Raw genomic sequence first — 72,089 nt, 5'->3', positions numbered from 1 at the left:
CCTAGGCTGTAACCCAGCTGTTACTCTGTGGAGATCTATGCAGGCCTAGGCTGTAACCCAGCTGTTAGATCTATGCAGGCCTGTGTAGATGTTACTCTGTGGAGATCTATGCAGGCCTAGGCTGTAACCCAGCTGTTACTCTGTGTAGATCTATGCAGGCCTAGGCTGTAACCCAGCTGTTAGTCTGTGTAGATCTATGCAGGCCTAGGCTGTAACCCAGCTGTTACTCTGTGTACATCTATGCAGGCCTAGGCTGTAACCCAGCTGTTACGCTGGGTAGATATATGCAGGCATAGGCTGTAACCCAGCTGGTACTCTGTGGAGATCTATGCAGGCCTAGGCTGTACCCCAGCTGTTACTCTGTGTAGATATATGCAGGCCTAGGCTGTAACCCAGCTGTTACTCTGTGGAGATCTATGCAGGCCTAGGCTGTAACCCAGCTGTTACTCTGTGTAGATATATGCAGGCCTAGGCTGTAACCCAGCTGTTACTCTGTGTAGATATATGCAGGCCTAGGCTGTAACCCAGCTGTTACTCTGTGTAGGCCTAGGCTGTAGCCCAGCTGTTACTCTGTGTAGATATATGCAGGCCTAGGCTGTAACCCAGCTGTTACTCTGTGTAGATATATGCAGGCCTAGGCTGTAACCCAGCTGTTACTCTGTGGAGATCTATGCAGGCCTAGGCTGTAACCCAGATGTTACTCTGTGTAGATATATGCAGGCCTAGGCTGTAACCCAGCTGTTACTCTGTGTAGATCTATGCAGGCCTAGGCTGTAGCCCAGCTGTTACTCTGTGTAGATATATGCAGGCCTAGGCTGTAACCCAGCTGTTACTCTGTGTAGATATATGCAGGCCTAGGCTGTAGCCCAGCTGTTACTCTGTGTAGATATATGCAGGCCTAGGCTGTAACCCAGCTGTTACTCTGTGTAGATATATGCAGGCCTAGGCTGTAACCCAGCTGTTACTCTGTGTAGATATATGCAGGCCTAGGCTGTAGCCCAGCTGTTACTCTGTGTAGATATATGCAGGCCTAGGCTGTAGCCCAGCTGTTACTCTGTGTAGATATATGCAGGCCTAGGCTGTAACCCAGCTGTTACTCTGTGTAGATATATGCAGGCCGAGGTTGTAGCCCAGCTGTTACTCTGTGTAGATATATGCAGGCCTAGGCTGTAACCCAGCTGTTACTCTGTGTAGATATATGCAGGCCTAGGCTGTAGCCCAGCTGTTACTCTGTGTAGATATATGCAGGCCTGGGCTGTAACCCAGCTGTTACTCTGTGTAGATCTATGCAGGCCTAGGCTGTAACCCAGCTGTTACTCTGTGTAGATCTATGCAGGCCTAGGCTGTAACCCAGCTGTTACTCTGTGTAGATCTATGCAGGCCTAGGCTGTAACCCAGCTGTTACTCTGTGTAGATATATGCAGGCCTAGGCTGTAACCCAGCTGTTACTCTGTGTAGATATATGCAGGCCGAGGTTGTAGCCCAGCTGTTACTCTGTGTAGATATATGCAGGCCTAGGCTGTAACCCAGCTGTTACTCTGTGTAGATATATGCAGGCCTAGGCTGTAGCCCAGCTGTTACTCTGTGTAGATATATGCAGGCCTAGGCTGTAACCCAGCTGTTACTCTGTGTAGATATATGCAGGCCTAGGCTGTAACCCAGCTGTTACTCTGTGTAGATATATGCAGGCCTAGGCTGTAGCCCAGCTGTTACTCTGTGTAGATATATGCAGGCCTAGGCTGTAGCCCAGCTGTTACTCTGTGTAGATATATGCAGGCCTAGGCTGTAACCCAGCTGTTACTCTGTGTAGATATATGCAGGCCTAGGCTGTAACCCAGCTGTTACTCTGTGTAGATATATGCAGGCCTAGGCTGTAACCCAGCTGTTACTCTGTGTAGATATATGCAGGCCTAGGCTGTAGCCCAGCTGTTACTCTGTGTAGATATATGCAGGCCTAGGCTGTAACCCAGCTGTTACTCTGTGTAGATATATGCAGGCCGAGGTTGTAGCCCAGCTGTTACTCTGTGTAGATATATGCAGGCCTAGGCTGTAACCCAGCTGTTACTCTGTGTAGATATATGCAGGCCTAGGCTGTAGCCCAGCTGTTACTCTGTGTAGATATATGCAGGCCTAGGCTGTAACCCAGCTGTTACTCTGTGTAGATCTATGCAGGCCTAGGCTGTAACCCAGCTGTTACTCTGTGTAGATCTATGCAGGCCTAGGCTGTAACCCAGCTGTTACTCTGTGTAGATCTATGCAGGCCTAGGCTGTAACCCAGCTGTTACTCTGTGTAGATATATGCAGGCCTAGGCTGTAACCCAGCTGTTACTCTGTGTAGATATATGCAGGCTGGCTAGCCCAGCTGTTACTCTGTGTAGATATATGCAGGCCTAGGCTGTAACCCAGCTGTTACTCTGTGTAGATATATGCAGGCCTAGGCTGTAACCCAGCTGTTACTCTGTGTAGATATATGCAGGCCTAGGCTGTAACCCAGCTGTTACTCTGTGTAGATATATGCAGGCCTAGGCTGTAACCCAGCTGTTACTCTGTGTAGATATATGCAGGCCTAGGCTGTAACCCAGCTGTTACTCTGTGTAGATATATGCAGGCCTAGGCTGTAGCCCAGCTGTTACTCTGTGTAGATATATGCAGGCCTAGGCTGTAACCCAGCTGTTACTCTGTGTAGATATATGCAGGCCTAGGCTGTAGCCCAGCTGTTACTCTGTGTAGATATATGCAGGCCTAGGCTGTAACCCAGCTGTTACTCTGTGGAGATCTATGCAGGCCTAGGCTGTAACCCAGCTGTTACTCTGTGTAGATATATGCAGGCCTAGGCTGTAACCCAGCTGTTACTCTGTGTAGATATATGCAGGCCTAGGCTGTAACCCAGCTGTTAGTCTGTGTAGATCTATGCAGGCCTAGGCTGTAACCCAGCTGTTACTCTGTGTAGATCTATGCAGGCCTAGGCTGTAACCCAGCTGTTAGCTGTGTAGATATATGCAGGCATAGGCTGTAACCCAGCTGTTACTCTGTGGAGATCTATGCAGGCCTAGGCTGTAAGCCCAGCTGTTACTCTGTGTAGATATATGCAGGCCTAGGCTGTAACCCAGCTGTTACTCTGTGTAGATATATGCAGGCCTAGGCTGTAGCCCAGCTGTTACTCTGTGGAGATCTATGCAGGCCTAGGCTGTAACCCAGCTGTTAGTCTGTGTACATCTATGCAGGCCTAGGCTGTAACCCAGCTGTTACTCTGTGTAGATATATGCAGGCCTAGGCTGTAACCCAGCTGTTACTCTGTGTAGATCTATGCAGGCCTAGGCTGTAACCCAGCTGTTAGTCTGTGTACATCTATGCAGGCCTAGGCTGTAACCCAGCTGTTAGTCTGTGTAGATATATGCAGGCCTAGGCTGTAACCCAGCTGTTACTCTGTGGAGATCTATGCAGGCCTAGGCTGTAACCCAGCTGTTACTCTGTGTAGATCTATGCAGGCCTAGGCTGTAACCCAGCTGTTACTCTGTGTAGATATATGCAGGCCTAGGCTGTAACCCAGCTGTTAGTCTGTGTAGATCTATGCAGGCCTAAGCTGTAACCCAGCTGTTACTCTGTGTAGATATATGCAGGCCTAGGCTGTAACCCAGCTGTTACTCTGTAGATATATGCAGTCCTAGGCTGTAACCCAGCTGTTACTCTGTGTAGATATATGCAGGCCTAGGCTGTAACCCAGCTGTTACTCTGTGTAGATATATGCAGGCCTAGGCTGTAACCCAGCTGTTACTCTGTGTAGATCTATGCAGGCCTAGGCTGTAACCCAGCTGTTACTCTGTGTAGATATATGCAGGCCTAGGCTGTAACCCAGCTGTTACTCTGTGTAGATATATGCAGGCCTAGGCTGTAACCCAGCTGTTACTCTGTGTAGATATATGCAGGCCTAGGCTGTAACCCAGCTGTTACTCTGTGTAGATATATGCAGGCCTAGGCTGTAACCCAGCTGTTACTCTGTGTAGATATATGCAGGCCTAGGCTGTAACCCAGCTGTTAGTCTGTGTAGATCTATGCAGGCCTAGGCTGTAACCCAGCTGTTACTCTGTGTAGATATATGCAGGCCTAGGCTGTAACCTGTTACAGCTGTTACTGTTACTCTGTGTAGATATATGCAGGCCTAGGCTGTAACCCAGCTGTTACTCTGTGGAGATCTATGCAGGCCTAGGCTGTAACCCAGCTGTTACTCTGTGTAGATATATGCAGGCCTAGGCTGTAACCCAGCTGTTACTATGCAGGCCTAGGCTGTGCTGTTAGATATATGCAGGCCTAGGCTGTAACCCAGCTGTTACTCTGTGTAGATATATGCAGGCCTAGGCTGTAACCCAGCTGTTAGTCTGTGTAGATCTATGCAGGCCTAGGCTGTAACCCAGCTGTTACTCTGTGTAGATATATGCAGGCCTAGGCTGTAACCCAGCTGTTACTCTGTGTAGATAGAGGCCTAGGCTGTAACCCAGCTGTTACTCTGTGTAGATATATACAGGCCTAGGCTGTAACCCAGCTGTTAGTCTGTGTAGATCTATGCAGGCCTAGGCTGTAACCCAGCTGTTACTCTGTGTAGATATATGCAGGCCTAGGCTGTAACCCAGCTGTTACTCTGTGTAGATATATGCAGGCCTAGGCTGTAACCCAGCTGTTACTCTGTGTAGATCTATGCAGGCCTAGGCTGTAACCCAGCTGTTACTCTGTGTAGATATATGCAGGCCTAGGCTGTAACCCAGCTGTTACTCTGTGTAGATATATGCAGGCCTAGGCTGTAACCCAGCTGTTACTCTGTGTAGATCTATGCAGGCCTAGGCTGTAACCCAGCTGTTAGTCTGTGTACATCTATGCAGGCCTAGGCTGTAACCCAGCTGTTACTCTGTGTAGATATATGCAGGCCTATGCAGGCTGTGTAGATCTGCAGGCTGTAACCCAGCTGTTACTCTGTGTAGATATATGCAGGCCTAGGCTGTAACCCAGCTGTTACTCTGTGTAGATATATGCAGGCCTAGGCTGTAACCCAGCTGTTACTCTGTGTAGATATATGCAGGCCTAGGCTGTAACCCAGCTGTTACTCTGTGTAGATATATGCAGGCCTAGGCTGTAACCCAGCTGTTACTCTGTGTAGATATATGCAGGCCTAGGCTGTAACCCAGCTGTTACTCTGTGGAGATCTATGCAGGCCTAGGCTGTAGCCCAGCTGTTACTCTGTGTAGATATATGCAGGCCTAGGCTGTAACCCAGCTGTTACTCTGTGGAGATCTATGCAGGCCTAGGCTGTAACCCAGCTGTTACTCTGTGTAGATATATGCAGGCCTAGGCTGTAACCCAGCTGTTACTCTGTGTAGATCTATGCAGGCCTAGGCTGTAACCCAGCTGTTACTCTGTGGAGATCTATGCAGGCCTAGGCTGTAGCCCAGCTGTTACTCTGTGGAGATGCAGGCCTAGGCTGTAACCCAGCTGTTACTCTGTGTAGATCTATGCAGGCCTAGGCTGTAACCCAGCTGTTAGTCTGTGTAGATCTATGCAGGCCTAGGCTGTAACCCAGCTGTTAGTCTGTGTACATCTATGCAGGCCTAGGCTGTAACCCAGCTGTTAGTCTGTGTAGATATATGCAGGCATAGGCTGTAACCCAGCTGTTACTCTGTGGAGATCTATGCAGGCCTAGGCTGTAGCCCAGCTGTTACTCTGTGTAGATATATGCAGGCCTAGGCTGTAACCCAGCTGTTACTCTGTGTAGATATATGCAGGCCTAGGCCTAGGCTGTAACCCAGCTGTTACTCTGTGTAGATCTATGCAGGCCTAGGCTGTAACCCAGCTGTTACTCTGTGTAGATATATGCAGGCCTAGGCTGTAACCCAGCTGTTACTCTGTGTAGATATATGCAGGCCTAGGCTGTAACCCAGCTGTTACTCTGTGTAGATATATGCAGGCCTAGGCTGTAACCCAGCTGTTACTCTGTGTAGATATATGCAGGCCTAGGCTGTAACCCAGCTGTTACTCTGTGTAGATATATGCAGGCCTAGGCTGTAACCCAGCTGTTACTCTGTGTAGATATATGCAGGCCTAGGCTGTAACCCAGCTGTTACTCTGTGTAGATCTATGCAGGCCTAGGCTGTAACCCAGCTGTTACTCTGTGTAGATCTATGCAGGCCTAGGCTGTAACCCAGCTGTTACTCTGTGTAGATCTATGCAGGCCTAGGCTGTAACCCAGCTGTTACTCTGTGTAGATATATGCAGGCCTAGGCTGTAACCCAGCTGTTACTCTGTGTAGATATATGCAGGCCTAGGCTGTAACCCAGCTGTTACTCTGTGTAGATATATGCAGGCCTAGGCTGTAACCCAGCTGTTACTCTGTGTAGATATATGCAGGCCTAGGCTGTATGTTACTCTGTGTAGATATATGCAGGCCTAGGCTGTAACCCAGCTGTTACTCTGTGTAGATCTATGCAGGCCTAGGCTGTAACCCAGCTGTTACTCTGTGTAGATCTATGCAGGCCTAGGCTGTAACCCAGCTGTTACTCTGTGTAGATCTATGCAGGCCTAGGCTGTAACCCAGCTGTTACTCTGTGTAGATATATGCAGGCCTAGGCTGTAACCCAGCTGTTACTCTGTGTAGATATATGCAGGCCTAGGCTGTAGCCCAGCTGTTACTCTGTGTAGATATATGCAGGCCTAGGCTGTAACCCAGCTGTTACTCTGTGTAGATATATGCAGGCCTAGGCTGTAACCCAGCTGTTACTCTGTGTAGATATATGCAGGCCTAGGCTGTAACCCAGCTGTTACTCTGTGTAGATATATGCAGGCCTAGGCTGTAACCCAGCTGTTACTCTGTGTAGATATATGCAGGCCTAGGCTGTAGCCCAGCTGTTACTCTGTGTAGATATATGCAGGCCTAGGCTGTAACCCAGCTGTTACTCTGTGTAGATCTATGCAGGCCTGTGTAGATATATGCTGGCTAACCCAGCTGTTACTCTGTGTAGATATATGCAGGCCTAGGCTGTAACCCAGCTGTTACTCTGTGTAGATATATGCAGGCCTAGGCTGTAACCCAGCTGTTACTCTGTGTAGATATATGCAGGCCTAGGCTGTAACCCAGCTGTTACTCTGTGTAGATATATGCAGGCCTAGGCTGTAACCCAGCTGTTACTCTGTAGATCCAGGCAGCTGTTACTCTGTGTAGATCTATGCAGGCCTAGGCTGTAACCCAGCTGTTACTCTGTGTAGATCTATGCAGGCCTAGGCTGTAACCCAGCTGTTACTCTGTGTAGATCTATGCAGGCCTAGGCTGTAACCCAGCTGTTAGTCTGTGTAGATCTGTGTAGATCTATGCAGGCCTAGGCTGTAACCCAGCTGTTACTCTGTGAGATCTATGCAGGCCTAGGCTGTAACCCAGCTGTTACTCTGTGTAGATATATGCAGGCCTAGGCTGTAACCCAGCTGTTACTCTGTGTAGATCTATGCAGGCCTAGGCTGTAACCCAGCTGTTACTCTGTGTAGATCTATGCAGGCCTAGGCTGTAACCCAGCTGTTACTCTGTGTAGATCTATGCAGGCCTAGGCTGTAACCCAGCTGTTACTCTGTGTAGATATATGCAGGCCTAGGCTGTAACCCAGCTGTTACTCTGTGGAGATCTATGCAGGCCTAGGCTGTAACCCAGCTGTTACTCTGTACATCTATGCAGGCCTAGGCTGTAACCCAGCTGTTACTATGCAGGCCTAGGCTGTAACCCAGCTGTTACTCTGTGTAGATCTGTAACCCAGCTATGCAGGCCTAGGCTGTAACCCAGCTGTTACTCTGTGGAGATCTATGCAGGCCTAGGCTGTAACCCAGCTGTTACTCTGTGTAGATATATGCAGGCCTAGGCTGTAGCCCAGCTGTTACTCTGTGGAGATCTATGCAGGCCTAGGCTGTAACCCAGCTGTTACTCTGTGTAGATCTATGCAGGCCTAGGCTGTAACCCAGCTGTTACTCTGTGTAGATATATGCAGGCCTAGGCTGTAACCCAGCTGTTAGATCTCTGTGTACATCTATGCAGGCCTAGGCTGTAACCCAGCTGTTAGTCTGTGTAGATATATGCAGGCATAGGCTGTAACCCAGCTGTTACTCTGTGGAGATCTATGCAGGCCTAGGCTGTAACCCAGCTGTTACTCTGTGTAGATATATGCAGGCCTAGGCTGTAACCCAGCTGTTACTCTGTGTAGATCTATGCAGGCCTAGGCTGTAACCCAGCTGTTACTCTGTGTAGATATATGCAGGCCTAGGCTGTAACCCAGCTGTTACTCTGTGTAGATATATGCAGGCCTAGGCTGTAACCCAGCTGTTACTCTGTGTAGATCTATGCAGGCCTAGGCTGTAACCCAGCTGTTACTCTGTGTAGATCTATGCAGGCCTAGGCTGTAACCCAGCTGTTAGTCTGTGTAGATCTATGCAGGCCTAGGCTGTAACCCAGCTGTTACTCTGTGGAGATCTATGCAGGCCTAGGCTGTAACCCAGCTGTTACTCTGTGTAGATATATGCAGGCCTAGGCTGTAACCCAGCTGTTACTCTGTGTAGATCTATGCAGGCCTAGGCTGTAACCCAGCTGTTACTCTGTGTAGATATATGCAGGCCTAGGCTGTAACCCAGCTGTTACTCTGTGTAGATATATGCAGTCCTGGCTGTAACCCAGAGTCTGCAGGCCTAGGCTGTAACCCAGCTGTTACTCTGTGTAGATCTATGCAGGCCTAGGCTGTAACCCAGCTGTTACTCTGTGTAGATATATGCAGGCCTAGGCTGTAACCCAGCTGTTACTCTGTGTAGATCAGGCCTAGGCTGTAACCCAGCTGTTACTCTGTGTAGATATATGCAGGCCTGGCTGTAGCCCAGCTGTTACTCTGTGTAGATCTATGCAGGCCTAGGCTGTAACCCAGCTGTTACTCTGTGTAGATATATGCAGGCCTAGGCTGTAACCCAGCTGGTACCAGCTGTTAGCCCAGCTGTTACTGTGTAGATATATGCAGGCCTAGGCTGTAACCCAGCTGTTACTCTGTGTAGATATATGCAGGCCTAGGCTGTAACCCAGCTGTTACTCTGTGTAGATATATGCAGGCCTAGGCTGTAACCCAGCTGTTACTCTGTGTAGATCTATGCAGGCCTAGGCTGTAACCCAGCTGTTACTCTGTGTAGATCTATGCAGGCCTAGGCTGTAACCCAGCTGTTACTCTGTGTAGATCTATGCAGGCCTAGGCTGTAACCCAGCTGTTACTCTGTGTAGATCTATGCAGGCCTAGGCTGTAACCCAGCTGTTAGTCTGTGTAGATATATGCAGGCCTAGGCTGTAACCCAGCTGTTAGTCTGTGTAGATATATGCAGGCCTAGGCTGTAACCCAGCTGTTACTCTGTGTAGATATATGCAGGCCTAGGCTGTAACTGTTACCAGCTGTTACTCTGTGTAGATCTATGCAGGCCTAGGCTGTAACCCAGCTGTTAGGCTGTGTAGATATATGCAGGCCTAGGCTGTAACCCAGCTGTTACTCTGTGTAGATATATGCAGGCCTAGGCTGTAACCCAGCTGTTACTCTGTGTAGATATATGCAGGCCTAGGCTGTAACCCAGCTGTTAGTCTGTGTAGATCTATGCAGGCCTAGGCTGTAACCCAGCTGTTACTCTGTGTAGATATATGCAGGCCTAGGCTGTAACCCAGCTGTTACTCTGTGTAGATATATGCAGGCCTAGGCTGTAACCCAGCTGTTAGTCTGTGTAGATCTATGCAGGCCTAGGCTGTAACCCAGCTGTTACTCTGTGTAGATATATGCAGGCCTAGGCTGTAACCCAGCTGTTACTCTGTGTAGATATATGCAGGCCTAGGCTGTAACCCAGCTGTTACTCTGTGTAGATATATGCAGGCCTAGGCTGTAACCCAGCTGTTACTCTGTGTAGATCTATGCAGGCCTAGGCTGTAACCCAGCTGTTACTCTGTGGAGATCTATGCAGGCCTAGGCTGTAACCCAGCTGTTACTCTGTGTAGATCTATGCAGGCCTAGGCTGTAACCCAGCTGTTACTCTGTGGAGATCTATGCAGGCCTAGGCTGTAACCCAGCTGTTACTCTGTGTAGATATATGCAGGCCTAGGCTGTAACCCAGCTGTTACTCTGTGTAGATCTATGCAGGCCTAGGCTGTAACCCAGCTGTTACTCTGGTAGATGTAGGCTGTAACCAGCTGTTACTCTGTGTAGATATATGCAGGCCTAGGCTGTAACCCAGCTGTTACTCTGTGTAGATCTATGCAGGCCTAGGCTGTAACCCAGCTGTTACTCTGTGTAGATATATGCTGGCTGTAACCCAGCTGTTACTCTGTGTAGATATATGCAGGCCTAGGCTGTAACCCAGCTGTTAGATCTGTGGCTAACCCAGATCTATGCAGGCCTAGGCTGTAACCCAGCTGTTACTCTGTGTAGATATATGCAGGCCTAGGCTGTAACCCAGCTGTTACTCTGTGTAGATCTATGCAGGCCTAGGCTGTAACCCAGCTGTTACTCTGTGTAGATATATGCAGGCCTAGGCTGTAACCCAGCTGTTACTCTGTGTAGATATATGCAGGCCTAGGCTGTAACCCAGCTGTTACTCTGTGTAGATATATGCAGGCCTAGGCTGTAACCCAGCTGTTACTCTGTGTAGATATATGCAGGCCTAGGCTGTAACCCAGCTGTTACTCTGTGTAGATCTATGCAGGCCTAGGCTGTAACCCAGCTGTTACTCTGTGTAGATATATGCAGGCCTAGGCTGTAACCCAGCTGTTACTCTGTGTAGATATATGCAGGCCTAGGCTGTAACCCAGCTGTTAGTCTGTGTAGATCTGTAGGCTGTAACCCAGCTGTTACTCTGTGTAGATATATGCAGGCCTAGGCTGTAACCCAGCTGTTACTCTGTGTAGATATATGCAGGCCTAGGCTGTAACCCAGCTGTTAGTCTGTGTAGATATATGCAGTAGGCTGTAACCCAGCTGTTAGTCTGTGTAGATATGCAGGCCTAGGCTGTAACCCAGCTGTTACTCTGTGTAGATCTATGCAGGCCTAGGCTGTAACCCAGCTGTTACTCTGTGTAGATATATGCAGGCCTAGGCTGTAACCCAGCTGTTACTCTGTGTAGATCTATGCAGGCCTAGGCTGTAACCCAGCTGTTACTCTGTGTAGATATATGCAGGCCTAGGCTGTAACCCAGCTGTTACTCTGTGTAGATATATGCAGGCCTAGGCTGTAACCCAGCTGTTACTCTGTGTAGATCTATGCAGGCCTAGGCTGTAACCCAGCTGTTACTCTGTGTAGATATATGCAGGCCTAGGCTGTAACCCAGCTGTTACTCTGTGTGTTAGATATATGCAGGCCTAGGCTGTAACCCAGCTGTTACTCTGTGTAGATATATGCAGGCCTAGGCTGTAACCCAGCTGTTAGTCTGTGTAGATCTATGCAGGCCTAGGCTGTAACCCAGCTGTTACTCTGTGTAGATATATGCAGGCCTAGGCTGTAACCCAGCTGTTACTCTGTGTAGATATATGCAGGCCTAGGCTGTAACCCAGCTGTTACTCTGTGTAGATCTATGCAGGCCTAGGCTGTAACCCAGCTGTTACTCTGTGTAGATATATGCAGGCCTAGGCTGTAACCCAGCTGTTACTCTGTGTAGATCTATGCAGGCCTAGGCTGTAACCCAGCTGTTACTCTGTGTAGATATGCAGGCCTAGGCTGTAACCCAGCTGTTACTCTGTGTAGATCTATGCAGGCCTAGGCTTTAACCCAGCTGTTACTCTGTGTAGATCTATGCAGGCCTAGGCTGTAACCCAGCTGTTACTCTGTGGAGATCTATGGCTGGCTGTAACCCAGCTGTTACTCTGTGGAGATCTATGCAGGCCTAGGCTGTAACCCAGCTGTTACTCTGTGGAGATCTATGCAGGCCTAGGCTGTAACCCAGCTGTTACTCTGTGGAGATCTATGCAGGCCTAGGCTTTAACCCAGCTGTTACTCTGTGGAGATCTATGCAGGCCTAGGCTTTAACCCAGCTGTTACTCTGTGGAGATCTATGCAGGCCTAGGCTGTAACCCAGCTGTTACTCTGTGTAGATCTATGCAGGCCTAGGCTGTAACCCAGCTGTTACTCTGTGGAGATATATGCTGGCTGTAACCCAGCTGTTACTCTGTGTAGATATATGCAGGCCTAGGCTGTAACCCAGCTGTTACTCTGTGTAGATCTATGCAGGCCTAGGCTGTAACCCAGCTGTTACTCTGTGTAGATCTATGCAGGCCTAGGCTGTATCCCAGCTGTTACTCTGTGTAGATCTATGCAGGCCTAGGCTGTAACCCAGCTGTTACTCTGTGTAGATATATGCAGGCCTAGGCTGTAACTGTTAGTCTGTAGATCTATGCAGGCCTAGGCTGTAACCCAGCTGTTACTCTGTGTAGATATATGCAGGCCTAGGCTGTAACCCAGCTGTTACTCTGTGTAGATATATGCAGGCCTAGGCTGTAACCCAGCTGTTAGTCTGTGTAGATCTATGCAGGCCTAGGCTGTAACCCAGCTGTTACTCTGTGTAGATATATGCAGGCCTAGGCTGTAACCCAGCTGTTACTCTGTGTAGATCTATGCAGGCCTAGGCTGTAACCCAGCTGTTACTCTGTGTAGATATATGCAGGCCTAGGCTGTAACCCAGCTGTTACTCTGTGTAGATCTATGCAGGCCTAGGCTGTAACCCAGCTGTTACTCTGTGTAGATGCAGGCCTAGGCTGTAACCCAGACTCTGTGTAGATATGCAGGCCTAGGCTGTAACCCAGCTGTTACTCTGTGTAGATCTATGCAGGCCTAGGCTGTAACCCAGCTGTTACTCTGTGTAGATCTATGCAGGCCTAGGCTGTAACCCAGCTGTTACTCTGTGTAGATATATGCAGGCCTAGGCTGTAACCCAGCTGTTACTCTGTGTAGATATATGCAGGCCTAGGCTGTAACCCAGCTGTTACTCTGTGTAGATATATGCAGGCCTATGTAACCCAGCAGGCTATGCAGGCCTAGGCTGTAACCCAGCTGTTACTCTGTGTAGATATATGCAGGCCTAGGCTGTAACCCAGCTGTTACTCTGTGCTATGCAGGCCTAACCCAGCTGTTACTCTGTGTAGATCTATGCAGGCCTAGGCTGTAACCCAGCTGTTACCAGATCTATGCAGGCCTAGGCTGTAACTGCTGTTACTCTGTGGAGATCTATGCAGGCCTAGGCTGTAACCCAGCTGTTACTCTGTGGAGATCTATGCAGGCCTAGGCTGTAACCCAGCTGTTACTCTGTGGAGATCTATGCAGGCCTAGGCTGTAACCCAGCTGTTACTCTGTGGAGATCTATGCAGGCCTAGGCTGTAACCCAGCTGTTACTCTGTGGAGATCTATGCAGGCCTCTGTTACTCTGTGGAGATATATGCAGGCCTAGGCTGTAACCCAGCTGTTACTCTGTGTAGATATATGCAGGCCTAGGCTGTAACCCAGCTGTTACTCTGTGTAGATCTATGCAGGCCTAGGCTGTAACCCAGCTGTTACTCTGTGTAGATATATGCAGGCCTAGGCTGTAACCCAGCTGTTACTCTGTGGAGATCTATGCAGGCCTAGGCTGTAACCCAGCTGTTACTCTGTGGAGATCTATGCAGGCCTAGGCTGTAACCCAGCTGTTACTCTGTGGAGATCTATGCAGGCCTAGGCTGTAACCCAGCTGTTACTCTGTGTAGATCTATGCAGGCCTAGGCTGTAACCCAGCTGTTACTCTGTGGAGATCTATGCAGGCCTAGGCTGTAACCCAGCTGTTACTCTGTGTAGATCTATGCAGGCCTAGGCTGTAACCCAGCTGTTACTCTGTGGAGATCTATGCAGGCCTAGGCTGTAACCCAGCTGTTACTCTGTGGAGATATATGCAGGCCTAGGCTGTAACCCAGCTGTTACTCTGTGTAGATCTATGCAGGCCTAGGCTGTAACCCAGCTGTTACTCTGTGTAGATCTATGCAGGCCTAGGCTGTAACCCAGCTGTTACTCTGTGTAGATCTATGCAGGCCTAGGCTGTAACCCAGCTGTTACTCTGTGTAGATCTATGCAGGCCTAGGCTGTAACCCAGCTGTTACTCTGTGTAGATATATGCAGGCCTAGGCTGTAACCCAGCTGTTAGTCTGTGTAGATCTATGCAGGCCTAGGCTGTAACCCAGCTGTTACTCTGTGTAGATCTATGCAGGCCTAGGCTGTAACCCAGCTGTTACTCTGTGTAGATCTATGCAGGCCTAGGCTGTAACCCAGCTGTTACTCTGTGTAGATCTAGGCCTGGCTGTAACCCAGCTGTTACTCTGTGGAGATCTATGCAGGCCTAGGCTGTAACCCAGCTGTTACTCTGTGTAGATCTATGCAGGCCTAGGCTTAACCCAGCTGTTACTCTGTGGAGATCTATGCAGGCCTAGGCTTTAACCCAGCTGTTACTCTGTGTAGATCTATGCAGGCCTAGGCTGTAACCCAGCTGTTACTCTGTGGAGATCTATGCAGGCCTAGGCTTTAACCCAGCTGTTACTCTGTGGAGATCTATGCAGGCCTAGGCTGTAACCCAGCTGTTACTCTGTGTAGATCTATGCAGGCCTAGGCTGTAACCCAGCTGTTACTCTGTGTAGATCTATGCAGGCCTAGGCTGTAACCCAGATCTGTGTAGATATATGCAGGCCTAGGCTGTAACCCAGCTGTTAGTCTGTGTAGATCTATGCAGGCCTAGGCTGTAACCCAGCTGTTACTCTGTGTAGATCTATGCAGGCCTAGGCTGTAACCCAGCTGTTACTCTGTGTAGATCTATGCAGGCCTAGGCTTTAACCCAGCTGTTACTCTGTGTAGATCTATGCAGGCCTAGGCTGTAACCCAGCTGTTACTCTGTGGAGATCTATGCAGGCCTAGGCTGTAACCCAGCTGTTACTCTGTGGAGATCTATGCAGGCCTAGGCTTTAACCCAGCTGTTACTCTGTGGAGATCTATGCAGGCCTAGGCTGTAACCCAGCTGTTACTCTGTGGAGATCTATGCAGGCCTAGGCTGTAACCCAGCTGTTACTCTGTGGAGATCTATGCAGGCCTAGGCTGTAGATCTATGCAGGCCTAGGCTGTAACCCAGCTGTTACTGTGTGGAGATCTATGCAGGCCTAGGCTGTAACCCAGCTGTTACTCTGTGTAGATATATGCAGGCCTAGGCTGTAACCCAGCTGTTACTCTGTGTAGATCTATGCAGGCCTAGGCTGTAACCCAGCTGTTACTCTGTGGAGATCTATGCAGGCCTAGGCTGTAACCCAGCTGTTACTCTGTGTAGATCTATGCAGGCCTAGGCTGTAACCCAGCTGTTACTCTGTGTAGATCTATGCAGGCCTAGGCTGTAACCCAGCTGTTACTCTGTGTAGATCTATGCAGGCCTAGGCTGTAACCCAGCTGTTACTCTGTGTAGATATATGCAGGCCTAGGCTGTAACCCAGCTGTTACTCTGTGTAGATCTATGCAGGCCTAGGCTGTAACCCAGCTGTTAGTCTGTGTACATCTATGCAGGCCTAGGCTGTAACCCAGCTGTTAGTCTGTGTAGATCTATGCAGGCCTAGGCTGTAACCCAGCTGTTACTCTGTGGAGATCTATGCAGGCCTAGGCTGTAACCCAGCTGTTACTCTGTGTAGATCTATGCAGGCCTAGGCTGTAACCCAGCTGTTACTCTGTGTAGATATATGCAGGCCTAGGCTGTAACCCAGCTGTTACTCTGTGTAGATCTATGCAGGCCTAGGCTGTAACCCAGCTGTTACTCTGTGTAGATCTATGCAGGCCTAGGCTGTAACCCAGCTGTTACTCTGTGTAGATCTATGCAGGCCTAGGCTGTAACCCAGCTGTTACTCTGTGTAGATCTATGCAGGCCTAGGCTGTAACCCAGCTGTTACTCTGTGTAGATCTATGCAGGCCTAGGCTGTAACCCAGCTGTTACTCTGTGTAGATATATGCAGGCCTAGGCTGTAACCCAGCTGTTACTCTGTGTAGATCTATGCAGGCCTAGGCTGTAACCCAGCTGTTACTCTGTGTAGATCTATGCAGGCCTAGGCTGTAACCCAGCTGTTACTCTGTGGAGATCTATGCAGGCCTAGGCTGTAACCCAGCTGTTACTCTGTGTAGATCTATGCAGGCCTAGGCTGTAACCCAGCTGTTACTCTGTGGAGATCTATGCAGGCCTAGGCTGTAACCCAGCTGTTACTCTGTGTAGATATATGCAGGCCTAGGCTGTAACCCAGCTGTTACTCTGTGGAGATCTATGCAGGCCTAGGCTGTAACCCAGCTGTTAGTCTGTGAACATCTATGCAGGCCTAGGCTGTAACCCAGCTGTTACTCTGTGTAGATATATGCAGGCCTAGGCTGTAACCCAGCTGTTACTCTGTGTAGATATATGCAGGCTATAACCCAGCTGTTACTCTGTGGAGATCTATGCAGGCCTAGGCTGTAACCCAGCTGTTACTCTGTGTAGATCTATGCAGGCCTAGGCTGTAACCCAGCTGTTACTCTGTGGAGATCTATGCAGGCCTAGGCTGTAACCCAGCTGTTACTCTGTGTAGATCTATGCAGGCCTAGGCTGTAACCCAGCTGTTACTCTGTGTAGATCTATGCAGGCCTAGGCTGTAACCCAGCTGTTACTCTGTGTAGATATATGCAGGCCTAGGCTGTAACCCAGCTGTTACTCTGTGTAGATCTATGCAGGCCTAGGCTGTAACCCAGCTGTTACTCTGTGGAGATCTATGCAGGCCTAGGCTGTAACCCAGCTGTTACTCTGTGTAGATCTATGCAGGCCTAGGCTGTAACCCAGCTGTTACTCTGTGTAGATATATGCAGGCCTAGGCTGTAACCCAGCTGTTACTCTGTGGAGATCTATGCAGGCCTAGGCTGTAACCCAGCTGTTACTCTGTGTAGATCTATGCAGGCCTGGCTGTAACCCAGCTGTTACTCTGTGTAGATCTATGCAGGCCTAGGCTGTAACCCAGCTGTTACTCTGTGTAGATCTATGCAGGCCTAGGCTGTAACCCAGCTGTTACTCTGTGGAGATCTATGCAGGCCTAGGCTGTAACCCAGCTGTTACTCTGTGTAGATCTACGCAGGCCTAGGCTGTAACCCAGCTGTTACTCTGTGTAGATCTATGCAGGCCTAGGCTGTAACCCAGCTGTTACTCTGTGTAGATATATGCAGGCCTAGGCTGTAACCCAGCTGTTACTCTGTGTAGATATATGCAGGCCTAGGCTGTAACCCAGCTGTTACTCTGTGTAGATATATGCAGGCCTAGGCTGTAACCCAGCTGTTACTCTGTGTAGATCTATGCAGGCCTAGGCTGTAACCCAGCTGTTACTCTGTGTAGATATATGCAGGCCTAGGCTGTAACCCAGCTGTTACTCTATGTAGATATATGCAGGCCGAGGTTGTAACCCAGCTGTTACTCTGTGTAGATATATGCAGGCCTAGGCTGTAACCCAGCTGTTACTCTGTGGAGATATATGCAGGCCTAGGCTGTAACCCAGCTGTTACTCTGTGTAGATATATGCAGGCCTAGGCTGTAACCCAGCTGTTACTCTGTGTAGATATATGCAGGCCTAGGCTGTAACCCAGCTGTTACTCTGTGTAGATATATGCAGGCCTAGGCTGTAACCCAGCTGTTACTCTGTGTAGATATATGCAGGCCTAGGCAGGCCTAGGCTGGCTGTAACCCAGCTGTTACTCTGTGTAGATATATGCAGGCCTAGGCTGTAACCCAGCTGTTACTCTGTGTAGATATATGCAGGCCTAGGCTGTAACCCAGCTGTTACTCTGTGTAGATATATGCAGGCCTAGGCTGTAACCCAGCTGTTACTCTGTGTAGATATATGCAGGCCTAGGCTGTAACCCAGCTGTTACTCTGTGTAGATATATGCAGGCATAGGCTGTAACCCAGCTGTTACTCTGTGTAGATATATGCAGGCCTAGGCTGTAACCCAGCTGTTACTCTGTGTAGATATATGCAGGCCTAGGCTGTAACCCAGCTGTTACTCTGTGTAGATATATGTTGTAACCCAGCTGTTACTCTGTGTAGATATATGCAGGCATAGGCTGTAACCCAGCTGTTACTCTGTGTAGATATATGCAGGCCTAGGCTGTAACCCAGCTGTTACTCTGTGTAGATATATGCAGGCCTAGGCTGTAACCCAGCTGTTACTCTGTGTAGATATATGCAGGCCTAGGCTGTAACCCAGCTGTTACTCTGTGTAGATTTATGCAGGCCTAGGCTGTAACCCAGCTGTTACTCTGTGTAGATATATGCAGGCCTAGGCTGTAACCCAGCTGTTACTCTGTGGAGATCTATGCAGGCCTAGGCTGTAACCCAGCTGTTAGTCTGTGTAGATATATGCAGGCCTAGGCTGTAACCCAGCTGTTACTCTGTGTAGATCTATGCAGGCCTAGGCTGTAACCCAGCTGTTAGTCTGTGTAGATTTATGCAGGCCTAGGCTGTAACCCAGCTGTTACTCTGTGTAGATATATGCAGGCCTAGGCTGTAACCCAGCTGTTACTCTGTGTAGATCTATGCAGGCCTAGGCTGTAACCCAGCTGTTACTCTGTGTAGATATATGCAGGCCTAGACTGTAACCCAGCTGTTACTCTGTGGAGATCTATGCAGGCCTAGACTGTAACCCAGCTGTTACTCTGTGGAGATATATGCAGGCCTAGGCTGTAACCCAGCTGTTAGTCTGTGTAGATATATGCAGGCCTAGGCTGTAACCCAGCTGTTACTCTGTGTAGATATATGCAGGCCTAGGCTGTAACCCAGCTGTTAGTCTGTGTAGATATATGCAGGCCTAGGCTGTAACCCAGCTGTTACTCTGTGTAGATATATGCAGGCCTAGGCTGTAACCCAGTTGTTAGTCTGTGTAGATCTATGCAGGCCTAGGCTGTAACCCAGCTGTTACTCTGTGTAGATCTATTCAGGCCTAGGCTGTAACCCAGCTGTTACTCTGTGTAGATCTATGCAGGCCTAGGCTGTAACCCAGCTGTTACTCTGTGTAGATATATGCAGGCCTAGGCTGTAACCCAGCTGTTACTCTGTGTAGATATATGCAGGCCTAGGCTGTAACCCAGCTGTTACTCTGTGTAGATATATGCAGGCCTAGGCTGTAACCCAGCTGTTACTCTGTGTAGATATATGCAGGCCTAGGCTGTAACCCAGCTGTTACTCTGTGTAGATATATGCAGGCCTAGGCTGTAACCCAGCTGTTACTCTGTGTAGATATATGCAGGCCTAGGCTGTAACCCAGCTGTTACTCTGTGTAGATATATGCAGGCCTAGGCTGTAACCCAGCTGTTACTCTGTGTAGATCTATGCAGGCCTAGGCTGTAACCCAGCTGTTACTCTGTGTAGATATATGCAGGCCTAGGCTGTAACCCAGCTGTTACTCTGTGTAGATATATGCAGGCCTAGGCTGTAACCCAGCTGTTACTCTGTGTAGATATATGCAGGCCTAGGCTGTAACCCAGCTGTTACTCTGTGTAGATATATGCAGGCCTAGGCTGTAACCCAGCTGTTACTCTGTGTAGATATATGCAGGCCTAGGCTGTAACCCAGCTGTTACTCTGTGTAGATATATGCAGGCCTAGGCTGTAACCCAGCTGTTACTCTGTGTAGATATATGCAGGCCTAGGCTGTAACCCAGCTGTTACTCTGTGTAGATATATGCAGGCCTAGGCTGTAACCCAGCTGTTACTCTGTGTAGATATATGCAGGCCTGTAACCCAGCTGTTACTCTGTGTAGATATATGCAGGCCTAGCTGTTACTCTGTGTAGATATATGCAGGCCTAGGCTGTAACCCAGCTGTTACTCTGTGGAGATCTATGCAGGCCTAGGCTGTAACCCAGCTGTTAGTCTGTGTAGATATATGCAGGCCTAGGCTGTAACCCAGCTGTTAGTCTGTGTAGATATATGCAGGCCTAGGCTGTAACCCAGCTGTTAGTCTGTGTAGATCTATGCAGGCCTAGGCTGTAACCCAGCTGTTACTCTGTGTAGATATATGCAGGCCTAGGCTGTAACCCAGCTGTTACTCTGTGTAGATATATGCAGGCCTAGGCTGTAACCCAGCTGTTACTCTGTGTAGATATATGCAGGCCTAGACTGTAACCCAGCTGTTACTCTGTGGAGATCTATGCAGGCCTAGACTGTAACCCAGCTGTTACTCTGTGGAGATATATGCAGGCCTAGGCTGTAACCCAGCTGTTAGTCTGTGTAGATATATGCAGGCCTAGGCTGTAACCCAGCTGTTACTCTGTGTAGATATATGCAGGCCTAGGCTGTAACCCAGCTGTTAGTCTGTGTAGATATATGCAGGCCTAGGCTGTAACCCAGCTGTTACTCTGTGTAGATATATGCAGGCCTAGGCTGTAACCCAGTTGTTAGTCTGTGTAGATCTATGCAGGCCTAGGCTGTAACCCAGCTGTTACTCTGTGTAGATCTATTCAGGCCTAGGCTGTAACCCAGCTGTTACTCTGTGTAGATCTATGCAGGCCTAGGCTGTAACCCAGCTGTTACTCTGTGTAGATATATGCAGGCCTAGGCTGTAACCCAGCTGTTACTCTGTGTAGATATATGCAGGCCTAGGCTGTAACCCAGCTGTTACTCTGTGTAGATATATGCAGGCCTAGGCTGTAACCCAGCTGTTACTCTGTGTAGATATATGCAGGCCTAGGCTGTAACCCAGCTGTTACTCTGTGTAGATATATGCAGGCCTAGGCTGTAACCCAGCTGTTACTCTGTGTAGATATATGCAGGCCTAGGCTGTAACCCAGCTGTTACTCTGTGTAGATATATGCAGGCCTAGGCTGTAACCCAGCTGTTACTCTGTGTAGATCTATGCAGGCCTAGGCTGTAACCCAGCTGTTACTCTGTGTAGATATATGCAGGCCTAGGCTGTAACCCAGCTGTTACTCTGTGTAGATATATGCAGGCCTAGGCTGTAACCCAGCTGTTACTCTGTGGAGATCTATGCAGGCCTAGGCTGTAACCCAGCTGTTACTCTGTGTAGATATATGCAGGCCTAGGCTGTAACCCAGCTGTTACTCTGTGTAGATATATGCAGGCCTAGGCTGTAACCCAGCTGTTACTCTGTGTAGATCTATGCAGGCCTAGGCTGTAACCCAGCTGTTAGTCTGTGTAGATATATGCAGGCCTAGGCTGTAACCCAGCTGTTACTCTGTGTAGATATATGCAGGCCTAGGCTGTAACCCAGCTGTTAGTCTGTGTAGATCTATGCAGGCCTAGGCTGTAACCCAGCTGTTACTCTGTGTAGATCTATGCAGGCCTAGGCTGTAACCCAGCTGTTACTCTGTGTAGATCTATGCAGGCCTAGGCTGTAACCCAGCTGTTACTCTGTGTAGATATATGCAGGCCTAGGCTGTAACCCAGCTGTTACTCTGTGGAGATCTATGCAGGCCTAGGCTGTAACCCAGCTGTTACTCTGTGTAGATCTATGCAGGCCTAGGCTGTAACCCAGCTGTTACTCTGTGTAGATATATGCAGGCCTAGGCTGTAACCCAGCTGTTACTCTGTGTAGATCTATGCAGGCCTAGGCTGTAACCCAGCTGTTACTCTGTGTAGATATATGCAGGCCTAGGCTGTAACCCAGCTGTTACTCTGTGTAGATATATGCAGGCCTAGGCTGTAACCCAGCTGTTACTCTGTGTAGATATATGCAGGCCTAGGCTGTAACCCAGCTGTTACTCTGTGTAGATATATGCAGGCCTAGGCTGTAACCCAGCTGTTACTCTGTGTAGATATATGCAGGCCTAGGCTGTAACCCAGCTGTTACTCTGTGTAGATATATGCAGGCCTAGGCTGTAACCCAGCTGTTACTCTGTGTAGATATATGCAGGCCTAGGCTGTAACCCAGCTGTTACTCTGTGTAGATCTATGCAGGCCTAGGCTGTAACCCAGCTGTTACTCTGTGTAGATATATGCAGGCCTAGGCTGTAACCCAGCTGTTACTCTGTGGAGATCTATGCAGGCCTAGGCTGTAACCCAGCTGTTACTCTGTGTAGATATATGCAGGCCTAGGCTGTAACCCAGCTGTTACTCTGTGTAGATCTATGCAGGCCTAGGCTGTAACCCAGCTGTTACTCTGTGTAGATCTATGCAGGCCTAGGCTGTAACCCAGCTGTTACTCTGTGGAGATCTATGCAGGCCTAGGCTGTAACCCAGCTGTTACTCTGTGTAGATATATGCAGGCCTAGGCTGTAGCCCAGCTGTTACTCTGTGGAGATCTATGCAGGCCTAGGCTGTAACCCAGCTGTTACTCTGTGTACATCTATGCAGGCCTAGGCTGTAACCCAGCTGTTACTCTGTGTAGATATATGCAGGCCTAGGCTGTAGCCCAGCTGTTACTCTGTGTAGATATATGCAGGCCTAGGCTGTAGCCCAGCTGTTACTCTGTGTAGATCTATGCAGGCCTAGGCTGTAACCCAGCTGTTACTCTGTGTAGATATATGCAGGCCTAGGCTGTAGCCCAGCTGTTACTCTGTGTAGATCTATGCAGGCCTAGGCTGTAACCCAGCTGTTACTCTGTGTAGATATATGCAGGCCTAGGCTGTAGCCCAGCTGTTACTCTGTGTAGATCTATGCAGGCCTAGGCTGTAACCCAGCTGTTACTCTGTGGAGATCTATGCAGGCCTAGGCTGTAACCCAGCTGTTACTCTGTGTAGATATATGCAGGCCTAGGCTGTAGCCCAGCTGTTACTCTGTGTAGATATATGCAGGCCTAGGCTGTAACCCAGCTGTTACTCTGTGTAGATATATGCAGGCCTAGGCTGTAACCCAGCTGTTACTCTGTGGAGATCTATGCAGGCCTAGGCTGTAACCCAGCTGTTACTCTGTGTAGATATATGCAGGCCTAGGCTGTAGCCCAGCTGTTACTCTGTGTAGATCTATGCAGGCCTAGGCTGTAACCCAGCTGTTACTCTGTGGAGATCTATGCAGGCCTAGGCTGTAACCCAGCTGTTACTCTGTGTAGATATATGCAGGCCTAGGCTGTAACCCAGCTGTTACTCTGTGTAGATCTATGCAGGCCTAGGCTGTAACCCAGCTGTTACTCTGTGTAGATATATGCAGGCCTAGGCTGTAGCCCAGCTGTTACTCTGTGTAGATCTATGCAGGCCTAGGCTGTAACCCAGCTGTTACTCTGTGTAGATCTATGCAGGCCTAGGCTGTAACCCAGCTGTTACTCTGTGTAGATCTATGCAGGCCTAGGCTGTAACCCAGCTGTTACTCTGTGTAGATATATGCAGGCCTAGGCTGTAACCCAGCTGTTACTCTGTGTAGATCTATGCAGGCCTAGGCTGTAACCCAGCTGTTACTCTGTGTAGATCTATGCAGGCCTAGGCTGTAACCCAGCTGTTACTCTGTGTAGATCTATGCAGGCCTAGGCTGTGACCCAGCTGTTACTCTGTGTAGATCTATGCAGGCCTAGGCTGTAACCCAGCTGTTACTCTGTGTAGATCTATGCAGGCCTAGGCTGTAACCCAGCTGTTACTCTGTGTAGATCTATGCAGGCCTAGGCTGTAACCCAGCTGTTACTCTGTGTAGATCTATGCAGGCCTAGGCTGTAACCCAGCTGTTACTCTGTGGAGATCTATGCAGGCCTAGGCTGTAACCCAGCTGTTACTCTGTGTAGATCTATGCAGGCCTAGGCTGTAACCCAGCTGTTACTCTGTGTAGATCTATGCAGGCCTAGGCTGTAACCCAGCTGTTACTCTGTGTAGATCTATGCAGGCCTAGGCTGTAACCCAGCTGTTACTCTGTGTAGATCTATGCAGGCCTAGGCTGTAACCCAGCTGTTACTCTGTGTAGATATATGCAGGCCTAGGCTGTAACCCAGCTGTTACTCTGTGTAGATCTATGCAGGCCTAGGCTGTAACCCAGCTGTTACTCTGTGTAGATCTATGCAGGCCTAGGCTGTAACCCAGCTGTTACTCTGTGTAGATCTATGCAGGCCTAGGCTGTAACCCAGCTGTTACTCTGTGTAGATCTATGCAGGCCTAGGCTGTAACCCAGCTGTTACTCTGTGTAGATCTATGCAGGCCTAGGCTGTAACCCAGCTGTTACTCTGTGTAGATCTATGCAGGCCTAGGCTGTAACCCAGCTGTTAGTCTGTGTAGATCTATGCAGGCCTAGGCTGTAACCCAGCTGTTAGTCTGTGTAGATATATGCAGGCCTAGGCTGTAACCCAGCTGTTACTCTGTGTAGATATATGCAGGCCTAGGCTGTAACCCAGCTGTTAGTCTGTGTAGATCTATGCAGGCCTAGGCTGTAACCCAGCTGTTAGTCTGTGTAGATCTATGCAGGCCTAGGCTGTAACCCAGCTGTTACTCTGTGTAGATCTATGCAGGCCTAGGCTGTAACCCAGCTGTTACTCTGTGTAGATCTATGCAGGCCTAGGCTGTAACCCAGCTGTTAGTCTGTGTAGATCTATGCAGGCCTAGGCTGTAACCCAGCTGTTAGTCTGTGTAGATCTATGCAGGCCTAGGCTGTAACCCAGCTGTTACTCTGTGTAGATCTATGCAGGCCTAGGCTGTAACCCAGCTGTTAGTCTGTGTAGATCTATGCAGGCCTAGGCTGTAACCCAGCTGTTAGTCTGTGTAGATCTATGCAGGCCTAGGCTGTAACCCAGCTGTTACTCTGTGTAGATCTATGCAGGCCTAGGCTGTAACCCAGCTGTTACTCTGTGTAGATATATGCAGGCCTAGGCTGTAACCCAGCTGTTACTCTGTGTAGATATATGCAGGCCTAGGCTGTAACCCAGCTGTTACTCTGTGTAGATATATGCAGGCCTAGGCTGTAACCCAGCTGTTACTCTGTGTAGATATATGCAGGCCTAGGCTGTAACCCAGCTGTTACTCTGTGGAGATATATGCAGGCCTAGGCTGTAACCCAGCTGTTACTCTGTGTAGATATATGCAGGCCTAGGCTGTAACCCAGCTGTTACTCTGTGTAGATATATGCAGGCCTAGGCTGTAACCCAGCTGTTACTCTGTGTAGATATATGCAGGCCTAGGCTGTAACCCAGCTGTTACTCTGTGTAGATATATGCAGGCCTAGGCTGTAACCCAGCTGTTACTCTGTGTAGATATATGCAGGCCTAGGCTGTAACCCAGCTGTTACTCTGTGTAGATATATGCAGGCCTAGGCTGTAACCCAGCTGTTACTCTGTGTAGATATATGCAGGCCTAGGCTGTAACCCAGCTGTTAGTCTGTGTAGATCTATGCAGGCCTAGGCTGTAACCCAGCTGTTAGTCTGTGTAGATCTATGCAGGCCGAGGCTCCATATAATAGAGGAGGGCCCAGCCCTGGTCTGTGTGAGGCCGGAGGGGAAGTAGAGGAACAAACCCACTTCAATAGCTCTTTGTGCGCCTGATAGGAAACACCCAGTGTCCCCCTGCTCACGTATAACATTACTAGGACAGAGAAGATCAATCAATCAAATGTATTTATAAAGCCCGTTTTTACATCAGCAGATGTCACACAGTGCTATACAGAAACCCAGCCTAAAACCCCAAACAGCAAGCAATGCAGATGTAGAAGCATGGTGGCGAGGAAAAACTCTCTAGAAAGGCAGGAACCTAGGAAGACACCTAGAGAGGAACCAGGCTCTGAGGGGTGGCTGGTCCTCTTCTGGCTGTGTGGAGTGGAGATTATAAGAGTACATGGCCATTAAGGCCAGATTGTTCTTCAAGATGTTCAAACGTTAGATGACCAGCAGGGTTGTAGAGGGTGCAACAGGTCAGTACCTCAGGAGTAAATGTCAACTGGCTTTTCATAGTCGAGGTAGAGAGAGAGGTAGAGAGAGAGAGGTAGAGAGAGAGAGGTAGAGAGAGAGAGAAAGAGAGAGAGAGAGAGGTAGAGAGAGAGAGAGAGAGAGAGAGAGAGAGAGGTAGAGAGAGAGAAAGAGAGAGAGAACAGCAGGTCTGTAACAGGTAGCACGTCTGGTGAACAGGTCAGAGTTTCATAGCCACAGGCAGAACAGTTGCAACTGGAGCAACAGTGGACTGGGGACAGCCAAGAGTCATCAGGCCAGGTAATCTTGAGGCATGTCCTAGGGCTCAGGTCCTCTGGGAGGGGAGGGAGAGATAATTAGAGGGAGCATACTTAAATTCACACGATAACAGATAAGACAGGAGAATTACACCAGATATAACAGACTGACCCAAGCCTTGGCTTGGCCTAGGCCTGCATATATCTACTTGGCTTCTTCATTGTCTCTGACACCCTGCGCTCTGTGATGACCTCACACCACACCCACTTCACCAGTCAGCAGCTGCACTGGCCTGAATGTGTTTCATAGGGGCTTATCATAGCTGTAAAAAATAGTATTTTCTTCCCTGCTGGTGCCTAAATGGAAGTGTGTAGTTCTCTCGCTTTCCTCGCCCTTCTCATTCGTTGAATTCCCTTGCTTCCTTTTTCTACAAATGAGTCCCAAACAGAATTGCACAATTAGCCGAGCACAATGATGGTGTCTGTTTGTGAACATATGAAGACACCAACTCATAGAGATAGCGTGGTTTGTGTTCTGTGTGAGAGGAAGAAAATTAGAAAGTGTGTAATGATGTGAATCTCTTGGAAAATTGAAAAGGCACCAAAGTTCATTAGAATGGTAATAATGATAATACTAATATCACCTATATCTCAGTAAAACATGGATTGATATGATGGCTGTCTACCTGCCGAAGATACATTTTTCAATATCTAAGCAGCCACTTGACTCTACAGTGGGTAACATACAGAGGACCATTGATAGTAATAAAAAATAAAAAAATAAGAATAGGAATGGACTGCCATCTACTGGACATGGACTGCCATCTACTGGACGTGGACTGCCATCTACTGGGCATGGACTGCCATCTACTGGACATGGACTGCCATCTACTGGACATGGACTGCCATCTACTGGACATGGACTGCCATCTACTGGACATGGACTGCCATCTACTGGACATGGACTGCCATCTACTGGACATGGACTGCCATCTACTGGACATGGACTGCCATCTACTGGACATGGACTGCCATCTACTGGACATGGACTGCCATCTACTGGACATGGACTGCCATCTACTGGACATGGACTGCCATCTACTGGACATGGACTGCCATCTACTGGGCATGGACTGCCATCTACTGGACATGGACTGCCATCTACTGGACATGGACTGCCATCTACTGGGCATGGACTGCCATCTACTGGACATGGACTGCCATCTACTGGACATGGACTGCCATCTACTGGGCATGGACTGCCATCTACTGGACATTGACTGCCATCTACTGGACATGGACTGCCATCTTCTGGACATGGACTGCCATCTACTGGGCATGGACTGCCATCTACTGGACATGGACTGCCATCTACTGGACAGTGACTGCCATCTACTGGACATGGACTGCCATCTACTGGACATTGACTGCCATCTACTGGACATTGACTGCCATCTACTGGACATGGACTGCCATCTACTGGACATGGACTGCCATCTACTGGACATGGACTGCCATCTACTGGACATGGACTGCTTTCAATACAGCCATAGGTTACTTCACCAAATAGGTATAGGAATGTGAGAAACATTCAAATTATAATATGAAAGCTTTTTGTTTTAAAAAGCCTATGTCAACAATCTAAAAATCCACAACCTTCTGTGCAAATACAAATGTCTCACTTGTAAGTAGGGGACCTTTAACAACAGTGCAACAAGCAATGAGGTGAATACGGTACCAATGTGACTTACAGACAGTGGTGCAAAGTGAGGAAGCAACTTCAAACATGACTTAGAAGGTAGGCCTATTCAGGTTCAGAAAACATATCTATGATGTATAGAATGTATCATAGTCTGACACGAAATATACACCACAAAAAGAGACATTTAAGATCATGCCTAATCATTGCCTGACAAAACAACTGTGATAGCTCTGGTTCACAGTCTGAGATTAATGCTATACATTTATTTTGAAAAATTCCTCACAACCTCTAGAAGCCAAAATGTTTAATAAAATTACATTTTAACTTACTTTATCGTTTGTCCACGTGGTTAGTCCTTTTCAGGTAGGAATGTGAGACAATATATCCACAGGAAAGTGTAATTACATCAACTTTCAAAGTGCTGGTAATGCTTTCCGTAGTGCTTTCAATGCACAGACAGCTACCTGGTGGATATTTGTACACTGCATGGGAGCGTGATTAGTCCTCTGTTGTTCTCAATCATGATCCATGATGTTTACTCTCAGGTACGGACGGATATTGGGAGGTTGTTATTTGCAGATGATGGGGTGTTAGGTTCTAATTATTAGAGTAAGAACTCAACAGACACTGTGAAAGCTTAAACCAAGTTTATTCTTCCCGAAGGATCAAACATATTCACATGAGCACTAGTATTTAACCCTTTCTCCTATGCGGAGTCTCCTCCTACACATCTGAACAGCCAATGCATCTCTGTTGCTGCACAGAACGTTAAGTGATATCTGGACTGTGTCTCTTCTCCTCCCAGAGGATCCCTGATGGTTAACAATAACATATCCTGACATATTGTAAACGTCATACATTACCCTCTCTCCCTCAGTGACATGAATAAGTATATTTCCTATTCTCAAAACCCAACAAGGGGAAGAAATGTGCCCTACATAGTCAGGAAGGTACAGGAAGCAACTGAGGTAGAGCGGTGGGCATTCATGTGGGGATTCAGCAGCCCGGACCTCATTGGAAAGGCTAGATGTCATACAGGGTCAAGGACTCAGAACATGTAGTGGGGCTTTTGGGACCTCCCCAGTAGCTGCACTACAGGTGGAGATGGGGGATATGCCATTGCAGATTACGAGACAGCAGCTGGCAAATCCTTATTGGATCAACCTACAGGGACATGGGGTGTCTCATCCTGCGAAAGGGATTTTACAGGCATGCTGGGAACATGAGCAAGGACACAACACATGTTTTGGGCGGGTGCGTAATACTCAGACGGGGGAGATGGGACTGTATGGAAGGGAGTGTAGTGCAACAGTAGCTATTCCTGTAAACCCACCATGGCTACTCCTATAAACCCACCATGGCTACTCCTAGATCAACAACTGGAGGCAGAAGTGTTGGAGAGACTACGGAAAGATAGGGAGGGTGATGATCCATTTACACAGATGGTTCAATAGACCCACGGACATGGCGTACTGGGTCAGCATTTGTAGTGCAGGAATGTGGGCTGGCAGTCAGGAAACATATTCCAAATCATCTCGCTTTATATACGGCGGAGCTGATGGCCACACTGTTGGCCTTCCAGTGGGCGGAGAAAGTCAAGCCAGACAGAGTACTTATTTGCTCTGATTCATGTGCAGTGTTGATGAGTCTGCAGTCCTTTAGCTGATGTAGCAGACAAGACCTGCTTTATGATGTACTACAAACCTATGGCAGGATTAGACAGATGGGTATAGAGATAAGAGTTACTTGGGTCCCAGCCCATGTGGGAGTGGAGGGGAACGAGGCAGTTGAAGTACTGTACTGGCTAAACAAGCACTTAGTCATGCGGATGTTGATGTTGTCATTTCAATGAGCAAGGCAGAGGCAAAAAGTATATATTTTTAAGAGAAACGGCGCTGGTACATTCCAGTACACTAGGTGGCGGTAATGCACCACAACGTTGCATGCCAACCGCCAATAAACACCACCGAAGAAGACGTTTGCTGAAGTGGTTCTCTCGACTTATGTAGAACTTGGATATGTGAGATATGTGGTTAGACCGTATGTACAGAAGCCGCTGTAGTGTTACAATTGTAAAAACTTTGGACAAGTGGCAAGTGTTTGACGAAATAATAAATATGTCTTAGTTTGAGAGTCAGATGAAACAGACCGCTGCACTACTTGGGCTCCCGAGTGGTGCAGCAGTCTATGGCACTGCATCTCAGTGCTATAGAGGTCACTACAGACACCATGGTTCAAATCCAGACTGTATCACAACTGTCCATAGTTGGGAGTCCGATAGGGTGGCGCACAATTGTCCCAGCGTCGTCAGGGTTTGGCCGGTGTAGGCCAACAATGTAAATAAATAAACATTTCTTAACTGGCTTGCCTAGTTAAATAAAGGTTAAGAAAACTAACAAAAAACATGCTGCAGTAATTGTGATGGGAATCCCATTCCAAAGTTCCCAGAGTCCTGTAAGGGCTGCAGTAGCTAGGATCAGGTTTATCCTGCAGGTCACCTATGTGGAGGCAGTGAAAATATCTGAAGGTGTGATTAGAGATGAGATGGTAGTATATGTCCCACAGTCTGCAGTGAATGACATGCATTAAACAGTGAAGAAAGTGGCATTCGTTGTGATCAATTGCGCTAATAAAACAATCAAAAGAAGCTAAATGTCATAGTGAAGGTGGCAAATACATTTCTGGATCTCCAGGACTTTACAGCCAAAATGTTACAGGGAGTACTGAATGAAGAGGTTCCTGAGCATGTGTAGGGACCTAAATAGACATTTAAATACGACTGAAGGAATACCGTTTTATTTTATTTATGGTAGTAGAGTGAATTTTGGTTAGGGTTTTTTGTTTTTGGCAGTTAGTATGAATTTGTTCATCCAAAACAGTTTTTGTTTTGGGGGATTTTTTTCCTACCTCGTATAGTAGCTGGTGGCAATAATCCTTATGACTGTCTGCCAATAAACCTCAAAGTAGTAAACCGGATGCTGCACTGCAGCAGTAAACAAATCAGTGGAAGCTGCAAAAATGGTGTATTAATCTAACTGTTAATCTTTTACAACTGTATGCGTTTATTTGTTTATTGTTTTATTAGTCGCTAATTACCATACAAAATCGTAGCATTCATCGCTTCGGTCTCCCAATGTCTTCACCTTTTGACAGAAATGCGAAATGATGCTAGCTAGTTACCATAGACAGCAATAACTATTATTAAATATTACGGTGTTTGAACGTTTTGGCCCTCTATGTGCTGTAGAGTGGATAATTCAATTGAGCCTGGCAACATAGCTATGTTTCTTTTGTGTGTTTGTCTCTCCATTTGATATTTGGGAGGTAACTAATGTAATGCAAGTGAAACACAGCCTCTGTGTACCTCAATGCAGGGCTTGAAATTAGCACCTGTCAAATGCTGGTTGGGAGGTGGGAGGGTTCATACACCAGTCAATCAAACTGGCTGATGGACCAAGACGTTAGTTCCAGGCTTTGTAGTTTGGTTAAAACCATCACTAACACGTGTTCCCACTCTTTAGGTCAGGTTCTGGGCAACAGGACATAGTCTCCATGGCGATTGTCATTCCTCACTCATCTCTTCCGGAGTGCCGTGGAGTTCTTGGCTTGAAGTCAGCATTCAGAGGCCTCGGTGCATTCTGCTTTGGCATGGCACTAGCATTGCTTGTCGCTGCGAGGCTTATCATTAGAAAGTCAATTTTAAGCCTTGTATAGAAATCTACTCTTAATTTTTTTTCAGGTTCCAAACACTGTTCAAGCCATCTGTAGTACAGATGAAGACTGCACTCTTGTTTTGCTGACATTGAGTGAGAGGTTATTTTCCTGACACCACACTCCGAGGGCCCTCACCTCCTCATTGTAGACCGTCTCGTTGTTGTTGGTAATCAAGCCTACCACTGTTGTGTTGTCTGCAAACTTGATGATTGAGTTGGAGGCGTGCATGGCCACGCAGTCGTGGGTGAACAGGGAGCACAGGAGAGTCCTGAGAACGAAACCCTTGTGGGGTGTGGTGGTTAACTTCTTTACTATCAAATGAGAGAAACTAATCACACAAATCATAGACTTAAACTAAATCTTTATTAACTTTTTAATAAGGGAACAGGTCAATACAACACACACACACACGGAGTCAATCACCACCTTCCGGAGACACCTGAAACCCCACCTCTTTAAGGAATACCTAGGATAGGATAAAGTAATCCTTCTCACCCCCTTAAAAGATTTAGATGCACTATTGTAAAGTGGCTGTTCCACTGGATGTCATAAGGTGAATGCACCAATTTGTAAGTCGCTCTGGATAAGAGCGTCTGCTAAATGACTTAAATGTAAATGTATATAAAGAGAATCGATCGAATGCTCTACAATAATGATGGCTGGTCGACAAATCACCCACAGATGATTCGTTGAGAGCCCCGAGACAAAAGTACAAAGGTATTTTATAGCCAAGATACACCCCGTTCAGTCTACATGACGAACAACAGATGTATGGAATGGATCACAAGGTTAAGATTTGTATGAAAGATACTGTCTGCTGTGAATTATAAGTATCTGCTGTGAAAACTGTTCTCTTCGTGTAGAGACCAAGGACTGGCCCTGGGGGTCATCTCTCCCTGGTACCTTATAGAACAGAAACATTAACTCATGCTCTGGAATGCCGTTTCTTTAGGTTTGATCACCCAAAAGACATTGTAAATCTCCGGTCAGTGTTACCTCCCAGAGGCCCACTTTCAGTTCACACAATAGAGTTATAAGAACCCTATATTCTGTTGCATAAAACAACAATTTGATGCAATAAAAGTATTATGACATAATCTTGCAATTCTGCTCTCACAGGGGCCCCAGTATTGAGGACCAGCGGAGTGGAGATGTTGTTTTCCAAGACCCAGTTGCACAGGGCGGGTCGAGACCCAGGGTCTCAAGCTTAATGATGAGTTTGGAGGGTGTTGAATGCTGAGCTGTAGTCAATGAACAGCATTCATACATTGGTATTCCTCTTGTCCAGATGGGATAGCACAGTGTGATGGCGATTACATCGTCTGTGGACCTATTGGGGCGGTAAGCAAATTGAAGTGGGTCTAGGGTGTCAGGTAGGGGGGAGGTGATATGATCCTTGATGAGTCTCTCAAAGCACTTCATGATGACAGAAGTGAGTGCTATGGGATGATAGTGATTTAGTTCAGTTACCTTAGCTTTCTTTGGAACAGGAACAATGGTGGCCATCTTGAAGCATGTGGGGACAGCAGACTGGGATAGGGATTGATTGAATATGTCCGGAAACACACCAGCCAGCTGGCCTGTTCATACCATGAGGACGGAGCTAGGTCCTAGGGTTAGGGTTAACTTGTTGAGTGTAGGAGGCTGTATTTTGATTTTTTTGGGATGGAAAACATACCCATTTGAAACTGCCCATTTCTCAGCCCCAGAAAATAGAATACGCATATAATTGTCAGATTAGGATAGAAAACTCTAAAGTTTCCAAAAATGTCAAAATATTTTCTGTGAGTATAACAGAACTGATATTGCAGGCGAAAACCTGAGGAAAATCAAGCCAGGAAGTGGCTTCTATTTTGAAACCTTTGTGTTCCTATGCATCCCTATTGGCCATTGAAAGGGATATCAACCAGATTCCTTTTTCTACGTATTCTCTAAGGTGCCTACAGCCTTTAGACGTAGTTTCACGCCTTTATGTTGAAAAATGAGCGTAAACGACTACATTGCGTAAGTGGCCAGCTGAGGGCTCTGTGATTCTTGCGTAAAAGACAGAGGGAGTCATTTTTCCTCTCGCTCCTACTGAAAAGACAATAGTCCCGGTTGATATATTATCGAATAGATATTTGAAAAACACCTTGAGGATGTTTCTGTCGATATTATGGATATAATTTGGCATTTTTTTCCCGCCGTTGTCGTGACCACTATTTTTCCAAAAATAAAAATAGTGCCCCCTAGTTTCAAGAGGTTAACTCGCTCACCGAGTCAGCGCATACGTCAATGTTATTATCTGAGGCTACCCGGAACATATCCCAGTCCACATGATGAAAGCGATCATGAAGCGTGGAATCCGATTGGTCAGACCAGTGTTGGATAGACCGAAGCACGGGCGCTTCCAGTTTTAGTTTCTGCCTATAGGACAGGAGCAACAAGATAGAGTCATTGTTACATTTGCCAAAAGGAGAGTGGGGCAGGGCCTTGAACGCATTGCGGAAGTTAGAGTAGCAATAGTCAAGCGTGTTACTCACTCGTGTACAGTAATCGATATGCTGATAGAATTTAGGTAGCCTTGTTCTCAAATTAGCTTTGTTGAAATCCCCAGCTGCAATAAATGCAGCCTCGGGATACAGTTCAAGTCGGAAGATTACACCCCTTAGACAAATACATTTAACTCAGTTTTCACAATTCCTGAAATTAAGTCCTAGTAAAAACTCCCTGTTTCAGGTCAGTTAGGATCACCACTTTATTTTAATAATGTGAATGTCAGAATAAATAATAGTAGAGAATTATTTATTTCAGCTTTTATTTCTTTCATCACATTCCCAGTGGGTCAGAAGTTTACATGCACTCAATTAGTATTTGGTAGCATTGCCTTTTAAAAAATTGAACTTGGGTCAAAAGTTTTGGGTAGCCTTCCACAAGCTTCCCAACAATAAGTTGTGTGAATTTTGGCCCATTCCTCCTGACAGAGCTGGTGTAACTGATTCAGGTTTGTAGGCCTCCTTGCTCGCACACGCTTTTTCAATTCTGCCCACAGATTTATGGTATTGAGGTCAGGGCTTTGTGATGGCCACTCCAATACCTTAACTTTGTTGTCCTTAAGCCATTTTGCCACAACTTTGGAAGTATACTTGGTGTCATTGTCCATTTGGAAGACCCATTGCGACCAAGATTTAACTTCCTGACTGATGTCTTGAGAGGTTGCTTCAATATATCCACATGATTTTCCTACCTCATGATGCCATCTATTTTGTGAAGTGCACCAGTCCCTCCTGCAGCAAAGAACCTCCACAACATGATGTTGCCATCCCCGTGCATCATGGTTGGGATGGTGTTCAAGCCTCCCCCTTTTTCCTCCAAACATAATGATGATCATTATGGCCGAACAGTTAAATTTTTGTTCCATCGGACCAGAGGACATTTCTCCAAAAAGAACAATATTTGTCCCAATGTGCAATTGCAAACCGTAGCGTGGCTTTTTTATGGCGGTTTTGGAGCAGTGGTTTCTTCCTTGCTGAGCGGCCTTTCAGGTTATGTTGATATAGGACTCGTTTTACTGTGGATATAGATACTTTTATACCAGTTTCCTCCAGCATCTTCACAAGGTCCTTTGCTGTTGTTCTGGCATTGCTTTGCATTTTTCGCACCAAAGGACGTTCATCTCTAGGAGACAGAACACATCTCCTTCCTGAGCGGTATGACGGCTGCGTGGTCCCATGGTGTTTACACTTGCGTACTATTGTTTGTGCAGATGAACGTGGTAGCTTCAGGAATTTGGAAATTGCTCCCAAGGATGAGCCAGACTTGTGGAGGTCTACAATTTTTTTCTGAGATCTTGGCTGATTTCTTTTGATATTCCCATGATGTCAAGCAAAGAGGCACTGAGTTTGAAGGTAGGCCTTGAAATACATCCACAGGTACACCTACAATTGACTCAAATTATGTCAATTAGCCTATCAGAAGCTTCTAAAGCCATAACATAATTTTATGGAATTTTCCAAGCTGTTTAATAAGCATAGTCAACTTAGTGTATGTAAACTTTTGACCCACTGGAATTGTGATACAGTGAATTGTAAGTTAAATAATCTGTCTGTAAACAATTGTTGGAAATAATTGGCAACCGACTTGCCAAAAATACAGTTTGTTAACAAGAAATTTGTGGAGTGGTTGAAAAACAAGTTAATGACTCCTACCTAAGTCTATGTAAAAGTCCGACATCAACTGTATATGGTTTCCAGTTTGCATAAAGTTCATTGATGGCAGTCTTGGTATCCACTTGCGTGGGGATATACACCGCTGTGACGATAACCGAGACGAGTTCTCTTGGGAGGTAATACGGTCGGCATTTGATTGTGAGGAAGGTGAACAAAAGGACTTGAATTCCTGTATGTTGTTACAATTACACAATGAGTCTTTAATCATGAAACATACACCCCCGCCCTTCTTCATACAAGAGAGATGTTTATTCCTGTTGGCACAATGCACTGAAAATCCCGCTGCCTGTTTGGACTTCGACAGCATGTTCCCATGTTTCCTTGAGACATAGTATGTTACAATCCCGGATATCTCTTTGGAAAGCAACTATTGCCCTGATCTCCGGCGACGTTGTTTTGGGTTGGACTCTGGAATCAGTTCAAATGCCCTGGGAGGTGCAGACAAAGGATCTGCTTTGGGAAAGTCGTATTCCTGGTCGTATTGCTGGTAAGTTGACGTCTCTCTGACGCCAATATTTCTTCCCGGTTGTATGTAATAACACTTAAGGTCTTAGGTTATTGTGAAGTAGAATAGGTACACGTTCATAAAAAAAATTGTTTTGTTATTTTAACCCCTTTTTCTCCCCGATTTCATGGTATCCAATTGTTAGTAGTTACTGTCTTGTCTCATCGCTACAACTCCCGTACGGGCTCAGGAGAGACGAAGGTTGAAAGTCATGCGTCCTCCGATACACAACCCAACCAAGCCGCAATGCTTCTTAACACATTTAAGTCATTTAACAGACGCTCTTATCCAGAGCGACTTACAAATTGGTGCATACACCTATGACATCCAGTGGAACAGCCACTTGCATCTAAATCTTTTTTTGGGGGGGGGTGAGAGAGAAGGATTACTTACCCTTACTTACCCTATCCTAGGTATTCCTTGAAGAGGTGGGGTTTCAGGTGTCGCCGGAAGGTGGTGATTGACTCCGCTGTCCTGGCGTCGTGAGGGAGTTTGTTCCACCATTGGGGGGCCAGAGCAGCGAACAGTTTTGACTGGGCTGAGCGGGAACTGTACTTCCTCAGTGGTAGGGAGGCGAGCAGGCCAGAGGTGGATGAACGCAGTGCCCTTGTTTGGGTGTAGGGCCTGATCAGAGCCTGGAGGTACTGAGGTGCCGTTCCCCTCACAGCTCCGTAGGCAAGCACCATGGTCTTGTAGCGGATGCGAGCTTCAACTGGAAGCCAGTGGAGAGAGCGGAGGAGCGGGGTGACGTGAGAGGACTTGGGAAGGTTGAACACCAGACGGGCTGCGGCGTTCTGGATGAGTTGTAGGGTTTAATGGCACAGGCAGGGGAGCCCAGCCAACAGCGAGTTGCAGTAATCAAGACGGGAGATGACAAGTGCCTGGATTAGGACCTGCGCCGCTTCCTGTGTGAGGCAGGGTCGTACTCTGCGGATGTTGTAGAGCATGAACCTACAGGAACGGGACACCGCCTTGATGTTAGTTGAGAACGTCAGGGTGTTGTCCAGGATCACGCCAAGGTTCTTAGCGCTCTGGGAGGAGGACACAATGGAGTTGTCAACCGTGATGGCGAGATCATGGAACGGGCAGTCCTTCCCCGGGAGGAAGAGGAGCTCCGTCTTGCTGAGGTTCAGCTTGAGGTGGTGATCCGTCATCCACACTGATATGTCTGCCAGACATGCAGAGATGCGATTCGCCACCTGGTCATCAGAAGGGGGAAAGGAGAAGATTAATTGTGTGTCGTCTGCATAGCAATGATAGGAGAGACCATGTGAGATTATGACAGAGCCAAGTGACTTGGTGTATAGCGAGAATAAGAGAGGGCCTAGAACAGAGCCCTGGGGGACACCAGTGGTGAGAGCGCGTGGTGAGGAGACAGATTCTCGCCACGCCACCTGGTAGGAGCGACCTGTCAGGTAGGACGCAATCCAAGCGTGGGCCGCGCCGGAGATGCCCAACTCGGAGAGGGTGGAGAGGAGGATCTGATGGTTCACAGTATCGAAGGCAGCCGATAGGTCTAGAAGGATGAGAGGAGAGAGTTAGCTTTAGCAGTGCGGAGCGCCTCCGTGATACAGAGAAGAGCAGTCTCAGTTGAATGACTAGTCTTGAAACCTGACTGATTTGGATCAAGAAGGTCATTCTGAGAGAGATAGCGGTAGAGCTGGCCAAGGACGGCACGCTCAAGAGTTTTGGAGAGAAAAGAGAGAAGGGATACTGGTCTGTAGTTGTTGACATCGGAGGGATCGAGTGTAGGTTTTTTCAGAAGGGGTGCAACTCTCGCTCTCTTGAAGACGGGAGGGACGTAGCCAGCGGTCAGGGATGAGTTGATGAGCGAGGTGAGGTAAGGGAGAAGGTCTCCGGAAATGGTCTGGAGAAGAGAGGAGGGGATAGGGTCAAGCGGGCAGGTTGTTGGGCGGCCGGCCGTCACAAGACGCGAGATTTCATCTGGAGAGAGAGGGGAGAAAGAGGTCAGAGCATAGGGTAGGGCAGTGTGAGCAGAACCAGCGGTGTCGTTTGACTTAGCAAACGAGGATCGGATGTCGTCGACCTTCTTTTCAAAATGGTTGACGAAGTCATCTGCAGAGAGGGAGGAGGGGGGAGGATTCAGGAGGGAGGAGAAGGTGGCAAAGAGCTTCCTAGGGTTAGAGGCAGATGCTTGGAATTTAGAATGGTAGAAAGTGGCTTTAGCAGCAGAGACAGACGAGGAAAATGTAGAGAGGAGGGAGTGAAAGGATGCCAGGTCCGCAGGGAGGCGAGTTTTCCTCCATTTCCGCTCGGCTGCCCGGAGCCCTGTTCTGTGAGCTCGCAATGAGTCGTCGAGCCACGGAGCGGGAGGGGAGGACCGAGCCGGCCTGGAGGATAGGGGACATAGAGAGTCAAAGGATGCAGTAAGGGAGGAGAGGAGGGTTGAGGAGGCAGAATCAGGAGATAGGTTGGAGAAAGTTTGAGCAGAGGGAAGAGATGATAGGATGGAAGAGGAGAGAGTAGCGGGGGAGAGAGAGCGAAGGTTGGGACGGCGCGATACCATCCGAGTAGGGGCAGTGTGGGAAGTGTTGGATGAGAGCGAGAGGGAAAAGGATACAAGGTAGTGGTCGGAGACTTGGAGGGGAGTTGCAATGAGGTTAGTGGAAGAACAGCATCTAGTAAAGATGAGGTTAAGCGTATTGCCTGCCTTGTGAGTAGGGGGGGAAGGTGAGAGGGTGAGGTCAAAAGAGGAGAGGAGTGGAAAGAAGGAGGCAGAGAGGAATGAGTCAAAGGTAGACGTGGGGAGGTTAAAGTCGCCCAGAACTGTGAGAGGTAAGCCGTCCTCAGGAAAGGAGCTTATCAAGGCATCAAGCTCATTGATGAACTCTCCGAGGGAACCTGGAGGGCGATAAATGATAAGGATGTTAAGCTTGAAAGGGCTGGTAACTGTGACAGCATGGAATTCAAAGGAGGCGATAGACAGATGGGTAAGGGGAGAAAGAGAGAAAGACCACTTGGGAGAGATGAGTATCCCGGTGCCACCACCCCGCTGAACAGCGCGCATCCAACCCGGAAGCCAGCCGTACCAATGTGTCGGAGGAAACACCGTACACCTAGCGACCTGGTCAGCGTGCACTGCGCCTGGCCCGCCACAGGAGTCACTAGTGCGCGATGAGACAAGGATATCCCTACCGGCCAAACCCTCCCTAACCCGGACGACGCTAGGCCAAATGTGCGTCACCCCACGGACCTCCCACGTTCATAATATGCCTCAAATCAAATTTCTTCCAACCTACATAAGGTCTATAAGAAATGTCAAAACAGTAAGTCCTTCAAGAAATAAGTACGTTTTTAATCAAATTTAACATCCACAATGCCAGAAGAAAGAAACTGTGAACAAAACAGCTATTTAAACAATCTACCACACAGGCACCAGTTAAACTGTCAGAAAGACATGCAGTACACGTTACACTACACAATATAAGGTAGTAAGAGAGAGATGTTTGAAACCTACGAGGGACAGTGCCCAGGTTAAGTATTTGCCTTATATTGTGTGTCCGACTGTCTTTCTCTATGAGTAGTACCTGTGCCAATGTTTTACTGTCTAAATTAATGGGCTTCTCCCTCTGTGCTCCCTTGTTTCAGTGGGATGTAGTCTGGGGTGGTTCACCAGACAAACGCAGCCCTCTCCCTCAGCATGCGCACACCAAAGCGCTGCCACTCCCTCTGGTGGATCCACATCTCCTGGGTGGTGTCCAGGCAGGCCAGCACCGCTCCCCCCTTCCACGAGATCAGGCGAGGGTCCATGTCCTGGAAAACATAGCCATTAAAACACCTCTGCTTGGAGCGACACACAAACTCCTGCAAGATTGCATTTTATACCCACTGTGTTAGACTAGATATAAACACCTGGTCTTCTGCATGCCTCAAGACCATGTTAGTCCACTGTAAAGCCAGTGTACATAGAAGCTAGTGTACCTTGGGTCGTGTGATGACCTCCACGCTCTCCACCACCCTGCGGAAGGAGGGGGGCATCTTGTTGAGGATGCGGTGCTGCAGGAACTCCTGAGCCCTGTGAAACAGTAGGCCTCCCCCCACCACCAGGATGGAGCTGTACATCTTCCTCTTGGTCTCGTCAGATGCTGGGCACAAACAACATACACACAAAACCTAACATTGCCCTATCAAAACATCCAACATTGGAAACCACTGCTTAGAATTCACAATTTTACCCTCACTTCATAACAGAATAATGAATATCATGTCCAATAATATTTTATCTATATCTTATGTTTATTATTTACTCTATATTACCTCGTGTTTATGGTAGAATAAAACAAGATATTGTATTATAGGACAGAGTTTTGAAGCAGGGTATTTTGCTTACCACAGCAATCGATGCTGTGTAGGATGGCTTTGTCCAAGCCTAGCGCTTTGCCCTCAAACTGGGTCATGGCAGTCTTCCTGGAGAGGAGTGCTGAGGGAGGCTCCTCCATCTCTGCTCCTCCCATCAGGCAGTCGTTCTGGGAGTGTCCCAGCTCCACATCCTGGCCATGGGCACCACCTCCACGTTCTGAGGGGTCCCCACCCTGGCTGCTCAACTCCCCCTCGAACCCAGGCGGCTTGGGAAGGGATTTACGCTCCGCTGAGGCTTTAGAGGACTGAGCATAATAATGGGAGAGGGAGGATGAGATGGAGAGAGGAGGAAGGGAGAGGTGGAAACAGAGAGAGGAAGTATCAGCCAATCAGATAGGTCTAATAGGATCGAGTCAGGTGTTCCTAGACTACCTGGTCCTGCTTGCTCTGGGTTCCCAGTAGGTAGTGTTCATCATGTGGGTCCTCTGGGTCACCCTGAGATCTGTGCTGCAAGGAGGTCATCTTCTGGCCCACTATTCCAAACGTGGTGGGGTAGAACAGGGCCATAGGAGCCTGAGGTACACAAACGATACATTGTGACAGCATTTATTATGTCATATTTATTATAGTCATCTTCAATATCAAAATTGGGCTTCAAAACCACAATCATCCACTTTACCACTAACAGCCCTTCCCTGACTGGGTGTGTACACATACCTGCAGTTTCTCATCCCCAAGTCGAACCTGGTAAAGCAGTGCAGGGGACTCTGGGAAACGGGTGCGGAACTCGTGGTCTTGAAGCCCAGAGATGTCCTGGAGAAAAAGGGGAAAGAGCTGAGCATGTAGAAAAGGGGTATCACCTTTTATTCCTACGCCCCGTTCTTCAGTAAGGCACCTTATTTCAGCTACGGCCTAGACGGAAGACCATGACCAAGATTCATTAGTTGGCCATGTGAAACTGGCATGTTGTGATGTCTTGAAATAAAAGCCATAACCATACAGTTCGCACTTCAAGACCAGGGTTGGAGAGTCCTTACATTGAAAGGTGCACCAGGGACTTAGTTATTAGAGCACAACATAGAAGAAACTAAATCAAATTTGAATGTCACATGCACCGAATACAACAGGTGTAGACCTTACAGTGAGATGCTTAAGTACAAGCCCTTAACCAAAGATGCAGTTAAAAAAAAAAACTAAAAAATAAGCGATAAGAAAAACAAGTAATTAAAGAGCAGCAGTAAATAACAATTGCGCGGCTATATACAGGGTGCACTGATACAGAGTCAATGTGTCATTGTGCAGGGGCACCGGTGTCAAGGTAACTGAGATAATATGTACATGCAGGTAGGTTTGTTTAAGTTTTAGAAAATAAACAGAGAGTAGTAGCAGGGGGAATAGTCTGGGTAGCCATTTGATTAGCTGTTCGGGAGTCTTATGGCTTGGGGGTAGAAGCTGTTTAGAAGCCTTTTTAGCCTAGACTTGGCGCTCTGGTACCCACTTACTACCTGGGGGGTGGGGCGTCAGGAAGTCTAGGATCCAGTTGCAGAGGGAGTTTCGTCCCAGGGTCCTTAGCTTGGTGATGAGCTTTGAGGGCTCTATGGTGTTGAACGCTGAGCTTTAGTCAATGAATAGCATTCTCACATAGGTGCTCCTTTTGTCCAGGTGGGAAAAGGCAGTGTGGCGTGCAATAGAGATTGCATCATCTGTGGATCTGTTGGTGCGGTATGCAAACTGGAGTGGGTCTAGGGTTTCTGGGATGATGATGTTGATGTGAGCCATGACCAGCCTTTCAAAGCATTTCTTGGCTACAGATGTGAGTGCTACGGGTCGGTAGTCATTTAGGCAGGTTACCTTACTGTTCTTGGACAATGGTGGTCTGCTTGAAACATTTTGGTATTACAGACTCAGACAGGGACAGGTTGAAAATGTCAGTGAAGATACAACTTGCCAGTTGGTCAGTGCATGCTCGGAGTACACGTCCTGGTAATCCGTCTGGCCCAGCAGCCTTGTGAATGTTGACCTGTTTAAAGGTCTTACTCACATCGGCTGCGGAGAGCGTGATCACACAGTTGTCCGGAACAGCTGATGGTCTCATGCATGTTTCAGTGCTACTTGCCTCGAAGCGAGCATAGAAGTTATTTATCTCGTCTGGCAGGCTTGTGTCACTGGGCAGCTCTCGGCTGTGCTTCCCTTTGTAGTCTGTAATAGTTTGCAAGCACTGCCACATCCGACGAGCATCGGAGCCGGTGTAGTACGACTCGATCTTAGTCCTGTATTGACACTTTGCCTGTTTGATAGTTCGTCGGAGGGCATAAACTTACACGCTTCCGGGTTAGAGTCCCACTCCTTGAAAGTGGCAGCTCTACCCTTTACCTCAGTGCGAATGTTGCCTGTAATCCATGGCTTCTGATTGGAGTATGTAAGTACAGTCACTGTGGGAATGATGTCCTCGATGCACTTATTGATAAAGCCAGGGACTGAGGTGGTATACTCCTCAATGCCATTGGAAGAATCCCGGAACATATTCCAGTCTGTGCTTCCAAAACAGTCCTGTAGTTTAGCATCTGCTTCATCTCTGACCACTTTTTTATAGACTGATTCACTGGTGCTTCCTGCTTTCATTTTTTCTTGTAAGCAGGAATCAGGAGGATAGAGTTATGTTCAGATTTGCCAAATGGAGGGCGAGGGAAAGCTTTGTACACGTCTCTGTGTGTGGAGGTGGTATTTTTTTAACCTCTGGTTGCACATTTAACATTTTGGTAAAAATAACTGTTTCTTAAAATGGACAAGTTAAAGAAGCTCCTCCCTATTTCAGGCGGTTTTCTTCCAATTGATGCCTTATGACTTTGATGTTTAAGTACCTGGTCAAGGTGGCAGAAGGTCTCTTTGAGTTGCTGCAGCAGGATGCAGTCCACCCTGTTGGAGAGCTGACACTCCCTGTAGGGGAAGCCTGCCCTCTGCAGGAGCCAGAAGAAACAGCGGGTGACATCAGCGCCCCCGTATGCCAGACACAGCCTGCAGGAGGACAGACACATGTACAGTCGTGGCCAAAAGTTTTGAGAACGACACAAATATACATTTTCACAAAGTCTGCTGCCTCAGTGTCTTTAGATATTTTTGTCAGATGTTACTATGGAATACTGAAGTAATAATTACAAGCATTTCATAAGTGACAAAAGGCTTTTATAGACAATAACATGAAGTTGATGCAAAGAGTCAATATTTGCAGTGTTGACCCCTTTTCCAAGACCTCTGCAATCTGCCCTGGCATGCTGTCAATTAACTTCTGGGCCACATTCCTGATGTGATGGCAGCCCATTCTTGAATAATCAATGCTTGGAGTTTGTCAGAATCTGTGGGTTTTTGTTTGTCGAACCGCCTCTTGAGGATTGACCACAAGTTCTCAATGGGATTAAGGTCTGGGGAGTTTCCTGGCCATGGACCCAAAATATCGATGTTTTGTTCCCAGAGCCACTTAGTTATCACTTTTGCCAAGGTGCTCCATCATGCTGGAAAAGGAATTGTTCGTCACCAAACTGTTCCTGGATGGATGGTTGGGAGAAGTTGCTCTCGGAGGATGTGTTGGTACCATTCTTTATTCATGGCTGTGTTCTTAGGCAAAATTGTGAGTGAGCCCACTCCCTTGGCTGAGAAGCAACCCCACACATGAATGGTCTCAGGATGTTTTCCTGTTGGCATGACAGGACTGATGATAGCGCTCACCTTGTCTTCTCCGGACAATCTTTTTTCCAGATGCCTCAAACAATCAGAAAGGGGATCCATCAGAAAAAATGACTTTACCCCAGTCCTCAGCATTCCAATTCCTGTACCTTTTGCAGAATATCAGTCTGTCCCTGATGTTTTGCCTAGAGAGAAGTGGCTTCTTTGCTGCCCTTCTTGACACCAGGCCATCCTCCAAAAGTCTTCACCTCACTGTGCGTGCAGATGCACTCACACCTGCCTGCTGCCATTCCTGAGCAAGCTCTGTACTGGTGGTGCCCCAATCCCGCAGCTGAATCAACTTTAGGAGACGGTCCTGGACCTTGCTGGACTTTCTTGGGCGCCCTGAAGCCTTCTTCACAACAATTGAACCGCTCTCCTTGAAGTTCTTGATGATCCGATAAATGGTTGATTTAGGTGAAATCTTACTGGCAGCAATATCCTTGCCTGTGAAGCACTTTTTGTGCAAAGCAATGACGACGGCACGTGTTTCCTTGCAGGTAACCATGGTTGACAGAGGAAGAACAATGATTCCAAGCACCACCCTCCTTTTGAAGCTTTTAGTCTGTTATTCGAACTCAATCAGCATAACAGAGAGGTCTCCAGCCTTGTCCTCCTCAACACTCACACCTGTGCTAACGAGAGAATCACTGACATGATGTCAGCTGGTCCTTTTGTGGCAGGGCTGAAATGCAGTGGAAATGTTTTTTGGGGATACAGTTCATTTGCATGGCAAAGAGGGACTTTGCAATTAATTCAATTTTATTGGTCACATACACGTGTTTAGCAGATGTAATTGCGGGTGTAGCGAAATGCTTGTGCTTCCAGCTCCGACAGTGCAGTAATATCTAACACTTTCACAACATATAAGCAAAATACACGTAAATCAAAGTAAGGAATGTGTTAAGAATATATATACATATGTGTCAGAGCGGCATTGGACTAAGATACAGTGGCATAGTATAGAGTACAATATATACATATGAGATGCATGATGCAATATACCCACCTGGAGTTGCGGTGAGACACCCCGTCCTCCACACAACACAGACTGGTCTTCTGGTCGCCCACGTCCACCACACAGGCACTGCTCAGGCCACTGCCGAAGGTAGCACACACAGACTCCTGGTGGACTACGATCGCTGCAGACCAAGGAGCGGAAATCAAGTTTCAAAGTCACATACACAAGTACAGCTAAATGCATTTCTGGCCAGCTCTAAACCCAACAATGCAGTAATCAATAACAATGTTATACTAAACATAACAATGTAGAACACAAACACAAGAAATAGAAATAAAAATTACAAAAAAGGCAGGCAAACAAGCTATATATACAGGATCAGTTCCAGTACCATATTTACTAGGGGTGTGCCGAGTAGCCAGACAAAACGAGTATCCTAACAGATATGGGCAAATTTCTGGATAAAATTACAGTCCAAGTATTTTTTGTAATGATACGTGATGGGGAAAAAAAGATATATTTTCTGGTGACAGCACGCATCTTCCTCATGTCAGTCAGTAATGTGAGAGGTTCTACATGGTCTAAACTCCACTGGCTGTCTTTAAAGAGAAGGGCGGGCTGTACTTTGATCCTGCTGCTCTGGTTGGATAAGAGTGAAGCTGTATTTCTCCATCCACTCAGTTCATCATTTCACCAGATCAATTTTCCTTGGATGTTTTTGGTCTGATCATTCAGATTGCTGCTGCCTGGCTACTACTATGATAAATCACATTGCAAGGACATTTGCTATAAAACCATCAATGTGCACAATATCTAACAAGCAGGCAAAGGTATGGAGAGAAAAAATGAAACACTGATGCGCATTCTGACTGAGTAACAGCAAACGTGGCTGCCTGTTGCAAGTTGAGGACACACAGACACACCTCTCTGCCCGCTGCTCCTAATCTACAGCTTTTTTTGCAGTGAGAACGTGCAGGGAGGTACATTGCCAACATCTACTTAACACTTCATTTTTTTCCGATCACAAGTATCATCCTATCCGACTATTAAATGTCAACTTACGGATATGAGTATGTGGGTAAAACAAAGCCCAAAAGTAAATATGTATACGGTAAAGGTGACTAGGCATCAGGATATGATAAACAGCAGTGTATATGATGATTGTATGAGTGGGTGTGTGTAAAGTCAGTATAAATGTATGTGCATATTATTGTGTGAGCAAATTATGAAGTGAGTGTATGTGTGAAGGGCCCTGTAAGTGTGCATAGACAGTGCAACAACAAAAAAACATGAATAATACAAGGGTCAACTCAGGTAGTCCGTGTAGCCATTTAGTGTGTATTGTACCTGAAAAGCCCATGTTGAGCAGCAGCATGTTGACCAGTTCCTTGATGTGATGCCTGTTATAGATGTCAGGGACTAAAAGGATACATCTGTAATACTGCCAAACCAACAAACAAAAGATTAGATCAGAGTACAAAATAAAACTGACAACAACATTGTCTCTGCTACATGTTATGATTTGTTAGGTTTAGTCAGGTAAAAAAATATATATATAGTACCAGTCTAAAGTTTGGACACACCTACTCATTCAAGGGTTTTTCTTAATTTTTACTATTTTCTACATTGTAGAATAATAGTGAAGACATCAAATCTATGAAATAACACATGTGGAATCATGTAGTAACCAAATCAAAATATATTTATATTTGAGATTCTTCAATGTAGCAACCCTTTGCCTTGATGACAGCTTTGCACACTTTTGGCTTTCTCTCAACCAGCTTCATGAGTCACCTGGAATGATTTTAATTAACAGGTGTGCCTTGTTAAAAGTTCATTTGTGGAATTTCTTTCATTCTCAATGCATTTGAGCCAATCAGTTTTGTTGTGACAAGGTAGGGGTGGTATACAGAAGATTGCCCTATTTATGGCAAGAACAGCTCAAATGAGCAAAGAGAAACAACATTCCATCATTACTTTAAGACATGAAGGTCAGTCAATCCGGAAAATGTCAATAACTTTGAAAGTTTCTTCAAGCGCAGCCGCAAAAACCATCAAGCGCTATGATGAAACTGGCTCTCATGATAAGGATATTTGTATAAATGGTTACAATGTGTATCGCACGGATCAAGTTAAGAAAGGTGGGGATCAGTAAAGCTCTGTACTTGGTCCCCTCTTATTCACTATTAATATAAATAATTTAGACAAACATTTGCAAAATGCGCAACTTCTCCATTATGCTGATGATATTGTAATTTGTTGTGCTTCGTCTTTCACAAAAGATTTACAGAAGTTGCAAACTGCTTTTTATACTGTTCAATTGAAGCTTATCCTCAATACTGACAAAACTAATGGAGTTTTCTAAAGCCAGAAATAGACCTCTGAACCTTTCACCTATTACTACCTACTCATGCAATGAGATTGAAATTTTATCATCTTGGAATTTTAATTGATGAAGGCTTCTTTTAAACTGCATATTCAACAACTTACAAAAAAAAATTAACTGAAGCTGGGATTTTATTTTAGGAATAAGGCGTTTTTCTTTTGAAGCCAGAAGGAGGCTAGTATCAGCTACATTTATGCCTATACTAAACTATGGCCATATGTTATATATGAATGCTTCCGCTCAGAGTTTGAGATCAATTGACAGCCTTTACCATGGAGCATTGAGATTTATTTTAAACTGCAAAAATCCTTACGCACCACTGCACTTTATATACCAGGTTTGGCTGGCCTTCTCTAGTCAATTGTAGGCTCACTCTCAGCCATTTTGGGGTTCCTACCATTATATTTGGGAATTTTTATTGTTCAGAAATGTGGTGGGTACTCTCTTCATTCGCAGGACTTTATCCTGCAAACTGTTCAAAATTTCCAAACGGAATTTGGTAAAAGGGCTTTTATGTACTCTGCGGCAACGGCTTGGAACACCTTACAAAATACTTTTAAACTGGAAGAACTTGTCCTGCTTGGTGTTTTTAAATCATTATTGAAGGATTTTGAGGCCGATTGTTGTTCATTTGCCGTTTTATGATTTTGTTATACTCTTGTGAATGATATGGTATTTTACTAGATTACCTGTAGTTTTTCTTGTTGTCTGTCTGTAATTGTGTAATGACTTAGTGCTGCCTATCTTGGCCAGGATGATCAGCCCTTTCTGGTTAAATAAAGTTTTTTTAAATAAAAAATTAGGTCCGCCATGGGAAAGGAAGACCCAGAGTTACCTCTGCTGCAGAGGATAAGTTCATTAGAGTTACCAGTCTCAGATTGCAGCCCAAATAATTGCTCCACAGAGTTCAAGTAACAGACATCTCAACATCAACTGTTCAGAGGAGACTGCATGAATCAGGCCTCAAATTATGGCAAAGGAACCACAACTAAAGGACACCAATAATAAGAAGAGACTTGCTTGGGCCAGAAACATGAGCAATGGAAATCATCAGACTGGTGGAAATCTGTCCTTTGGTCTGATGAAACCAAATTTGAGATTTTTGGTTCCGAGCGGCGCGTGTCTTTATGAGACGCAGAGTAGGTGAACGGATGATCTCTGCATTTGTGGTTCCCAACATGAAGCATGGAGGAGGTGTGATGGTGCTTTGCTGGTGACACTGTCAGTGATTTATTTAGAATTTATGGCACACTTAACCAGCATGGCTACCAGAGCATTCTGCAGCGATACGCCATCCAATCTGGTTTGCGCTTAGTGGCACAATCATTTATTTTACAACAGAAAAATGACCCAACACACCTCTGGGCTGTGTAAGGGCTATTTGACCATGAAGGAGAGTGATGGGGTAAGTCAGATGACCTGGCCTCCACAATCACCCGACCTCAACCCAATTGAGATGGTTTGGGCTGAGTTGGACCACAGAGTGAAGGAAAAGTAGCCGACAAGTGCTCAGCATATATCGGAACTCCTTTAAGACTGTTGGAATATCATTCCAGGTGAAGCTGGTTGAGAGAATGCCAAGAGTGTACAAAGCTGTCAGCAAGGCAAAGGGTGGCTACTTTGAAGAATCTCAAATATAAAACATATATTTTGATTTGTGTAACACGTTTATGGTGTTACTACATGATTCCATATGTGTCATTTCATAGTTTTGATGTCGTCACTGTTATTCTACAATGCAGAAAATCAAAATAAAGAAAAGCCCTTCAATGAGTAGGTGTGTCCAAACTTTTGACTGGTAATATTCAGGCACTGTCGTGTGAAGTGAGCCAATTGTCTGTCCTGTACCTTGAGGTCTTTTAGGGGGATTTCCAGTTGTTTCTGGATGACGTGGCTCCAGATGGCCTCCAGATCGGCCAGGACAGCAGTCAGAGAACCCCCTGCACCGCCGTGCACGTTGAGCTGCCCCCTGCTGATGGGCCAGTGCACGTTGTAACAGTCAGTGGGGTTTACATACAATGCCTGCCATTAGGACAGAGGGGAGAGAAAACAAAGCGAGAGAGGAGGGAGAAATCATGATTGACAAAATCGACAAAGGACTTATACTAAAAACAATTTCGGAAAGTAACCTGCTCTTTAACATGCATGTATTGTGTCCAGATGTACTGTACTCCCTCACCTCCTCTCCCACCAGGTGCTCTGGATGGTGTGCTGTGGTGGTCCACTTCATCCTGGAGCTAGTGTCCAGACCTGCTGGTCGAATCAGTCTGTTATAAGACCTGGCCTGCAAGACAACACACCCAAACAGACTATCAATCCGTCTTTGACGAGCTGCCGATAGGGTGACCACATTTAAAATACCCAAATGCGAGACAACAGGATGATTTTGGCAGGACAGTATAGCCTACATGAATACAACATTTAATAAATGCTCAAAGTTTGTACCGACATATGTTGCTTATTGAATATCATTACAGAATATACATCCTCCAATTGCAATTTTTGCCCACACATATCATCTCAAAAAAATGTTATATTTTCAATACCCAGTAAGGCATACATACTTTCAAAATAGGCCATCACTACAGTCAATCGTGAATGATGATAATTAAGGTTTTACCTGTGAAACATTCAACCTGCATCTGCATGCCAAACATTTGATCTCAGTCAGTTTATTGGGAATATGCATTGAACTTCTACCATTACTTTTTTTGTTGTAAATTAGAGCATATAGTGTTAAACTACTCCTCCTTCCTGTATTTCTTTTCAATCCAAGCAATTTCTGCCTAGTGTTGAGTTTTGGCCACATAAGAAAAACAATATTCTGCTAACCATCCTAAAAATAAATGACTACGGTGGTGTTTTGGTGTAACAATGTTACACTATGCTATTTTTTGGGGTTATGTAGAACACTAATTAATCTGTATGGAAATTCCAAGGCATTAATTTAGCTTTGGTCTAACTTTACTAAACGAGAACCATTGTGAAAAGTGTCGGAGCAACGTTCTGGCAGCACTACACCGAACAAGCTAATTGAAGCACACTTATCCTACTTTTTTGCCATGAGCCAAATTTGGTGACGCAGAAACAGCGCAGTGACTATAAGAGACAGGTTGTAATGTCAGACTGAAATACGGAACAAATCTACATATTTTTTGTAAATTAGTGGTGTTTGAATTTATTGATAAAATGCAGGACATGATTGTTTGTAGAACAAAATCTGGGACTGTCCCGCACAATCAGAGACATGTGGTCACCTGATTGTGCTGCAGAGCAGACATACACACCAGCTACATAGGTAAAGATACGTAGAGCCCTGCACATACAACTACACACACCTGTTCAGCAGACACTGGCGTCCTCCGTACGCCATTGGACATCTTCTTTGACCAGATCGCCTGGTCAACCATTTTGAGACCATTCTGCCTCTGTTCATTACTCTCTGGTTTCTTTGTTGAGAGAGAGTACACATTGGAGGATTATAAGGGTGACAGTGTGCATGTGTGTGTTGGTAGGGGGTCAATTTCACACCATATGTATTGAATTCAAAATCAAATAAATTGTGAACATGAAAAATAAAGTTGAGAATGTAAACATATTTTTGAGGACGGGTGAGATAATGATGTTGAAATCAAAAACCAAACATTTGAAAGCAAAATGTATAGAATTGTAAACAAAAAATAAGACATCAAAAGCAAAACCCAAAAACTTGTAAGCAAATCATTTTAAAGCGAGAGCAAAACTATGACAAATTATTTTTTTAAATATTTGAAAACGATTGTAAAAATTGTTTTCGGTTCAACTTTCCCAGCAACCAATCCTATTGAATACATTTAGCCTACACTCTTGCCTGCATGTACTACCTTTTCGTTACGCTACTTGTATCTTTGCTTTTGATGATCTGTTGCTTTGCTGTCACTGCCAGTCTTTTCGATTGCGAGTTTTGGCATTATTTTTCCGTGAAGGGTGGGGTATAGAGGGAGGAGTAGACAATGAGTCTCCATTGGTCCGCTAGTTTTGGAGTGACGGTTCGTCTTAATCCAATCAATGAATATTATAAGTAGGCAACAGAAAAAAGAAAAAAAATAAAATAAGTTTTTATTAACAACAAATCAATACATAAAGCACATGAGGGAAAACAAGCATACATAGATTACAAACGATGGACAATCGAGCTAGGGGGTACAATATCACATTACAATTACACAAGGACCTTAAGGGACATGCATATACTTACAATTCTAACAGCTGTTTTGTTAGTAGAGCATTTAACGGTCTTAAAATACAGTTCAATTTCTTTTTGTAGGGTATGAAAATGTGGTTTTCTGTTTGTAAATTTACATTTGTGTATATGAAATTTGTCCAAAAGAATAATGAAATTAATTACATAAAAATGTTTCAGCTTATTTCTATTGTATGTAAAGAATCCAAACAGTGCATCTCTCCACAATAGTGTAAAATCTTCATAAATGTGTTCAATTATAAACCTACTGATGTCTCTTACGTGCATACAATGCCAAAAACGATGCAACACTGTTTCTGGGTGGTCATTACAAAAGGAGCAATTTGAGTTGATGTTTTCCATAAACTTCTTCATTTAGTGGTTGGCAGGATAATATTTATGAATAATTTTAAAGGAAACTTCCTTACTTTTGTTAACAAGTAGGTATGTGTGTGGCAGCATCCACACTTTTCTCCAACAGATATTATCAATAAATCCATTCCAATAAGGCATAAGGTCCTGCTGAAACCAGGATCGTATCGCTCTGTTGTTGAATGGACCAAAAGAGAAACAAATCTTTCCAAATGATGAGTCAACAGAAGGTAGGCTCTGAGGGTCAGGTCTTGACACATTCCTGAATAGCATAGCAACACCTGAGGGAATGGCATCTAAAACAATTGGAAAATCTTTAGGTGTTACAGGGACCTTGTAAAGTGATAAGAATTCTTTATAACTGAGTAAAAGACACTCTGCATTTACCAGTTGGCTCACCAATAGGATATTATTTCGGAACCAATATTCTAAAAACAAAGAGGTGTTTTTATACAATATATCCCGATTATTCCATATATAATATCTGTGTGGAGAAGAATTGTGTTTATAAATTAAAGGACCATGACAAGAAAACCTGCCGATGAAAAGCAGAAAGTTTCACTGGAATTTTGTCAATATTATAATTGCAAAACAACATGAAGTTAAGGCCACCAAAAGTAAAGAAGACATGATGAGGAATAAAATTCCAGATAGAAGTGGGTCTTCTTAGGAATTGTTTTATCCAATTGATCTTAAAAGTATTATTTAAAGTAGTAAAGTCCAGAAAACTCAGTCCACCATTCTCAGTGTTCATTACAACAGTTTTCCTAATGTAATGGGTACGGTTTCTCCAAAGAAAGTTTAAAAGCATCTGGTCTATCTCCTTGCTTATTTTACTGTCAAGATATAAAGATAGAGCACCATATGTTAGTCTCGAGATACCTTCAGCCTTGGTTATTAGGACTCTAACTTTTAAAGATAAGTCCCTCTGTAGCCATTGATTTAGTTTCTTCTGGGTTTTTTTAATAAGAGGGTTAAAATTTAGTAAGCCTCTAAGTTCTTCTTTTACTTGAATACCATAATATGAAGGTGTCACACAATCTTTGACAGCTATGAGTTCACATGTATTAATGTTAAGATATCGACCAGACGCTTTGGAAAAGGATTGTATCACATTGATCGATATGGGAATTTGGTTAGCGTCTTTCAGAAAAAGTGTAGTATTGTCAGCCAGCTGGCTTATAATAATTTCTTTACCAGCTATGGATATACCTTGTACAGGACTATTATTTAAAGAATTTGCAAGAAGTTGGGTGATTAATAAAAACGGGTACGGAGAGATAGAGAGGAATTGGGCAAGGTTGTCCTAACTCAAATCTAGGCGAGGTGCCATATTTCAATTTGATAGAGCTGTTTCCATAGAGAGTCTTAATAGCCTTACAGAAAAAATCCCCAAAGCCAAGTCTCTCAAGGGAGTGGAAGAGAAACTGATGCTCTACTGTGTCAAATGCTTTATAAAAATCTAAAAATAATATGAAGCTATACTCAGTTATTAGGTCTGAGTAGTCAAGTATGTCTAATACTAGTCTGACATTGTTAGAAATATGTCTGTTCCTCATGAAGCCAGACTGTGTTTCATCAATGATTGCATCCAGGACTTCTTATCTTATCTTATAGTCATTATTTAAGAAGACAAATTGGACGCCAGTTATCGATGAGCAGCACTTCTTTTTTAGGCTTAGGTATCAGTGTTATTAACCCCTGACTCATTGTAGGAGGGAGAACATTGTTTTTAATACTCTCTAAAAAAGACTTCAAATAGGAAGGGAGCTACTTGTTCAGAAAATAATTTGTAAAATTCAGATGTAATTCCATCAATACCTGGTGATTTATTGTTCTTTAGATGTTTGATAGACTCGATAATCTCTTCAACTTTGATGGGTTCATCACACTGTTTAGATTCTATATCACTGATAGAGTGAACATTATTCAGTGAGTTAAAAAAACATATCTGTGGATTCCTGGCAGTACGTAGAGCTATACAATTTTCTGTAAAAATTGCTACAGTATTTAGCGATTAATTTTTGGTCATCTGTAATAACAATGTTTAACTTACGGATAGTGTTATTTTTAGAGTGACATTTCTCAAGTCTAAAGAAATAGGATGAATTCTGTTCTCCCTCCTCAATCCATTTTTTCCTAGATCTAATAAAGGCTCCTTCTGCTTTTAATTTATATACACTGCTCAAAAAAATAAAGGGAACAGTTAAACAACACAATGTAACTCCAAGTCAATCACACTTCTGTGAAATCAAACTGTCCACTTAGGAAGCAACACTGATTGACAATACATTTCACATGCTGTTGTGCAAAATGGAATAGACAACAGGTGGAAATTATAGGCAATTAGCAAGACACCCCCAATAAAGGAGTGGTTCTGCAGGTGGTGACCACAGACCACTTCTCAATTCCTATGCTTCCTGGCTGATGTTTTAGTCACTTTTGAATGCTGGCGGTGCTTTCACTCTAGTGGTAGCATGAGACGGAGTCTACAACCCACACAAGTGGCTCAGGTAGTGCAGCTCATCCAGGATGGCACATCAATGCGAGCTGTGGCAAGAAGGTTTGCTGTGTCTGTCAGCGTAGTGTCCAGAGCATGGAGGTGCTACCAGGAAACAGGCCAGTACATCAGAAGACGTGGAAGAGGCCATAGGAGGGCAACAACCCAGCAGCGGGACCGCTACCTCCGCCTTTGTGCAAGGAGGAGCAGGAGGAGCACTGCCAGAGCCCTGCAAAATTACCTCCAGCAGGCCACAAATTTCCCAGAGAACACAAAGATTGGCAAATTCGCCACTGTGCTCTTCACAGATGAAAGCAGGTTCACACTGAGCACGTGACAGAGTCTGGAGAAGCCGTGGAGAACGTTCTGCTGCCTGCAACATCCTCTAGCATGACCGGTTTGGCGGTGGGTCAGTCATGGTGTGGGGTGGCATTTCTTTGGGGGGGCCGCACAGTCCTCCATGTGCTCGCCAGAGGTAGCCTGACTGCCATAAGGTACCGAGATGAGATCCTCAGACCCCTTGTGAGACCATATGCTGGTGCGGTTGGCCCTGGGTTCCTCCTAATGCAAGACAATGCTAGACCTCATGTGTGTCAGCAGTTCCTGCAAGAGGAAGGCATTGATGCTATGGACTGGCCCGCCCGTTCCCCAGACCTGAATCCAATTGAGCACATCTGGGACATCATGTCTCGATCCATCCACCAACGCCACGTTGCACCACAGACTGTCCAGGAGTTGGCGGATGCTTTAGTCCAGGTCTGGGAGGAGAACCCTCATGCATTATTTTAGTGTTCCCTTTATTTTTTGGAGCAGTGTATATTATTCAGTTTATTTTGTAACTCAATTAGTTCCATCTTCTCCTCCCCCAAGAGGTCAGCTGGGGACCTCTGAGAAAGGGAAGTTATCTTAATGATCACCTTTTCCTCCTCAGCTCTTCTGGTCTTAGCAACATTACTGCCATATTTTCTAAGGTATTTGGACACCTCAAATCTAAAGAGCTCCCAGTTCTTGCAATAAGATTTTTCTTCACAAGCCCTTTCCCAAAAGTGTGAGAGCAGATCTTTAACCTCAAATTAAACTATATCATTATTTAATAATGAGCTATTTAGATTCCAGTAGGATGCTCTACCAAGGTTCGTATCAGGGGTAAATATTTTGATATCAATGTAAAATAGCCCTATGGTCTGTGAGGGGAGTAGTACAAATATTTGTAGTAACACACTCACTATCAATACATTTGGATATAAGCCAAAAATCTATTCTGGATTGTCTGGAACCTGTTTTGTTACTCCAAGTGAATGATCTTTCGGCCGGAAACCTCTCTCTCCATATATCAGTAAGATCAAACTTTTCCATAAAAAGTATTAACCCAAATTCTGATTGGTTGGCCTACCTGGGGGCCATCTATCAGTTGAATTATCTATTGTAATGTTAAAGTCCCCTCCTATCAATAATAACAAATTGGGAAATTTAGATAACCAATTAAGTATATGTTTCTCTATAGATTCAAGCAACTCATCATTCTCATGTTTGGTGTTGTACCCGTAGAAGTGTACAGTAATGAGCGTAATGTCATTGTAACTGATCACAAGACAAATAAAGTGACCAAAGGGGTCACATTCCGAGTGTAGAATATTACCACCAAAGGTATTTTTCATTGTAGTGACACCGGCGGAGCGTTCAGATCCATGGGAGAGCCAAATATCGTTGCCCCACTGTGACCTCCAGAAGTTGGCATCAGCCAAAATTGAGTGGGACTCTTGGAAAAAAAGCAAAAATCTGTTCGAAATTGTTTAGCAAATAAAAATAAGGCCTTGCGCTTCACATTGTTTCGTAACCCCCTAGGATTAAGAGATACTATAGACAAAGACAAAACAACAAAGATTATATAAAAGTATTAACTGTAGTAGGATGAGTCAAAGACGTAGGAGCAGTGAATGTAAATGATAAGGAACCGAGATCTGCACCATTTAAGTCAATTTAAAGTGAAAATAGCTTATTCCATAACCTTTGAGCTAGACGTTATCTGGCGTTGAAATTCAACTCAACTGGAAATTATGTTCAAGACCAAACCAAGTGTTCTTGTAGTAAGAGAGACTAAAAACCCTCTGTAGTGTAATCAGGAACTATTTTGAGAAATAAAACAAATAATCATTTAAATAAAAGGGTACCTACTATTTTAAGTACATATGAAAACAGATCATAAAATAATTGAATAACAAAATGTTTTACATAAACGTTCCTAAGACCTTTTTTTGGAAATAAGTATTAATAACTAAATAGAGCAATAACCGTGTAAAGTCAGAGCAGACCTGTATGCCCTTCAAAACAGTATCTTAGTTACTGTATACATACAAAATAAATACTGTTTTCAATCTTCTTCGGAAGTTTGTAAACAAAATAGGTATTCTGGTCATACAAGAACAAACTAATAAATTGAAATACCCGAGTATTTCTGAAAAATAGTCACCTGATGCTTGTTAGGTAAACCACATAAGGAAAATGAGAATACCATGGCTGAAACCATCAACCTGTTCCTTCTGGTGAGATTTTAGGGAGGAATATGGATTTCTGAACCGTTGAAGCCTCGTCCTCCGACGAAGTAGGCAGCCTTACCCTCATTTCGTGCTATCTTGATTGTTGGCCACAACTTGTTCCTTCCTTTTTATGTCTTCCGGGCTGAGATGCTCGGTGAAACGCAGACCATGGCTCTGAAGGAAGGCGTTCTTCCTAGCAGCTTTCCAGACAGCATCCCTGTGGAATCTGGTAGTGAATAGGATGATGATACCCCTAGGTCTTGAATCGTTTTGCTGTTGCTTCTTGCCGAGGCGCTGCACAACGTCGATGGTATCACCAACTTTGTTCTTCTCTGCAGGCAAAACGTCTTGGCAGATACGGATAGCCTCTCCTCGCACATCTTCATTCTCCACCTCTGGCAAGCTGTAGAGTCTCAGGTTCCATTTTCTTGTGTATTGTTCCAGATCAGTGAGACGTCTATGGTAGACATTGTTATTCTTTTCCACCCTTTCCACATTTTTTCAACTTTTGCCAATCTCGTTTTCACATCCTTGATTTCACCACATGAAAAAGACTGAAGTTTGCAAGCCTTCGATAACCATGGTGTTCGCGCCTACCATTTTCTCAATGGCGTCACACCTGGAGTTGATGAGTAAGGAGAGGGTAGACACGATGTCAGAGTTCATGTTGGGTTTTTTGGAGGGTGGAGGTTTGCACAGAGTAACCGGTAAAGAGGGGAATTCATCATCTTCAACAGCATTCGAAAGCATGATATTATCCATAGGCCAGGCGTAGTTATGGCAGCTAACTTCTTCCTTTCTTTTTTTGTCACGACTTTGCATGGACATGCCAAAATAAATGATCCAATTATCATTCCAGTCACAGGAAAGGTCTTATATCTTGAACAAACAAAAATAGTAATGACTGTAAACTTCTTTTGTTTTTTTCATAATCTTTCTGAAGTTTGGTAAGGAGCTCTGTAAAAAAGCATCTGTTCAAGACGCCATCTTGGCACCTAAGATTGGTAAATAATAATAATAAAAAAACCTGTCTAAGTAGACGGTCTGACGTCAACACTGCGCGCCAAATCTTCCCCACGTGCCCGCAGCATCTCTTTTTCCCAACGCAGTTAAGCCAAAAACACGCCCCGTTTTTCAGAGTGCCGTTCTACTACGCTCCCATTGGCTAGCTAGCGTTGTCTCACTCACAGGAGATCCGCACAGAGATGGAAAGTGTAATTTAACAATTAGCTTCATACAGTAAAGCAGGCCCTACTATTATCATCATGTTTGGTAACATTTGCCAATTTATACATTTTCAGAGTTACAATGACTTGTAAAAGTGTCTCAGAACTCTGCCGAATTACCTCAATTGAAGGTCAACTAAGTTTACCTAGGCGACTTAACGTTACTAGGTCGGCTAATGAAGTTGTTATATTAACATTAGTAGTCTATTATCAGGTAAAAGCATATGCTTATTATTCATAATTTCACTATTTATTAGCTAATCATTCAGTCGAATACGCTATGCTACAGCCATTGAATCTGTCTTTGAGCTTTAGGGACATTATGTTATTATATTTTGCAATGTTGAAATACAAGGGCAAACGTTATTAATCAGTGACTGAAATTTCGCGCTACGTGATATTCACTTCCGGACTTGGAGAGCGCTCAAAGCCTTGTAGAACGTCTCTCTGAATAACGGGTCGTGGTTTTGGCTGAACTGCGCTGGGGAAAAGAAAGACGCGTGCCCGCATGTTCTGAACATGGCGAACCAGTTACCGACCGACACCTGCTCTGAACGTTGTGCAACAGTTCAACAATCCATACGTTTACCTAAGTAGTTAGAAAGGTCAGAGCCAGTGACACATCAAATCATTGATTGGGTTAAGATGAACCGTCACTCCAAATCTAGCGGACCAATGGAAACTCATTGTCTCCTCCTCCCTCTATTCCCCGCCCTTCACGGAAGAATAATGCCAAAACTCGCAATCGAAAAGACTGGCAGTGACAGCAAAGCAACAGACATCAAAAGCAAAGATACGAGTAGTGTAACCAAAAGGTAGTACATGCAGGCAAGAGCGTCGGCAAAATCTATTCAATAGGATTGGTTGCTGGGAAAGTTGAACCGAAAACGATTTTTGCATTCGTTTTCAAATATTTTCCTTTAATAATTGTCAGTTTTTCTCTCGCTTTAAAATGAAGTTTTTAGGTTTTGATGCATTTTGTTTACAATTCTATACATTTTGCTTTCGATTGTTTGATTTTGATTTGAACGTCCATTTCACCTGTCCTTGAAAATATTGTAATGACCAGACTAGATCATAAAAGGAACAATTGTCCAGACAGAGGATTGAGTTAACGAATTGACGGTTTATTCACGGTTTATTGACCCAACTTTACACAGGCTACTGTTTGGCCGTAGCCCACGCCAAATAAATTAAAGATACCCTACAAACCAACCGTGACCTTCTCCTGTGAAGAACAGACGTAAGAGGAAGAACAATAGCTAAACCTGGTCTTAACTTCCAATGCTCCATCCCCCTGCCCAACCCCCCTCCACGTAACTCTGCCAACCACCAGGATGCCCAGCATCAGAACATTCCAGGCATTCCTGTGATTGGCAGACAGGTTGATTGACATGTCGGAGCCCGCGAACACTGGGTACTGGTAAGTACAACACAACAAACTAATAGCCTAACACATAACACACAGCTGTCTGTGCGGGTCGCTACAATATGTTAACATTCTCAACATTATTTTTCATGTTCACTATTTATTCTATTTTCAATTCAATACATATGGCGTGAAATTGGCCTCATATGTTGCTCATTTTTGACTCACATTCAGGCCTTCTCTCACCAGCCATCCATCCTCATATCGGGGCTGGCACGTTTGTTTATGTCTGCGGGCTATGACGTGCGGGACAGTCGCAGGAAGCGTGTCGGTTGCTCTACCAATTCTCAACGTTTTCGATCCAGGGTGTAACACAACGATAAAGTTACTCTGAATTTGCTGTGAAGGGAGATGTAAGGTCACAATATGTATTCACAAACAAGGACGCAAACAGTACGGGGACTACAAGACAGAGTAACCTTGACATTGTAGTGTGTAATTGTGGGCTTTGGGTTCTGAGTTCAGTTTTTTTTATTAAAAAAATGTGACGTCGGAGTTCCAGTCCGCCAACTAGTATCGCCTTCGTAAATCGTTGACTCGGCAAGCTGCTAGCTAGCTAACATTAGCCCATGTGTAGCTGCCATAGATAGCAGTCTTTGTGCAAACTAAACATTATTCCCATATAATTATTTAATATGTTCGTATTTGAATTTCATATCAATCCTTGGCCCTTTTAACGCTGCTTTGCAACTTACTTCTTGAAGAGGCTCTGGGATAACCGGTGGTGCGATTGGTCTTTTGATACCACGCTGTTCCTTTTCTTTCTCTTTCTCCTTCTCTCGCTCCTTTTCCTTTTCTTTCTCTTTGCCGTTTTCTTGCTCTCTCTCCGCTTGTGTCATTGTGGAGTGTCGTGGGCAATAAAGCTAAAACCAAATCTGTATCACAGTTTCTACATTAGTAGCTACTAACATAACATCAGTTTGCTGGACAACCATGACTATTCCCATGATTGTAATTGGGTGGCCGACCATAAAACGTAGCAGGAAAAAGATCGTCCAATATCTACACTTAGCACACCAAAGAAAGAAGCAATGTAGTGTAATGACCCTGTGTTTATAAGCGCAGAGCCAATAGCGCACAGGACTTCGGGCTAAAACATCGAGGGTTCGAGACCTACTCCCTGCCTGTTTCATTACACTGGTGTCAGAAGTGGGATTTTATATATATATATATATATATATAAAATTCTAAATGGTTTACAAGTGTGGATATTTGCCTATTAGTTCCAGGCCGTCGGTGTCAGGTCTGGAGCATGAAGTCACGAGTTCTGCTAGTGCGCAGCAGCCTACCAGTGCCAAAAGCACTGCGGTCTGCCCTAGAAAGCTATGTAAATTAACACAATTAGTTTATTATGATCAAGTTCAATCCCCACAGTGAATTATTTTAAAGTTCGCTATAAATATTTAGGGTGCGTTTGTCTACCTACTCTGATTTCAGAGCATTCTTCTCTGAGAGTGTCAGATAACGGATGAATTTACAAATGCACAACACCAGTTGAATATGATTGTGTCAGTAAACATCGGCAAAAAACGTAATTAAATAAGTAAAAAAATGTATTTAGTAACTTCTTATAGCCTCTTTAATGCAACAATACTTATTCTATTACAACATATATTTTCATCTTGTGCTAATGATGAGTTCACACAGCAGTATTAAAGTCCAGACTATCAAACCTAGAATAAACTGTAAATACTTCAGTGCAAATACAATGAAATGCTTTTTTCATTGAACATTGGGCTCAATGTCGTTGGTTGGTCGTCCAGAGAGGGATTTGTTCCCTACAATTTACGATCCTCTTCATTCCCACTTTGGGTCCAATATTTTACAGTTATGCTCAGTTCTGACACTCTCCCTACACATTAATCACTATATTTGCCACAACTTTATAATTCATGTACTTTTTATATTATGTATATCCTAATATGCACTTATCTCCCTTCCAGGAAACACAAACCTTCCTACCTACCACAGCCATCCTACAGGACTTGAAACAACAACTTCTAAGCCTCCACTCCAACCCCTCATGTGCCTCTGTATTTCTGTTTTCTCCGTGTAATAAATATCTAATACTGGAACCCTTTTGATTTCATTGCATTCTCACTGATTCAGTACTACCCTGAACCAATTCAATTAAACTAAGTGTACTGAAGCTGTTGCTATACTGCTAAAAGTGTTCAGTCATAATCACCAGTGCTACTTTGTTTGCAGCCACTAGTCAAAGGTGAATAATGTATTCTGTAAAAAGAATTACAATACAGTAATGCACTTGCTCTTCAGTAAAGTTCTGGCAGTCTTATGTTGGAAACCATATTCAAGGAAACCTAGAAACCTAATTATAACCTGTTTCTTAAACACCAGTAATATTGTAGGACAAGAATGAATGTGTAAGCTTTAGACAATGTCTCTGTCACAGGTTCCCAGGTTACAATATCACATGTGATGGTTAAATGTTCAGAGTAATTGGTATGCCACAGTCATGAAAAATCAATGAACCCATATGAAGGTGTATCTTTAAATGTATTGAGTCAAGCAAATATGGTGTACATAGTGTACCAGTACTGGAGGGGTAGAGCAAGCAAGTGGGCTTCATCCATCTCTGGAGATCACACAGTGGAGATACTCTGATTGGTGTAAAATGTGTGGAAGAGATGATGACTAGTTGTAAGCAAGCAGCTTTTAGTGGACTAACTATACACTCAAGTCCTCTTAAAATTTGAAAAAGACTAAACTTGTTGATCAAGCTAAATTATACAGTAAAATTGGTTGCTAGCGAGTTCACCATACTAGCTACCATCATATTTCAAGCTTTCGATTAAGCACTGTGCTTGCCAGATCTGTCTCCCTTTTCCCGGGCACGAAGGTTACGTACACTACCAGCCAAAAATTTGGACACATCTACTCATTCAAGGGATTTTCTTAATTTTTTATATTTTCTACATTGTAGAATAATAGTGAAAACATCAAAACTATGAAATAACTAGGAATCAAAAAAGTATTAAACAAATAAAAAATATGTTAGATTCTTCAAAGTAGCCATCCATTGCCTTGATGACAGCTCTGCAGATGCTTGGCATTCTCTCAACCAGCTTCACATGGAATGCTTTTCCAACAGTCTTGAAGGAGTTCCCACATATGCTGAGCACGTGTGGAGGCCAGGTCTTCTGATGCAGCACTCCATCACTCTCATTCTTGGTGAAATAGCCCTTACACAGCCTGGAGGTGTGTTATGTCATTGAAAAACAAATGATAGCCCCATTAAGCGCAAACCAGATTTGATGGCGTATTGCTGCAGAATGCAGTGGTAGCCATGCTGATTAAGTGTGCCTTGAATTCTAAATAAGTCACGGACAGTGTCACCAGCAAAGCACCCCCACACCATCACACCTCCTCCATGCTTCACGATGGGAACAACACATGCAGAGATCATCCGTTCACCTTCTCTGTGTCTCACAAAGACAAGGCGGTTTGTACCAAAAATCTCAAATTTGAACTCATCAGACCAAATGACAGATTTCCACTGGTCAAAGGACTCGTGTTTCTTGGCCCAAGCAAGTCTCTTCTTCTGATTGGTGCCCTTTACTAGTGGTTTCTTTGCAGAAATTTGATCACGAAGGCCTGGTTCATGCAGTCTCCTCTGAACAGTTGCTGTTGAGATGTGAATGTTACCTGAACTCTGTGAAGCATTTATTTGGGCTGCAACTTCTGAGGCTGGTAACTCTAGTGAACTTATCCTCTGCAGCAGAGGTAACTCTGGGTCTTCCTTTTCTGTGGCCGTCCTCATAAGAGTCAATTTCATCATAGCGCTTGATAGTTTTTGGGACTGCACTTGAAGAAACTTTCAAAGTTCTTGAGATTTTCCATATTGACTGACCTTCATGTCTTAAAGTAATGATGGACTGTCGTTTCTCTTTGCTTATTTGAGCTGTTCTTGGAATAATATGGACTTGGTCTTTTACCAAATAGGACTATCTTCTGTATAACACCCCTACCTTGTCACAACAGAATTGATTGTCTCAAACGCATTAAGAAGGAAAGAAATTCCTTTCTTAAAACACCTTTGGCAGCGATTACAGCATCTTGTCTTCTTGGGTATGACGCTACAAGCTCGGCATACCTGTATTTGGGGAGTTTCTCCCATTCTTCTCTGCAGATCTTCCAAAGCTCTGTCAGATTGGATGGAGAGCGTCGCTGCACAGCTATTTTCAGGCCTCTCCAGAAATGTTCAAGTCCGTGCTCTGGCTGGGCCACTCAAGGACATTCAGAGTCTTGTCTGGAAGCCACTCCTGCGTTGTTTTGGCTGTGTGCTTAGGGTCGTTGTCCTGTTGGAAGGTGAACCTTCACCCCTGTCTGAGGTCCTGAGTGCTCTGGAGCAGGTTTTCATCAAGGATCTCTGTACTTTGCTCGATCCTGACTTGTCTACCAGTCCCTGCCCCTGAAAAACATTCCCACAGCATGATACTGCCGCCACCGTGCCTCGCTGTAGGGAGGGTGCCAGGTCCGGCCAACTGGCCAGATAGATAGGTTCGACTAGGTAGGTAGGTCGGTCCAGCCAGCTGGCCAGGTAGCTCGGTTCGGCCGTCGCACCAGATAGGTAGGTCCGGCCAACTGTCCAGATAGCTCGGTCCAACCAGGTAGGTAGATAGGTCTGATGAACCACTTTGGACCATTGAGATGCAGCCTTAGCTTGGTAACAACAGATGTATTCTGGAAACTGTAATCCTCTTATTTCACAAAAGCACAAATGTATTTTAATTTTCAATTATTTTGTTGTTGAAGACTGATTACACCAAATAAAAAAGACAGTGGTTCATCAGACTTTGGTGTAGGCTACAGTAAATTCTGACTCAGGTCCCCTTCCCAGTGGCTCATGTTTCTTTCTAGGCCATAATATGTTCCCTAAAACTGAAAAGAAAACATGTAGAAAACGTATAGTGCAAATCAAATCAAATCAAATGTATTTATCTAGCCCTTCTTACATCAGCTGATATCTCAAAGTGCTGTAAAGAAACCCAGCCTAAAATCCCAAACAGCAAGCAATGCAGGTGTTGAAGCACAGTGACTGAAAAACTCCCTAGAAAGGCCAAACCCTAGGAAGAAACCTAGAGAGGAACCAGGCTATGAGGGGTGGCCAGTCTACTTCTGGCTGTACCGGGTGGAGATTATTACAGAACATGGCCAAGATGTTGAAATGTTCATAAATGACCAGCATGGTCAAATAATAATAATCACAGTAGTTGTCGAGTCTGCAACAAGTCAGAACCTCAGGAGTAAATGTCAGTTGGCTTTTCATAGCCGATCATTAAGAGTATCTCTACCGCTCCTGCTGTCTCTAGAGAGTTGAAAACAGCAGGTTTGGGACAGGTAGCACGTCCAGTGAACAGGTCAGGGTTCCATAGCAGCAGGCAGAACAGTTGAAACTGGAGCAGCAGCACGGCCAGGTGGACTGGGGACAGCAAGGAGTCATCATGCCAGGTAGTCCTGAGGCATGGTCCTAGGGCTCAGGTCCTCCGAGAGAGAGAAATAGAGAATTAGAGAGAGCATACTTAAATTCACACAGGACACCGGATAAGACAGAAGAAGTACTCCAGATATAACAGACTGACCCTAGCCCCCAGACACAAACAACTGTAGCATAAATACTGGAGGCTGAGGCAGGAGGGGTCAGAAGACACTGTGGCCCCATCCAAAGATACCCCCGGACAGGGCCAAACAGGCAGGATATAACCCCACCCACTTTGCCAAAGCACAGCCCCCACACCACAAGAGGGATATCTTCAACCACCAACTTACCATCCTGAGACAAGGCCGAGTATAGTCCACAAAGATCTCCGCCAGGACCAAATCGTAAAGATAGGTAGGAGCAAGCCCATGTAATGCTTTATAGGTTGCCTTAACAGGAAGCCAGTGTAGGGAGGCTAGCACTGGAGTAATATGATACAATTATTTGGTTCTAGTCAGGATTCTAGCAGCCGTATTTAGCACTAACTGAAGTTTATTTAGTGCTTTATCTGGGTAGCCGGAAAGTAGAACATTGCAGTAATCTTACCTAGAAGTAAGAAAAGCATGGATTCTTTTTTCTGCATCATTTTTGGCCAGAAAGTTTCTGATTTTTACAATGTTACTTAGATGGAAAAAAGCTGTCCTTGAAACAGTGTTGATATGATCGTCAAAAGAGAGATCCGGGTCCAGAGTAATGTCGAGGTCCTTCACAGTTTTATTTGAGACGACTTTACAACCATCAAGATTAATTGTCAGATTCAACAGAAGATCTCTTTGTTTCTTGGGACCTAGAACAAGCATCTCTGTTTTGTCCGAGTTTAAAAGTAGAAGGTTTGCAGCCATCCACTTCCTTATGTCTGAAACACAGGCTTCTAGCGAGGGCAGTTTTGGGACTTCACCATGTTTCATTGAAATGTACAGCTGTGTGTCATCCACATAGCAGTGAAAGTTAACATTATGTTAATGAATGACATCCCCAAGAGGTAAAATATATAGTGAAAACAATAGTGGTCCTAAAACGGAACCTTGAGGAACACCGAAATTTACAGTTGATTTGTCAGAGGACAAACCATTCAGAGACAAACTGATATCTTTCTGACAGATAAGATCTAAACCAGGCCAGAACTTGTCCGTGTAGACCAATATGGGTTTCCGATCTCTCCTAAAGAATATGGTGATCGATGGTATCAAAAGCAGCACTAAGGCCTAGGAGCACGAGCACAAATGCAGAGCCTCGGCCTGAAGCCAATAAAAGGTAATTTACCACCTTCACAAGTGCAGTCTCAGTGCTATGATGGGGTCTAAAACCAGACTGAAGTGCAAGATTGTAATGATGCTGTATCTGGTGTGTGCTCACCATCCTGACCTGTCCCCGCTGAGTTAACGCTGCCTCTTGAGTGCATTGAAGTTCCATTGCATCAGTACATACATGTATGAAATGTTGTTTTTCATTTGCACTCAAATGGTTTGAGATGTGTCCTCTAAGGCAGATCATTTTGTCTTTCTGGCATTTTATATTTTATAACTTTATTCTTAAAAATTGTGTGGGTTGGTCACATCAGAGCCAAAGCAAAGTAGTAGTTACTGGAATTCCCACTAGAGGGTAAAGTGAGGGTAAAGTTAACAGAAATGAAGCATGGGAAACATACAAGACATGAAATAAAACATTATTTTCATTCACACCAACTGACATAACTTTAACTCTCAAAGTTGATTGGAATTTGGTTCAGTGCACCTCATACAAACAAGATAGTAACACAAAATAAAAAACAAAACATCCATAAAAGCATTCATATTTTAACAATACTCTAGATCTCGAGAGCCTCTGTACATACTAGTGACAAGCGCTAACCAGAATAGTTTTGTCTTCACTAAAGTGCCTGTGAAAGGAAGCTACTAGACTATTGAGACACAGACGCAGCCACAGTGTATTTCCTTAAGGTGAGGAGGTGTTGAAGGTGCTCCCCGGGGGTCGGCGGGAGGCGAAGAAGTCCTGCTGTGTGAACATGATGATGGCGCTCGGTTTTCGTAGTAACAGGAACTGCAAGAAGTCGCCCATCATGGCGTGGAGCTCTGGGTGTTTCCGCAGGTACGAGGCATGCTGCATCTTCAACTCCTCCTGTAACACACTCACAGACATCTTGTTGGAAATGTAGTGGTTTGTGTGTGTACATGTGGATGTGTGTACTTGGGGTGGGACCAGCATGAGCCTCGTGTTGATGGAGAGCCCACCTGCACTCAGCTGGCCTGGTGCATAAACAAGAACACCATATGACATCACAAAGAGAGAAAGAGATGACAGTGGTGTTCTGTATGTATACTGAACAAAAATAAAAACGCAACATGTAAACATGTTGTAATCATGAGCTGAAATAAAAGATCCCGGAAATGTTCCATACACAAAAATCTAATTTTCCAAGATTATCCATCCACCTGACAGGCGTGGCATATCAAGAAGCTGATTAAACACCATTATCATTCCATAGGTGCACCTTGTGTTGGGGGCTATAAATGGCCACTCTAAAATAAGTAGTTTGTCATACAACATAATGCCACAGATGTCTCAAGTTGAGGGAGGATGCTGCCATATTTTCTCAAACAATGTTGGAGGCAGCTTATGATAGAGAAATTAATATTTAATTATCTGGCACCAGAGCTGTTGCCAGAGAATTCAATGTTAATTTCTCTACCATAAGCTACCTCCAACATTGTTTGAGAGAATTTGGCAGTACGTCTAACCGGCCTCACAACTGCAGACCGTGTGTATGGCGTCGTGTGGGCGAGCGGTTTGGTGATGTCAACGTTGTGAACAGTGTGCCCCATGGTGGCGGTGGGGTTATGGTATGGGCAGGCATAAGCTACAGACAATGAACACAATTTTATTTTATCGATGGCAGTTTGAATGCACAAGAATACAGTGACAAAATCCTGAGGCCCATTTTTTTAAAGGTATCTGTGACCAACAGATGCATATCTGCATTCCCAGTCATGAAATCCATAGATTATACCCTAATACTGTATGGACAGATGCTGGGAGATGAGAAGCAAGTACAGGGAGGGAATATTTGTCACGCCCTGACCTAAGAGAGCGTTTTTTATTCTCTATTTGGTTAGGTCAGGGTGTGACTTGGGTGGGCAAATCTATGTTTCTATTTGTTGGCCTAGTATGGTTCCCAATCAGAGGCAGCTGTTTATCGTTGTCTCTGTTTGGGGATCATACTTAGGCAGCCCTTTTTCCCACCTTAGATTGTGGGGTCTTGTTTGTGTGTAGTTGCTTTCTGCACTGCATGTAGCTTTACGTTTGTTTTTGTATTTTGTTGTTTTTCCGGTGTCATTTACATAAAATAAAAATGTACGCCTACCACGCTGCACCTTGGTCCAATCAATCTATAAACGATTGTGACAATATTTAATGAATAAACAGACAGGAAACATAACACGAACAGTGTCTGTACAAGGGACACATAACGACATTAATGCTGGCTTGGGAAAGAAAGTGAGGCAGTGACGGATATTAGGGAGGTTATTAATGATGTAATGGAGTCCAGGTGAGTCCGATGAAGTGCTGATGCACGTAAGGATGGTGACAGGTGTGCGTAATGATCAGCAGCCTGGCGACCTCGAGTGCCAGAGAGGAGAAGCAGGAGCAGATGTGACAGTACCCCTCTCCCCCAGGGGCGCCACCTGGCGTCCCACCTGGGAGAGCCTGACGAGCTGGCTGAGGCGCGGGAGCATGACGAGCCGGCTGAGCCGCGGGAGCATGACAAGCCGGCTGAGCCTCGGGAGCATGATGAGCCGGCTGAGCCGCGGGAGCCTGACGAGCCGGCTGAGGCATGGCGTGGGAGCCTGCCGAGCCAACCCAGGCTTGTGAACCTCTCGAACCAGCTGAGGCATGGGAGTCTCTCGAGCCAGCTGAGGCATGAGAGCCTCTCGAGCCAGCTGAGGTATCCCCGGTTGCTTCGGCAGCAGCATCCGGACCCGGTGTCACCAACAAAAACAAAAAACTCCCTGATGCTTCAAATTGTGGAGTCAGCATTCTGTAAGGACAGACGCTGGGAGACAAGGGACACATAACGACATTAATGCTGACTCTGGAAAGAAACTGAGGCAGTGACAGATATAGGGGAGGTAATTAATAACGTGATGGAGTCCAGGTGAGTCCGATGGAGTCCAGGTGAGTCCGATGAAGTGCTGATGGGCGTAACAATGGTGACAGGTGTGATAAACAGCCTGGCGACCTCGAGCGCCAGAGAGGGGGAGCGGGAGCAGACGTGACAAATACATTTATTTCAATTGACTGATTTCCTCATATGACCTGTAACTTAGTAAAATCTTTGAAATTGTTGCATGTTGCATTTATATTTTTTTTCAGTAGAAATCAGGGGAAAAGTAATTCCGAAGTAAACAATTATAGACACAAATGTATAAGCATCTGAAATCCATATGTTGTTTTTGAGTAAGATTTTCCATTTAATTCAGTGTGTGAAAATGCACATCTTATACAAAATGTGGTACTACAGAGCTTTATAAATGGAAAATACAGTGTAATAGTGTATACTCATTGAAGTTAGTCAATAATTAGATTCAAGTATTTATTTACATAAACAAAACATTCAATAAGTATATAAAAAATGTCAACACCATAGAATATTTGTTTAATTTCCAAAACAGAAACATTTGATGAAAAATAACACATTCAACTATTTAAAAAGCAATCTTAAAGCTAAGTGAGAAAAGTTAGCATGCCCTCATTTTTGCAGTCCCACTGTTCTACAAGTGGTCAAAAGAGAGTTTTTACTTAGATTATTTTCATATTACTATTTAAGCTCTGGATTTGTCATCACACCAGCATCATCAGGTTCTTACAGTCTAGCCATCAATTTGGTCAAAGGAGCTGCCTCCCCTGCACCTCCTGGCTGAGAGCATTGCCATGCCTCTAACTGCTGCACAGCCTCTTTCAGCTTCCCTGTCGCCTTCTCCCCATAGGCCAACCCTGATCTGAACATTAACCCTGGTCTTTTGGAGCCCTGCTGATGCAAGTGTCTACACAGTTTCTCCAAGTCCCTGTTCAGACTAAATTCCCTACAGGATGTCAATTCCACGGGTAGGCCACTCCTCTCCGGGGCCTTGCCTAGGTGCACCAACCAGAACTTGGCCAGCTCATTGGGGCACTGAGCGTAGCTTGCCACCATGTTGAGCACCAGAGGAAACAGGTCATGAGCCGCGGCTGGTACTGTGTGTTCCCCTGGGCCAGTGTGGCAGTGGTTGGGCTGCGGGCTTACAACCATCACCCTGGCTACGGATTTGGCTTGATCTGCTAGCCAGCGCATCGGGCCCTGCTCTGCCAGCCTGCCACGCTGCCACATGTCGATAGCTACCTGGCAGTCACCATGCCACTGGAGGAACTCAGCAAAAGCTAGCACAGCTCTCTGAAAGACAGGGTTTTCTGCAGGGTACACCACCAGCACCGACATAGTGACCTCAGTTGCCTTCGGCAGCTCAGTGAAGGGGGAATTTGAGTGCCTTTCATACATTTGATCTGGAAAATAAATGAGAGAGGAGATAGTTACTTCAAAACAAAGAGTTTGTTCAATGTTGATTCCTGAATTTAAAGAGATCCTGTTTAGCTTACACAGAGTGAGAGAGCAAGCCACCAGTGCCACGAGCCCAGCTAAGCATCCAATATAGACTATTAGAAGGCTTGCTGGTTTCCCCTCATCATCATTACGGGTGGTAACTGTAATGCAAAAAACTCCAGAAGATTACATTTTACCCCAGGAGACCCATTATGGGTGGTTACTGTAATAACACTGCATTTTACTCCAGGACACCCATTATGGGTGGTAACTGTAATAACCCTACATTTTACCCCAGGAGACTCATTACGGGTGGAAACTGTAATAAGACTTACATTTTACTCCAAGAGACCCATTACGGGTGGAAACTGTAATAACCCTACATTTTACGCCAGGAGACCCATTACGGGTGGTAACTGTAATAACCCCACATTTTACCCCAGGAGACCCATTACGGGTGTTAACTGTAATAAGACTACATTTTACCCCAGGAGACCCATTATGGGTGGTACCTGTAAATGACAATGTAGCTTTATTCACGTCAGGGGAATTTAGCGAGAGCAAAGTATTTTCAGTGGGGCTCTATATGCCGTATGATATGTAGCTACTGTATGTTCACGTCAGGGGAGCTGAGCCAGGAGGGAGCTTCAATAACTCTACATGATTCATGAGACACTGCTATGTTCACGTCAGGGGAGCTGAGCCAGGAGGGAGCTTCAATAACTCTACATGATTCATGAGACACTGCTATGTTCACGTCAGAGAATTTTACATTTACTTTTTTTCTGTCCTTGAGCTGTTCTTGACTATTAATGTTCTGTATTATGTCATGTTTTAAGTTTTGTGTGGACCCCAGGAAGAGTGGCTACTGCTTTAACAGCAGCTAATGTGTATCCTAATAAAACACAAAATGCTAATCAATCTCATGGACAGAATCTCCCTATGTATCTACTTGGAGAGGTATATTAAAAGGGAACACAGTTCATGTCAAATACATTATGATAAATCATAGAAATTGGGTTTGTATAGACATAGCCATTTTGCTAATAACCTTTGTCACAAAGTGTTACAGAAACCTAGCAAGGAAAAGCTTCCAAGGCAGGCCTGGGGGGAACCTGAC

The 72,089-nt window shown here is 45.2% G+C and overlaps 2 protein-coding genes across 3 annotated transcripts in view; both read right to left on the bottom strand.

The window, feature by feature from the left end:
- Positions 1–39,516: 39,516 nt before the first annotated feature.
- actr8 (actin related protein 8) lies at positions 39,517–60,936 on the bottom strand. Its single transcript, XM_035764136.2, has 13 exons — positions 60,590–60,936; positions 60,063–60,233; positions 50,947–51,057; positions 49,788–49,892; positions 49,457–49,630; positions 46,570–46,663; positions 45,271–45,403; positions 43,403–43,556; positions 41,259–41,354; positions 40,974–41,114; positions 40,573–40,846; positions 40,164–40,327; positions 39,517–39,995 (listed from the first exon to the last, which is right to left on the bottom strand). The coding sequence occupies exons 1-13, from the start codon at positions 60,731–60,733 to the stop codon at positions 39,852–39,854; spliced, it is 1,905 nt and encodes a 634-aa protein (XP_035620029.1). The 5' UTR covers positions 60,734–60,936; the 3' UTR covers positions 39,517–39,851.
- A 9,035-nt stretch (positions 60,937–69,971) lies between these two features.
- The window catches only part of LOC118377281 (uncharacterized), a 7,920-nt gene continuing 5,802 nt past the window's right edge, over positions 69,972–72,089 (bottom strand). For both annotated transcript variants that reach the window (XM_035764137.1, XM_035764138.1), the window contains 2 exons: positions 71,026–71,130; positions 69,972–70,932 (listed from right to left, as the gene is read on the bottom strand). In XM_035764137.1, coding sequence (XP_035620030.1) covers positions 70,256–70,932; positions 71,026–71,130 — 782 coding nt within the window. In that variant the 3' untranslated portion in view covers positions 69,972–70,255. The remainder of the gene's footprint in view (positions 70,933–71,025; positions 71,131–72,089) is intronic.

This window comes from Oncorhynchus keta, chromosome 27 (assembly GCF_023373465.1).
Source record: "Oncorhynchus keta strain PuntledgeMale-10-30-2019 chromosome 27, Oket_V2, whole genome shotgun sequence".
Lineage (NCBI taxonomy): Eukaryota > Metazoa > Chordata > Actinopteri > Salmoniformes > Salmonidae > Oncorhynchus > Oncorhynchus keta.
Note: the sequence above shows the minus strand (reverse complement) of the source record. Positions and strands in the feature narration are given on the sequence as shown.

What these genes read in the sequence shown, in the direction of transcription:
- actr8 (XM_035764136.2), bottom strand. Translation starts at nt 60,733, where the DNA reads ATGACACAAGCGGAGAGAGAGCAAGAAAACGGCAAAGAGAAAGAAAAG. An exon ending in TCCCAGAGCCTCTTCAAGAA is followed by an intron (nt 60,234 to 60,589) that starts GTAAGTTGCAAA and finishes CTCCCTTCACAG; the next exon opens with CAAATTCAGAGTAACTTTAT. An exon ending in AGCACCTGGTGGGAGAGGAG is followed by an intron (nt 49,631 to 49,787) that starts GTGAGGGAGTAC and finishes TCCTAATGGCAG; the next exon opens with GCATTGTATGTAAACCCCAC.